This window comes from Nelumbo nucifera, chromosome 8 (genome assembly GCF_055504915.1).
Source record: "Nelumbo nucifera cultivar China Antique chromosome 8, China Antique-T2T, whole genome shotgun sequence".
Taxonomy (NCBI): domain Eukaryota; kingdom Viridiplantae; phylum Streptophyta; class Magnoliopsida; order Proteales; family Nelumbonaceae; genus Nelumbo; species Nelumbo nucifera.
Window position 1 is genome coordinate 33,561,712 of NC_142656.1, and position 72,089 is coordinate 33,633,800.

A 72,089-nucleotide genomic window follows, 5' to 3' on the forward strand; every position below is an offset into this window, starting at 1 on the left:
TGTTCAAACAGGATTCATGTAGTTGACCTCACATACCTAGGATAAGGCTTAAATGATTATGGCAATAAAATTGATCAGGTCTCGGTCGATCGGAAAAAAGAACTACATTATGTAAAGAATCATTATAGCCATGGTCAGAATCAGCTGTAAGCCTTGGTCAATGGATAACAGAAACATGGGTTATTGGGTAAGGATCATGTGTTAACCTATGCATGTTTACCTATAATCCAATTTTTTAGTTTAGAATAGAGTATAGGAGAAACTACCCTAGTTTTAGGATAAGACATGTGTGCTGAACAGTTTGGGGTTAAATAAATAAAATAAAACAAGATAGGGTAAAAACAAAAAAAAAAGAAAAACAAAAATCATAAAAAGAAAGAAGAAGAAAAATTGAAATAAAAAGGGTAGGAAGGATTAGAAATGTCTTTGGATAATCAAGATGTAATAGCTCAAATACACAAACATAAATAATAAAAGAATAAATAATCCAAAATAATGATAATAAAATCAATAAAATCAAATAAAATCAAAATCAAAATCAAAAGAATATATATATATATATATATATATATATTAAAGGGGAAGATTTTTTAAAAAAGAAAGAAAAGAAAGATTAACAATATTTCTTTTGGATAATTAGTTAGAAGATAAGAAAAGCTAATGATAGCACAAATAAAAAATGTCAAGAATTAAATAAACAAATAAATAATAAATAATAACTAAATAGTAAAAATAATAAAAAATAAAAATAAAATCTAAAAATGTAAAAAATTGAAGTAAATAAAAAAAATAGGGAAACAAGAAGAGAAGCAAAATTAAAAATAGAAGAAAGAAGAAAAAAAAAAGGAGAAGAAGAAAGAAAGAAAGAAAAAAAAAAGAAGATGGATGCCCAAAGTAGGTTATAGGAAAATGATATAATAAACAAAATAAGAGAGATTGGTGCATGATGATCTAATTGATATCCTTTGTAAGAAGTGTTACTACTACTACGGCTAGTAGTAGTAGTAATAATAAATATCTCGACATTTGACCAAAACCATAGAAATGGGTTTTTCTGAAGATATGCAGGAACCAACAGGGAAGTAGAACAAATGAAACCCAAATAGAATTATGCTAGAAGACAACCAATATCAGTTTATGTATGAAAATATTGGTGGCAAAAGAAACGCATCTAGCATTTCCATTGATTCCCAAACCCATTTTATGCGGCGAGTTCTCCTTAATTCCCCAAATGCTCCATTGAGAGGAGAGATAACATACTAGATGTCTTGAGGTAACTGGTGATGCCATAAGTTGATTTCAAGTTCGTCGAAGCTCGAGAAAGCAGATCAAGCTTCCATTTCCATTATCAAAGGTCAAGAAGCTAGCTGGGCAATAGTTGGTGGAAGGTAATCACTAATGATACTTAGTTGTAGAGTTCCTCAAAGATAAGAGGTGATGAAGAGAGCAAATTAGTGTTCTATTTCCATTAATGGAAAATGAGAACATAGGATTGTTTTCAAAATTTTCCATGTATAATTATGCCTCAATTGAGGGAAATACCAATAAGATTGCATCTTTCCTGTGATTTTTGTGGTTCTTTCACACCTTTACCAAGCTGCAAGAAAATGACTAGGGGTGCATATTTCCCTCAAACCAGAGTTTGCACTCTACCCAAATTGAGCCTTAGGCTACATTTGGTTGTGGTGCAAATACAATTTTGCACCTTGTAAATGATGTCTTGTCCGGTTCAAGTGAATACAGAATGGAAGATTTTGATTAACGATACAGAGTATGATGCAGTTTTGTGAGTATTTGGTTTATAACATGAAAATAATTGGAAACTCGAACACCCGAACCAATTAGCATTTGATTTTTACTAAGAAGCAGAGTTCACAAGTAAATAACATTCATCAAATTTGGTGATTTCAACACGAACATCCAAACCAAAATCTAACCAACTCACAAGTTACAACTTTAACAACGGAAGAACCTTTGTGAGTGTCAGCAGTCTTCTGTGACAGATTAAAATTGATCAACGACTCTAGTTGCAATCTAAATGAACCATAACGATTGGTGTTGATTGTTGAATGAAATTCTTAGAAACCCATTCAATCCTACCACCTACAGCCACCACTGGATTTCGTTCTCCTTTCTCTTGCATTTTCTCTCTCTAGAAGTAGAGTTTAATTGTTGAAGAAGATAGTTCAATTATTCACTTGTTAGAGCTTCTAATATTTATTATCTTGACTATGAAATCCCTTACCTTCCAGAAAATCAGAGAAAATTGATGTAAGAAGTCATGGTGTCTTAGATTGTTGGTTGGATTTACGAGTTCAAAGGTCATGGATGGAAAATAATTGAGATCGGATTTTACCATTGTAGTTGCTTGTCCGATGGAGTTCTAATAGTATTATAAATTTTAATTATTTTAAAATAAAATAAAAAACAAAAATAATTTAATTAACATTATAAAAATTATGAAGAATGGGGATCCCCGCGATGGGGATTTTCGCTTGAATGGGAGAGGACCGTTGCTTTTCCTAACTGGACCAAAGTAAAAATTTACATCAAACCGGCCTTTGCATCATAAACAAACGCAGCCTTAGAAACAAATCATAGGGGTAAAAAAGTCATTTCATACTCTCGTTTAACAGTTTAAGAATAACACCCTAAATTCTAGGGTAGGTTTTACCGTTTTAGGTAATACGCGAAAATATAGAGGGTGGCTTTGTAAATGAACCTAAAGTCGAAGCTTAGGACGGCAGTGGAAGTGGAGAGAGAGAAGAAGAGGGCAGGAGAGGTCACCTGTTAACCAGTTCAAACAGAAAAATAAGGCAGACGGAAACGCAACCGAGGAAAAATCACAAACAAATAGCGGCACCATCCATTCTACTTTTGTCAACAGAGAAGTACTTCTCTATCCATGGCTAGAAGAACCCTACCAATTCTGAAGCAACTCCTTCATAGCTCAAGAGGGTCTTCATCCGATCATCTGATTGCAAGGTTAGGTTTATCATGTCTCGAGTCGAAGAGAACTGTAACCTATATGCCCCGGCCCGGTGACGGTGCGCCTAGAGCTGTCACCCTGGTTCCAGGCGATGGGATTGGACCTCTTGTCACGGGTGCTGTCGAGCAGGTCATGGAGGCAATGCACGCTCCAGTGTATTTTGAGAGATACGAAGTTCATGGGGATATGACGAAAGTTCCACAGGAGGTGATTGATTCGATCAGGAAGAACAAGGTCTGCTTGAAGGGTGGTTTGGCCACTCCAGTCGGAGGAGGTGTTAGCTCATTGAATGTTCAGTTGAGGAAGGAGCTTGATTTGTATGCATCGCTTGTGAATTGTTTCAATCTACCTGGGCTGCCCACAAGACATGAAAATGTTGATATCGTTGTAATTAGGGAGAATACGGAAGGAGAATATTCGGGGCTCGAGCATGAGGTCGTTCCTGGTGTCGTCGAGAGCCTCAAAGTAATTCTCTTGATCTATGTGCCATTTTCGTTCAATTTTTCGTTTGTTCCTTTAATTTCTTTATTTCGTCTTTTTTCCTAGTCTGTCTCGGTCTTGATTCTTAATCTTCTAGTTTGTGCATCTTTTGGCATTGATGCGATCTATCTATCTAATACAGTTAGAATTGATTGGGGCTGATCTTTAGAATCTTAGATGGCCTTGGTATAGAATTGGAAGTCATATGCTATGCTACCTCTTTTTTGTTCCCCCGTCATTTTCATCACAAGAACCTGTAAATCCATCAATAACTTGAATATGATAGTTAGAATCCCTTGAGAGAGAGATTGATTTCTGAATTTCTTTGATGCCTTCTCTTCTCTTTCATGATTGTATTTATTTTGTTTTCATTCTCATGATAACAACTGACTACAATACTTGCTTTTGTTCTGTTACAACGATTTGTTCAACTTGCTTTTCGGTTATGGCTGATGTGGCTTCTTGCTGACACGGCCTCTTTGTGTATACTTGACTAACAACTTTCGGTTGTAAACAGTCCCCCGTCCTTAAAAGAGACCTTGCACTCAGGGTCTAAATTTGGGAAACGATTCTGGAGATTGAGATAAGGTTCCCAAGTAGCATCGGTTTCTGGAAGATGAGCTCAGACTACAAGAGCTTCTGGTATTACATGATTTCCTTTATGTACCCAGTGAAAATCGATAATGTGTGCTAGTTCTGTTTGGAACTGTCCATCCTCCGAAAGTGGTGGTAATGTGGAGTGTGTAACAGCCCTAGGCTTGGGCCATTTCTTAAGCACCGAGATGTGAAAAGCGGGGTGAAGTTTGGATGTTGGTGACAGATCCAGCTTGTAGGTCACTGCTCCAATCTTGGCAGTGATCTGAAATTGGCCGAAATATTGTGGGCTAAGTTTATTCTAGCCATAGCCTGCTACTGAAACTTGCTGAAATGGTCATAGTTTAAGAAACACCCTATCACCTACTTGATAGTTGCATGATCTATGCTGCTTGTCGTAGATCTATTTCATCCATTGCTGCCTATAGCAGATGGGCCTGTAGTTCTTGTAGTATGGCATCATGCTGAAGTAGTAGATCCTCCAAGGCTGCTATTGCGGTGGTGCCCTTCTCATATGGGAGAAATACAGGTGGATCGCGACCATATAAGGCTTGGAAAGGTGTCATCCTTGCCACATTGTTGTATGTCGTGTTATACCACCATTCAGCCTAGTCCATCCATTTTACCCACTGTTGTGGTCTATCTCCTGTGAAACATCACAAGTAGGTCTCAAGACTGCGATTGACCACCTCTGTCTGTCCATCTGTTTGAGGGTGGTAAATCGTTGACTTGAGAAGCTTAGCTCCCTGAAGGTGAAATAATTCCGTCTAGAATTGACTCATAAAGACTAGATCACGATCAGGAACAGTGGAGCTAGGGAGTCCATGAAGGTGCACAATTTCTTTAATAAAAACATAAGCCACGGAAGCTGTGGTAAATGGATGAGAGGGGTAAAAAGTGACCATATTTAGTAAGTCAGTCCACTACAACAAGGATGGTTGTTTTCCCAAGTTAAGAAAGTAAACCCGTAATTAAATCTATAGAGATATCTTGCCAAACTTGTGTGGGTATTGACAATGGTTGTAACATTCTCATTGGCGTTCTGGTATTAGCCTTGTACTGTTGACAAGTGAGGCATTCAGCAATGACTTTCTGAATGTAGGTGTGCATTCCCTTCCAAAGCGATGTTGTTTGTTTTTGAGTGTGAAGGACCCCAGAGTGCCTCCTTAAGGGAGAGGCATGGAATTCCAAAAGCTGGCTCAAATGAGGAGAATGGGTCGATATACATAACTTGTTTTTGTAGTACAATAGATCATCTTGAATTGAGTACCCCAAAGATGACAACGGAAGGAAGCTTCAAAGGCTACAACGGCCTTAAATTCGATGAGGCGCTGAAGATGAAGAAGACAATTGCAGGTACCGCTGCAGGTTAACAATGGAGAGGTTAGAGGATAGGAAATCCAGATGATCTTGGCATTGGAGGAAGCAAGGTTTAAAATGTCGATGTCGATGGAAATGTCGCTTACCAAAATATAGGACATATGTCGGAAATGTCGGACATTGTGGAAATATTATGAAATATGTGGAAATATGCAAAGATATTTTGTAAAATGATAAAAGAAGCATGAATACATATTTCTAGACTATTATCTTACTCCCAACCATTATATAAAGCTAAGAAACTAAGATCAATAACAAATCAGTAAATGATGATTTACTGATTTATTATGCATTTTGATGTTTTTACAAGGTTATCTGATATTTTCTTTTCTTATTTTTAATTCTGATTTATTATAAATTCTAATGTATTTATTTCACACTAGTAAATAGAAATACATTTGTTCTGATTTTTTAAATATTAAAGTTATAATACATTATGTTTTATTATAAATTTAATAAACTGATTCTCCTTTTTGTAGTATTAAGATTATGTTAAATTCTGATTTCTTATAAAACTTAATGAATTTATTATGATTTTTAGTACTAAATTTATAATAAATTATGATTTAGTATAAAATTTATTAGATTTATTCTGATTTTTTTATATTAAATGTAGAATCTGATTTTAATAAATATTTTAAAAAATACTAACTAGTTAATATTTTATTACTTGAAAAATATTTTATGTTTTATGTTATAAAGTAATTAATTTATTCTTTTGTTTTTATATTTTGTTAATTATTTTTTATAAATATTTTGTTTGAAATATTAAATAGAAATTATTAATGGAAATATTATTAATGTACATTAGTCGATATCTTGTTGAAATTAGTTGACATCCTGTCGACATTAATCGACATCCTATCGACATAATAGGAAAAACTGCATTTTTTTTGATTATTTGGACCAATTTGGTCGACATTTCCGAAATATAGGAAATGTCAACCGAAATAATGCAATTTTTATATTACCATCCATTTTCATGTCAGTGAACCTCGACATCGACATATGTCGGGCGACATTAGCGACATTTGGCGACATTTGAAACCATGGGAGGAAGGCAGGGCAAAGTGTTCTCTTTAGTCCCAGTCATCGTTGGCAGGAGGAAGTTTGGGTCCTTTTTGCCGCCGGCTGAAGTTCCGTCAGAGAGTGTGACGTTAGATGACAGACCATTGAAGTTCATAGGCACACTGGAACCCCCTGTTCATCCTTCAGCTTAGTGGGTGGGATTTTCAAATTTCAAACCGAAGTTGAGCTCTTTAGGCGTTATGGGAAATTTTAAGCTTGACCTGTTTCCATTTTGGGGACCGGTTCGCCCCTTACGAGTTAAATCGATTTTGTGTTATGGCCCACCCAAAAGCCAATAGACGGGCTTGGGCCCGCCTAGAGTTGCGTTGAAGCCTTGCTCTTCTAACCTCTCCAAACATCTAATACCCTTGAGTTCCATCTGGTAGAGGTTCGAGTCAATCAAAGGCCCTTCTCCTGATCCCTCCAACTGTAGTGGAGTCCAAGAAATTTCCAGGCTCAAGTGTATTGGTAGGTAGTAGCTAGGTTCGACATCTTTCTTGTTCCAAGGTGAGTCCAATCTGACAGGTGACCTAGAGAGTGAGCCTCTTGTCAATGTACAAGAAGATGCAGTAAGACATGTGCAGGATGTTGTAGCAGACCAGGTGGATAAAGCGACATGCCTTGGAAAGTTTCTCGGGGTCTCCTTTTCGGCTGATCAAGAGTCGAATGCTTGGGAGTGGCTTAAAGTTAAGTTTGCTGATGAGGTGAAGATCCTTAGCCCCTAGGATGATCCCTGTTTCTGGTTGGATGAAGAATCAGAGACAGAAATTTCGTGGTCGGATTACTCTTCTAGCTCTTTGATATTCCCCTTTGGAAGTAGAAAGTCCAAATTGCTGGCAGACTACTATGATGTGAAGGTGGTTAGTCCTCCCTCTCGTGATGTCCGATGCACCTGAGGGAGAGGTAGAAAAGGAAGAAGTAGGAATATCTCGCTGTGCTAGGGGTGTCGTCTTCTTTGCCCTCTTGTTTGGTTCTGGTCCTTAGCAGTTTGGTGCTATCTGTGTTTCGCTTTGTTCTAGGTGTTTCATTTGTTTTTCACCTGTGACCTGGCATAGTGGTTTTTTTGGGTTGGGGTGATGTTTTGGAGTTGCCGGGTTGAATTATGTTTCTATCAAGTATTTCCTTTTGTTTTTCAATTTCTAATTTCTGGAAATGTGGGTAACAATATGGCCTTACATTTATTGGTGCTGCACTTAGCAAGAGTGGGATGTGGTGGTCGTGTTGTTGTTGTGGGGGCAATCCTTTTGGTTCTTCAATGACACTCGTGTACTATTTAAGGAGCTGTTGGAGCTGGTTGTGGTAATCCTCGGGTTCCTTGGCCTGGCTGGTTCTGGCTAGTGTTGGGCTGGTCTAACTAGAACCGAGTTGCATGAAGATGGGTTGGCTAAGACCCCCAACCTGTTTGGATAAATGTGGCTAGACTGATGGGTCTAGGCCCTTTTACAATCTGTCCTTGTAGATGAATTGCTGACCCACCCATGTGGAAGTCCATAGTCAAGCGAGCCCAATCGCAGAGAACAGGTCCTAATTGCTTCAACTACCCAATCTCCAGAACACATCAGTCCCACTAAATTCAAGCGGGTACAAATCTACTAATTGACCTTTGTGCTTGCACATATACTATCACAAGGCAAATTGCTTCCATTTGCTACATGTATAGTGAATACTGATCTGAACTGTAAGTCTTAACTTTCTTACCAAGGTCTGAGTTACAAAATTGAGAATGCTGCCATTGACTATCAAGATTGATATGTGGCGGCCCTGGACCAGTCCTTCCACTCTCATTGTTTGGGTAGAAGCAAGGCTGTGAGAGCTCGTAAGGAATAAGGATATTTTTGCGGTAGTCTTTGACCAGTGATCTAGCCCCTGATTGCAGGTTGTTTCCTCACTGTTGTTTGAATGAAAAGTTTGGGCTTGGGCCGAAGCTGTTAGGCCTTACCAAAATCCCTTCTTCTTTGTTCTAGGTAGGGGGTTTGAACATGGGTCCCACCTGCCTATTAACTCTTCTTGACCGAATCTGTTTTTCTTCATACAGTTGAGCTAAACTACGACGTCAAGCACAGAGGTGGGTTGCATAGCTCTTACCTCAAATCGAATTTCTTCCTTCAGGCTGTCAACGAAGCTTTTGACCAGTGCTCTTTCAGGCCAGCCTTGGACGCACACTGCTAATCTTTCAAATTCCATTTGGTATTCTTGGAATGGTCCTGTTTGCCATAGCTTCACCATTTTCTCATCAAAATCTTCGAAGGCTGATGTTCCAAATCGAATGCTTAAAGCATCCACGGAATCTAACCAAGAAACTTGAGGATGTCCTTGCTAGTACCTCTGGTACCACAGGATTGCCTCACCATCAAGATGTGTAGGCGCAAGTGTGACTCAATCTTGGCCTGGTGTATCGTTATAATCGAAGTAGCATTCTGCTTGGAGAAGCCATGAGGTGGGGTCTTCTCCTGAGAAGATTAGGAAATCCACATGATGAACCCTAGGATAATCATTCGAAAGAAAGGCAAAATCAAAAAACATAAGTTTACTTTCACAGGCTTGTTACTTGCCAATTTTTTCCTTTCATCTTTGCTTCCCAATCTTCCATTTTTCAAATGTCAAAGGTTAGCTCCATATCCAGTCCAACCCTCCCAAGACCCTGGATAGCCAGAACTAAAATTGGTTGAAAAGTGAAAAACACTAGAAGTTCTCCAAGTAAGGAAGGCAATGAAGAAAAGAAAAGAAAAGTGAAGGACTCCCATCTTATGGTACTGGAAGAGTCTCCTTCAATCAAAAAGTTCATAACAGCAGAGAGGTTCGCCGGCCGGTTGTCGCTTGTCTGAATAACAAGGTCGAAGAAGAATGGAGAGTTTTGTTTAGGCAACAAAATGGAGAAGAGTACTTCAGCTGGAGAAGAAGAAGATCCTTATGGAGGAAATAACAAACAGAGGGAAGAGGCTTTTGAAAATAAGGGAAGACCTACGAGCAACGATTGTAATGGACTCAGAAGTGGTGGACTGGTTTAAAGGTTTCATAGATGGTCTACTATTTGCAGAAAGAATACAAGGATGGGAAAATGAAATGACAAACAATGGGAAGAGATTTACAGTAGAAAATAGAAGGAATAGAAATGGAGGATTTATTTTATTAACAGAGTTCTTTGGCAAAGGGGGAAAACAGTTAGTATGCTTACTGGAGGGACAAGCTAAACAACGGTGAAGATGATTGCAGGTGCACTTGATGAGTTCAACCAGAAAAAATGGGAGCTCTTGAATGCTGAAGAGCAAACTCTGAGGAAAGAACAAAAATAGGGGAGGTAAGTGAGAGTTTAATTGGGAAAACATACCAGTCAAAGCAAACTAACTAGATTACTCCCACAACAGTACTCTCAACAGACACCAGTTCGAAAATAATGTGGGATGGAAGAAGCGTGGACTGGGTTAAGAGGAAAGTCGCGAAAGTAAAAACAAAAGTTGAGGATTGGAAAGAAGTATTGCAAATCTTGCTGGAGATGCTTCAGCCAAAGGAGAAAATCACGCTTATCCCGTTTGACAAAAGTAAGGCAATTCTTGACATGGCCGAACTTCAGACCGAGAGAAGAATCCTAGAAATCAAACTTGGCCAGATTGTAGTGGAAAATTGGTTGCCCTCTTGTAATGAATTGAATATCTCTCAAAAGACCATAGTTATCAAGATTCTGGGATTACCTTTTAACCTCTAGTAGGAACACATCTTCCACAAGATAGTAGTAGTTTGTGGTGGTGTATTGGAAGGGTTTTGCGTGCAAAATCTTCAAGCGGCAAAACTCAAAGTGGTAGGGAAAAAATTCCAAGAACTTTGGACATCTTTACTGATGACTGTTGGAGAATGGTGTGGTTGGTGTTGGAAGTCGAAGCAAGACTGTGGAATAGTTCGGAGGAAGAAGACGTTGACGTGGATTGTTGGAGGCCATGTGTCAAGTGTTGGGTGGACCGCTTGAAAGGTCAAGTCGACCAGGAGTTTATGGAAGATGAAAAGTCGGGGAATAGCCTAAAGGAGGACTCTTTGCCATTTAAGGGAGATTTTTTGAAAAAATTTGAATGGGATCCAACGGCCCAAAGGAAATCCTATGCTGAGGTGCTGCGATTGAGACAAGGCACAAGCGGGCCATCTCGCGCCTATTTTACAAATGAAAAGTCTGATCCAGGTTTACTTAAGCCGGTCCAAAAGTTTAATCCGGTTCACACTAACCAAGTTGGGTCACGTGACCCCTTAAAAACTCATGCGCAAAGGTCCGTTGCGCATGTGGGGGACGATAATCGTGGTCTATCATCGTCCCCCTCGATCTCTCTTTGCTCTTCTCTCCCTCAAACGGGTATGACAAACAGAGGTATCCCCCCTCTCTTTCTCATGCAGAATGCGCCTCATCCATGCAAGGAAAGAAACTACAGTGGAGGACAGCGGTTGAAGAGAACTCCACAACCCCTGAAAAGCCGAACCCTTGGTACAATGGGGACTCGCAAGAGGACTCTGAAGATGACTCAGACTAGGAGGATTTGAGAGATGTGGAAGAGGATGAAGTGAATCAGTGGTCAAGTATAGGTAGCCTCAACTCAACAAAGGCCTGTAATTTCACACGCCTTGAGGTCTTTGGAACTGAACTCTTCTTTAGTGAAGAAGCTAGTACGGAATTTTTGGAATTATAGGAATCGGGGGATGGTGACTCTACTACGGAAAGTGGGAGGCCTTTAGATGATTCTCAGAGAGAGGAGAAAGTAGAAACAAGTCAAGAACAAAGGCAGGGTAGTAGTTTTGAGGAGATGGATTTCCACTGCAAACTAAACGTGGAACCACTTGAGGAACAACTCCCTCTAGCTGCACGGGTGGTTATTGAACCTGAACTCGAACCATCAGGGATTGTACTTGGAGTGGTCGATGGAAACCAAGATCAGGATCAGGGAGTTTCTTCCCCCCTTCCCCTCACTCCCATCCTTTCTTCCTCCCCTCTTTCCTTTCAAAACTCAATTGATATTGGTCCTTGTAGTAATCCTTGGCCTTTGGTTTTTGTAGATCCAATTGTTGAAACATCACCGGTGGCGGATATTGACCCTTGTGCGGCAGGAAAAGAAGATGGGTGAGGAGATAAAGACAGGGAGAGGGAAGTAATCCTGAATGTGACTCAATAGAAGGAATCTAAGAAGGAAGAAGGGGGAAATGGAACTATTGTAGGCATAGAAGAAAAGGGGAAGGAACTTGGTGTGTTACATGAGAAAGAAGATGATTACAAAGAACCACCCAAACTAAAAGGGAAGGAACAAAAAGAAGCTAGTTGAAAGTTCACCAAAGGAAAGGTCTATCTTAGAAAGGAGGTAGGAGATAATAAAAAAAGAAAAAGGAAAATGAATGAGGTGGAAAAGCTAGCCTGTGGAGTGAAGACAGTAAACAAGAAGAGGGAGGAAAAGAGAGGAGACTAGGACTTGGAAATAGGGAAGGGTCTAGACAAAAAAGTGGAGTGAAGATTCTTTGTTGGAATATAAGAGGGTTAGGGAGTGCAAAAAAGAGGAGAACCATTAGGAATGTGATAAGAACTGAGAGACCATTAATAGTCATGCTCTAGGAAACAAAACTTTCGGATTTGGATGGAATATGGATAAGAAGTATCTGGAGTAGTAGTAGGGGTCTAAGTTGGTCTTTTGCCCCATCTTAGGGCGCCTCATGTGGTATCCTTACAATTTGGAAGAACGAGGAAGTTGATTGTCAGGAGGAGTTGATAGGACAATACTTAGTATCAATAAAAGCCAAGAAGATGAGTGATGGAAGGGATTGGGTGCTGACCAATGTGTATGGCCCGAACTCATATAGAGAGAGGGATACGTTCTGGGAGAGCTAACTGTAGTTAGGGGCCTTTGGGAGGGACCATGATGTTTGGGAGGGGATTTCAATGTGATAAGGTACACAAATGAGACAAACAACCCCAATCAGTCCATAACAACAAGTATGAGACACTTCAACTCCTTGATTGAGTCCCTAGAACTAAGAGAACCTACATTGTTACAAGCCTCTTTCACCTAGTCAAATCTTCAGGAAAGTCAAGTGTGCTCAAAGCTGGATAGGTTCCTTTTCTCCAATGATTGAGAGGAGTTGGGGGGGGGGGACTTAACATTGAAAGCCCTTCCTAGAGTAACCTCGGACCACTGCTCCCTAAGTCTTTACCAATAAAACCTTATTGGAGGCCCTACACCCTTTAGATTTGAGAATATGTGGCTAGAAGTTCCAAACCTGCAAAAGGTAAACAATTAGTGGTCAAAAGGTGGAATAAGGGCCAGAGAGAAAGGGGTGAGATTCTCAAAGAAGTTGAAAAGATTAAAGGAAAAGGTCAAGGAGTTGAACAAAGAAGAATTTGGAAAACTTGAGGTCATAAAGGAGGAATTAGCTAGGAAAATAGAGGAATTGGACCAAAAGGAAGCCTGCAAAGAGTGCGGGCTGGTGGACAGAGCTGAAAGATGGAAATTAAAAGTCAATAAGAGGAAATGCTGAGGAAGGAAGAAGTTTCTTGGAGACAAAAATCAAGGTGTAAATGGATTCTGGAGGGGGATAGAAACACCAGATTTTTCCACTCACTAGCAAACAAGAGAAGGAAAAACAAATCTCCGGTATCGAGGTGGAGGGAAGAGTAATAAACTCAAAGGAGGAAATTAAAAGGTGCTTTGTTGATCATTTCGAGTCAATCCTTGCCTCCTTTGTTGAAAGCAATTTGGAATTTGGGGAATTATTGTAGGATAGAGTGCTAGAATCTAAAGTTGCCCTCTTAGAAAGAGCTTTCAATGTAGAGGAGGTCCATGAAGCAATTTTCTCGATGGATAGATCTAACGCTCCGGGGTCGGATGGTTTCTCAATGACTTTCTATCAAGATTGTTGGGGAGATCTTAAAAGATGATTTAATGGATGTCTTTGTTGAATTCCATCAAAAAGGGAAATTCTCTCTAGGAGCAAATGCAACTTTTATTGTTCTAGTGCCAAAAAAGAAAGAGGCCAAAACCCCTAAGGATTATAGACTGATAAGTCTTGTGGGTAGCATGTATAAGATCATTGCTAAAGTTTTGGCTGGTCGGTTAAAGACTGTCTTGCCCTTTGTTATTTCTCAGAACCAAGGAGCTTTTGTAGAAGGAAGACAAATAGTGGATCAAATCTTAGTGGCAAATGAATGTGTGGCAGCTAAGAAAAAACAAGGTGGAAAAGGTTTAATTTGTAAATTGAACCTAGAAAAAGCTTATGATATGGTGGATTGGTCTTTCTGTTGAATCTCATGGAAAAGATGGGTTTAGGAGAAAGATGGAGACTATGGATCAAAGGATGTATTAGCTCTGCACATTTTTCTGTCCTTTTAAATGGGGTAGCAAAGGACTTCTTCCCGGCTAAAAGAGGACTGAGACAAGGTGATCCCTTACCCCCATTCTTGTTTACCTTTGTTGCTGAGGTTTTGAGTAGACAAATCATCAAGGCTGACCAAGAAAATTAGTTTAAAGGTTGGAGGATTGGTAGTTCAGAGGTGGTGGTGTCTCATTTGCAATTTGTTGATGATACAATCATTTTCTGTAAGAGTTGTGATGAACCTAGTTTGAGGAATCTGAAAAATTTGGTGGATAAGTTTTAGCAGGCCTCAAAACTAAAAGTGAATTGGGGAAAAAGCTGTGTAGCTGGAATAAACCTAGGAGAGGGTGACATCCAAGCCATGGCAAATTTGCTAGGTTGTGAAGTGAAAAGCTGGCCTCTAGAATACCTAGGTATGCCCTTGGGGGGAAACCCGAAAGTTGAAAGCTTTTGGAAGCCAGTTTTAGATAGATTCACAAAGAAGTTGGAAATGTGGCAGAGAAGTTATATTTCCTTGGGGGGAAGAATCACTTTGATAAAATTCACCCTAGCAAACTGCCCACTTATTTCCTCTCCACCTTTAAGATCCCGGTGAAAATAGCAAGGAAGATGGAGAAGATAATGAGGGATTTTTTGTGGGAACCCAGCGATGAAAAGAGGTATCATTTATTGAAGTGAGAGCTAAGTTTGTAAACCCAAGGAGTGAGGTGGCCTAGGTATTGGGAACATTTTAAAGAAAAATATGGCCCTTCTATGGAAATGGCTGTGGAGATTCCCTTGTGAAGAAGATTAGTTGTGGCACAGGGTAATTAAAAGCATTCATGGTGAAGTAGAAAACGGCTGGGATGCAAAACTAGCCTCCAATGCAGCTCCAAATTCCCCTTAGAAGGCAATCTTTGAGGTACTACCAACCTTTCTTCACTTTATCTGTTTTGATGTTGGGTGTGGCAATAAAGTTTTATTCTGGGAAGATCTACGGGTTGGGAATTTGCCTTTTAAGGTTAAATTCCCCGATCTCTACCCTTTGTCAAACCTTAAAAACAAACTTGTTGCTAGGGTTGGCATGCTTTCAGATTTGGGTATCTCTTGGGACTTTGGCTTCAGAAGGGGGCTGAGGGAAAATGAATGTGAATCCCTATTGCTCTCGATCTCAACCCTAGAGAAGGTCTACTTAGACCAAACTACAGCTGATAGTAGAGTTTGGTCCCCAACTCCTGATGGTTTATCCTCTTGTGCCTCTTTCTTCAGTTTTCTCACTCACTCTAATCCTTTGGGGGTGAACTTCCTAGTGAGAGAAATCTGGTGTAAACCGATCCCTCCTAAAGTACAAGCCTTCTGTTGGGAAGTGTTCCTAGGGAAGGTAAACACTTGTGATGTGCTACAGAAAAGAAGGCCAAACAAATGCCCCTCTCCTCATGTGTGTGTCCTTTGTAAGGATTGTGGTGAAACCCTACCCCACTTACTCTTATCCTGCTCTTTTGTTTCTTGTATTTGGGAAATTGTATGTTCTCTCTTTGGATGCAGACGAGCTTCCCCACAGGATGTGGTAAGTCTATTCAACCCCTCTTTCTTGAGGCAACATAAGAAAAGAGGAAAGTGCTTATGGAAGGCAGCAAGAGCTGCTGTGGTATGGACTATATGGGAGGAAAGAAGCCAAAGACTCTTCTTTGAAAAAAGTAAATCAAAGGAGGAAGTCATTGAAGCCATAAAAATCAGAACTGCACATTGAGTGATGACCATGGAACTATTCAAAAACTTCTCCATGAATGACATTTTAAGAAACTGGACTGAAGTAACACAAACAGATGTACCCAAAGAACTTGTGAGAGAGAAATGAAGCCACTTGCACTGAACAAACTAAAACTAAACTTTGATGGGAGTTCCTTTGGTAACCCGGGAGGGGCAGGTATAGGGGGTGTGATTAGGAATCATCTAGGAGAAGTTGTGACACTCTTCTCAGGACCAATAGGTATTGGTGACTCAATACATGCTGAACCTCTGACTCTACTTCAAGGTTTAAAGCTGGCGGAGCAGATTAGAACAACAGATTTAGAAATAGGAGACTCACTACTGGTCATTTCTTGGGCAAAACACATCACTTCAGCACCCTGGAAGCTCAAATTTATCTATAGAGAAATTGACATACTTGCAAGGAGGTTCAACTCTCAGTTTGGTTGGGTCAAAAGGACTGCAAATGGGTTGGCGGATACCCTAGCAAAACAGGGGGCAAATAGATCTACCTTATACTGGGCAGAACTGTAACTGTTTGTGTTTGTAGATTGGGTTAATGCAGTGCTGCAATCTAACTATTGTAATTCAATATTTCTGTTATTAATAAAAGTCTTATTTGCTGATCAAAAAAAAAAAAAAAGATTGGGAAATCCATGTTTGCTGGTCAGGTTGTTCCAGTTCCATTCCGGTGGCTGTTTCTGTTGCTGCATTCTTCTGGATCTTCCCTGTTTTCATTCTGTGGCATACGATCAATCTTGCTCAGAAGGGCAGCAAAGCTTTCTTTGATTTCTTTGATGTCTGTAGACATCTGGTGGATTTTCACCTCCACCTTATCTACTCGAACATCCACCCTGTCGTCCTTGTATTGGGCATTCTGGCTTTGATACCAAAAATGTTAGGGACCTGCCTAACTCAGGGCTTCTACGAGGGAGCCAGCCTCCACGGGTAAGAGAGAGAGAAAGAGAGAGGGGGAAAGGATTGATTTCTAAATTTCTTCGATGCCTCATCTTCTCTTTCCCGCTTGTATTTATTCTGTTTTCATTCTCATGGTTACAACTGACTGCAATACTTGCTTTTGTTCTGTTACAACAATTTTTTCGACTTTCTTTTCAGTTATGCTGATGTGGCCTCTTTGTCTACACTTGACTAACAATCCTCGGTTGTGTAGAGCTCTCAACATCTTTTCTTGTTTCTTTACTGACTTTATTTATCTTTTCAAAGTTTTAGAGAGGTTATAAATACTTATTTGGAATTGCCTTGTGGAGGATTATTTCTTCTCTCATACAGCCTTTTGCTAGGTAATAACAAAGTTTTGCTCAGAGCGCATTGCAAAGTATGCTTTTGAGTATGCTTACCTCAACAATCGAAAGAAAGTGACAGCTGTACACAAAGCCAATATTATGAAGCTAGCAGATGGTCTTTTCTTGGAATCTTGTCGTGAGGTTGCAACAAAATATCCTGGAATAAAGTACAATGAGATTATTGTTGACAACTGCTGCATGCAACTTGTCTCAAAGCCTGAGCAATTTGATGTAATGGTATGTGACCTTGTAATTCATTTGACTGTGTATATCCATATATTTTCATGTTGATTGGTCTCCCTGTTTTGATGTTATTTTTTTATTTGAAAATTGTCATCCCTTATCTGTTTGCATTCTCTGATGTCAAGATAGTTAAACATTTATAAGCTAGGTTTGGACCTTATTTCTCTCTGATAGGTTGACATTTATATCTCAATGTGCTTGGCAATCTGTTTGTGCTGTATTTGATACATCATACTGTTCTCTATTCTCTGATGTAAGGTTATTCTACTTAGGAAGGACTAGGAATCTGTGATGAGGAGACCAATTTCTTGTGAACATTCTTTTACTAATGCATCTGCAGGCAATATAAATTTAACCCCAGAACATGTGAGATGTGAAGAGAATGTACTATAGAAAGCCATCATTTTTGATAAATAATAGATTTCCATTTCATTAATATAAATAGTGCAAGTACAACAATGATCCTGAATAGAGAGGTAGGATTACATATCTTCTCACCCCTATTTGCCGCTTGCTTGGCTAAAGCATCAGCTAAGCCATTAGCTTCCCTAGGTACCTATTGAGTTATTATTGTAATTTCCCTTGTTATCCATTTGAGCTTTTGAAGAGCATCTCTATGAGTCCAAGCAGCCTTCTTTTCATCCTTAAGCCAGCCAACCACCACTTGAGAGTTTGAGGATTTTCAAAAGAAAATGCTTCAAGGCTAAGTTTTCAAGGTTTGGAAGGAGAAGGATCCGCAACAAAGACCAAAAAGGGAACACTGAGGAGTGGGTTTGGAAAATTGTTAGATATAATAGCGCTGAGAAGAAGGTGCTCCCAAAGATCGAGGTCACTTGAAGCGATGGTGTTGAGCACTGAAGCTCTGTTAACCGCAAGTTGCTGTCCTTGACAAGTGCTTCAAGTACATTGTTAGGGTTTATCTGTAGCAAACAAGGAGGGCAATCAGCAGGTGAGATTGACTTTAAGTTTAGGTTTGGTTCATTTTGAGTCGAGCTTCAAGGAGTAATTCAGGAAAGGAGGAGGGATTTGGTGATTCAGGTGGTTGCACAGTTAGATGGATGGAAAGAGAAGGATGAGGTAGACTTGGGAGGAAAAGTGGTGGAAGATGTAAGGGGAGGTGGGAGTAGTGATTTAAAAGGTGTGCCTTAGGTGCACAGGAGAGGCACATTTTAGGGTGTGCACCTCGCCTAGGTCCTAGGCGCACAGCCCTTTCAAAAGGTGCATACCTGGTATGCCCGATGCGCAAGGCATGTGCCTTTTTAAAATTTTACACTTTTTTGCTTTTTTTTGAACCTAGTGCCTGGTTCAAAAAAGCTCCGAAAGCCCCCCATTTGCTAATGTTGTACATTCATTCATTTTAATAAAATATCTTATTAAAAGACAATTAAAGTTATAAAATCATTATTTTTTATGTGAGAATTAAGAATTTAAGACCCTAACATGAACTTGTTTGGGATTGCCTTGAGGGCAGTGGTACAAAGATGGCTCATAAAACCAGGAATGCATATGTTTTACATCACTTTAGCTACTTGAAGTAATGCAATTGAGGAAAAAAGAGATTGTGGGTTTTACATGCTTGAAAATGCCTTACATGTTTGATTTTATTTTTAAATTTTCATTTGAATATGCTACATGTTATGTTTATGTATTTTAATTCTAAATAATAGGTTTTTTAAAACATTTATTCTAAAATTTATGTTTATATTTTTTATTAATATTATGTTTAATATTTTTTGATTTTTTGGCTTTTTTTGAAATTTCTAACATTTTTCTGATTTTTTAGCATTTTCTTTTGTATTTTTGCGCCTTTCTTCAAAAAGGTGTGTGCCTTGCCTTGCGCCTCGGGTGCAAATTTCCTCTTGTGCTTTTAAAACACTGGGTTGAAGTGCTAAAGAGGGAGATGGGGAGATAGGTGATAGGGTTGAAGATGGAAGCCCGTAAGTGGTTGGTAAGGAAGAAGAGAATGATGCGGTAAGAGGCTATGAAGACTTTTCAAGAACTGAAGTGGTTGTTGGGAGGTTGGAAGTTGATTTGGGTTGGAAAACGAGATTTGCAAATTTGGATGGACTTGGGAGTGAGTTGGAGGTGTTGAAGAAACCTTGAGTTGCAAATAAGTTTCATTTAGTGCATGTTACTAAAGTGTTTTCTAGAGTGAAAGGGGCCTCGTAGGGGATGGTCTAACAAACAAATTCAAGAGAGTTTATAATAAAAAGGAACGAAGTTCAGCGGTTCGATTAAGGAGATGGTTTCATTTAATCCATGCTACTAAAGTGTTTTCTAGATTGAAAGAGGGCCTGGTAGGGGCTGGTCCAACAAACAAATTCATGAGAGTTTATAAGAAGAAAAAAGGAATAAAAAGTTCAGAGGTTCAATTAAGGAGATAGTTGAGAGTAAAGATTCCGATACTCAAGTGATAGATGGAGCGGTGACCCACTCGTTAGTAGCATCTGAGAAAAAGTTTCTTGGCAAATTGAATTCGAATATACCTCTATCTGAATTCAACTTGTTCCATTTGCATCCCTACTGTCATAGATTGGATTTCTTGCATGAGCTGAAAACTTTTTGCCCCATTCTGCTTTTGAGAAAAAATCTTACTCAACCTTCTCAAACTTGAGCTGCTGTTTCTAGAAACATCAATTCACTGCTGATTTGAGAAGTCATTGAATTCCATAACCACAACTTAATAATCATTTTTTCTTGCTCCCATATCTCTAGGTTTGTATCATTCTTAGACAGAGACCAGTCAAGAAAATTGACCCCATCCAATTTTACCTTAGTAATTCGAAGGCTGGAATGCTCATCAATGTTCGTTGTCAACATTCTTGGAGTTATAGTAGTAGATCATAAGTTAGAGGGTTCTTAGGCCTCCAACCAAAATAAACATGGTCCAGATGAAAGGAAATCAGGCCAAACAAGGATCAATGAGAAAACAAACCAACCAAAAACAATTTCTGATAGGGGAAATAATATATGACCAGAAAAAGATTCTAGAAGTTTCATTTTTCCTTCGGAATTCTGGACCCAATTCCCATGCTTGGGTAAAAAAAGTGTGGTTCAACCTGTATAAACTTCATTCCTCAGATCCCCATCTACAGGTCATCATAACCATGAAGACTTCTGATTTTCTTGATTTTCTATAGAAGAAATTGCAGAAAGAATATCAAGACTCATCAGCTTCTAATCACCACAAAAAATAACTATGAATCATCTTTGTCCACACCATAGAATTTCTTTGATCTGTCTTTATGACCTCCTTGGTATCATCTGGATGATCTGAGGCTGAAGATGAAGAGATTGAAAGATAGAGAAGAAGAAAATTGTATTCTGTCATGAAGAATAAGTGCTGGCCTTGGTTGTCTCACCTCCTTAGTATTTCTACTTTGATAAAATTACAATAACGCCCTTTCATGTGAAATGAGGGTGGGCCTTGGTGCAGCGGTTGGGTTCCGCCACTGCGATCTGGGTGACCAGGGTTAAAATCTTGGAAACAGTCTATCTGTATGTGAAGGGGTAAGGCTGTGTATATCTGTCACTCAGACTCTGCATTGGTGGGAGCCTAGGAACTCCCCTCAGTTGTTTCTTGTATGTGAAGGGGTAAGGCTGTGTATATCTGTCACTCCTCACCTTTTCATGTGAAATACAAGAAACATAAACAGATATTTATTTTATTTTGTTTTATTTGTTGGTTGTTTTATAAATATCTGTCATTATTGTCAACTAAAAATTATAGGAAATTTAAATGTTTAATGTTCGATGTTATAATGGGACTTCATTCTTTTGGGGGTGTGGATTTTATGCCTAGGCACTCCCCTTGGTGAAAATGCCTAGGCACTCCCACATTGCCATCTAAACAACTATGGTTTACAGAAAATCTGTATGTTGGATTTTTTTTTCTTTGTTTGAAATTTTCAACTCATCCAGTGGGATTTAGTTAAACATTGGGTAGTATTCATAAATAATGCAATTTGTCCCATAACTATTCTTTTACATTCATTTTGTCATGCCTAGCATATAGAGCCGCTATTGTTTCTTCAGCTAAACTAATAATTTCATTTGTACTTATTGCAGGTGACACCTAACCTTTATGGCAACCTGGTAGCAAATACAGCAGCTGGTATTGCTGGAGGCACTGGTGTCATGCCAGGAGGTAACTATAAACGAATTGCTATGAAATCCATCTCACATCTTCCTACGTTGTGATTGTCAATTATACTGTATTTGAATATTGTATGCCGTTCATTATATCATTTTGTTTATTTTTCTTGAAAGCTATCCATTGAGAGTTTTCAATAATTGTCCCATAAAATAGCATGATGAATCAAGCCAAACCAATACAGTCAAGGCCATATGTAACATTTAAACCCACATTGTCCTTATCTAGAATGGCTTAAGGTCCAGTTAAGAAAAAGGATGGAATATGTATCAGAATCATTTCAGTTTTACTGCTATAGAATCATCTCAGTTTGGGTAGTCAACTTGTGCTCCAAATTTTAAGAAAACTGCATTTTCAACTTAGATGCTTAACCAGGTAAAATGCCGCAAGCATATGGGTGTGGTAAACCACTGATGTTAGAAGTCCAGCTATGTCCATTATTTCTTTTAGCGTGAATTCTTTGTACGCTATCTACAAATGTGCTTTTGCATGCATGCATCTCTTTTGTTATTTGCAACCATCATGTTTTCACTTCTTAGTATATGCTTTTGTCCCCTAGTCATGCTGATACCTGGCTCTCACTGTCCACAGGCAATGTGGGGGCTGATCATGCTATTTTCGAACAAGGTGCTTCAGCAGGCAATGTGGGGAATGAAAAGCTGGTGCAGCAGAAGAAAGCCAACCCAGTAGCCCTGCTTCTGTCATCTGCCATGATGTTAAGGCATTTACAGTTTCCATCTTTTGCTGATCGATTAGAGACTGCTGTGAAGCGTGTCATCTCGGAGGAAAAATATCGGACAAAAGATCTTGGAGGGGGCAGCACAACCCAAGAAGTTGTTGACGCAGTAATAGCTAATCTGGACTGATAAGAAGATTCCCCATATAATCTTTGTGCTCCCAAAAGATGTTTCAAGGCCCTGATTTTTTGAACATTTTGCAATCTCTTGGTTTCTTCTGTCTTTCATCCCATTCATGTTTTCCAGCTGCTGCAGGGAAATTACAAATTGTCAAATATATAATTTTTTCTTTGAAATAATGTCCAGGTACTCTTTAAATAGATGCCATGAGAAGGCCCAAATAGAAGCCTCTGAAAAGGTATCTTATTATGGTGATAGCAGTTGCATGACTCGTGTTGTAATCTATTGTAAAACCTTTATTGACTGTTGTAAAACCTACAAAGGTTTAAAATCTTGAGTGTTCACATTAAGTGGGTAAAATATATTTTTATTATCATCATCTTCATCTAAGCCTTGTCCCAACTTGACATCTACTGCATGAATCTTGGTTTGCCAATACATTCTGTTTAGTGTCATATCCATTGTCAAATTATCAGTGATTACATCCTTTTTGGTCTCCCCCCTAGCTCTTTTAGCTCCCACTTGCAACATATCACTTCTAATGAGTGTTATGGGTGTTGCAGATGGTGTTCTATGCATGTTATTAAGCCAATTCGTCTACTTTCTCATAGGTTTCTGCTTATGACTTCATTTTTGACTTTATCCTTTGTAATTTTATCACTCATCTAAGCGTATGCATTTACTAATATAGTAAATGTGCTCAAATCTCTTGAGAAGATTTATATTGAGGAGAAATTGAGTAATTTTAAGATCACTTCCAAAGAAATGAGAAGTAAAATTTATAGCCATCCAGGAACTAAGAAATCTCAATACTCATCAAGTGTTGGGGTGTCCATAAAAACCGAAAAACCGAACCGAATTGAGAAAATCGAATCGCAAAATGTGGTTAACCGAACCGATTGGTTCAGGATTTTTGAAAAACCGAAGGACTGGTTCAGTTTTCGGTTAACTTATAAAAAAACCGATTGGTATATATATTTTTATGTATATTTTATATATATTTTTAATGTCACATATTTTCTATGTATTTTATATATAAATATATATTCATTATATATATAAGTATATACTTATATTATATTTATAATGAATTATTTATAAATATATTATATATATTATATATCATTTATTATTTATTGTATAATATTATACATATTTTTGTATAATATGCATTATAAATATAAAAAACCGAAAAACCGAAGAACCGAACCGGTCAAAAGCCGAAACTGGCAGACCAGTTAACCGGTGGTACCGGTTCAGTTTCGGTTTGAAGAATTGGAAAAACCGGTACCACCGGTTCGGTTTACAAAAAAGTGCCATGGTTCGGTTAACCGAACCGTGGACACCCCTGATCAAATGGATAAGTTGATAGGATCTGTTCTCACATATGAGATGAGACCAGAAGAAATGGCAAAAGAAGAGGGCAACTACAAGAATATTTCCCTCCAAAGTACAAAAGATGAAAAGAGCTCTATACTGCTTTAGGTAAATGTGATCATACATTCAGCATAACATGCACCCTACATGCTCAGAAGTTTGCCTTGCACCTCAAACTTTGCCTCGCTTAATCGCGACCTTTCGGCATACAATTCAACCTCATGGTTATGACATCATTTAGCAACCCCTCCCTGATCTGCAAATCCACTAAATACACAAGGAAACACACATTGCACCTGGAGTTTATATTACTGTGCACCTAGAGTTTATATTACTGGTTGAAATATATGTATATTTCAGAATCCTCATTACATGAAATATGGCTACATATTTCTTGACCTCAGCTCTTCATTTTTTGCTTCATGATTCCCGTGACCACAGACAAGCTATGTCCGCCCGTGTTTCAACCAGGATGTTCTCAACAATTTGAAAAGGCACAAAGGATTCCAACTTGACTCAGCAGCTTCTCAGTCTTAAACCCCTAAGTCTTTAGTTCTTCAAGTGTGTTGGCCCATGCGAAATAGTTAGTGCAGGAGGGCCTGCTTATCTTGACCTTTCTCAATGCCGCTCGAATAGAGTCCAATCTCGACAAGAATCCTTGCCATCACATCAGGAAGAACACCTTCCTTTAACAACGCCAAAGCATCATCTTCCACATCATGAGGAATGTTGAATTTTATTCATCCCAGACAATGGGTAACCCTACATTGGGTATGTTCCCCTTAATCTACTCTACCTTCATGTCTTGAAATGAATTAGCAATAATATCATCCCATTCTGCCTCTACTTTGAGACTCGTGAAAATGGTGTCAACGGTGATTAGATATGAATTGATTACCTAACCACTTGTTGATTCCCCTCTTGTACTTTTCTGGAAGTATGCACAAAGTGTTGTTATGTCAACAATACAATTGGTAATAATCATACACAAATCAATGCTATCATCTCCTACGCATATCTCGACCCTACTGATTCATCAGTAGCCGCCAAAGTGGCTTCCTGCGGTACTATGGCTTGGTCCCCTTTCTTAAGGAAAGGAAGGAAAAGGTAAGAAAACCTATACAAACTTTCCCTACTTTTTCCTTCAAACCAGAAAACATAGCCTTAGGGATGAGTTCTCTCATTGTCGATCCTCTACGGTGTTAGTTTCCACTCCTTGGACCTCTTCATTAACCTCTATAGCCATGGTCATGGCCCCCACTAGTGTCTTGCCAAACATCTTCTCAATAGAACTTAAAGTTTTACTACCTCCGCCATGGACCCTGTTGTTGCTGAAACTGGCAACATTTTCCCTTGTTGGGGGGGGGGGGGGGGGGGGGGGGGGGTTGAAGGAGCTGTCACTTCCCACCCTTCAATTTGAACTTCATCCATTGCAGTGACCTTGGCACTATCCTTACTTGCGAGTTCACATCTCTGCCCCACAACGCCCACTTGAAGTTACTGCTGTTAGTAGAACTTCTAGGTACAAAATGAAAACAGAAATCAAGAAGAAGAAGAGAGAAGAAGAGAAGAAGAGAAAAAGAGGAAATAAAGGAGAAGAGAGAGCAAAGGAAGAGCAAGAGAGTGATGGGCTAAAATCACTTACTGCCACCCAAGGCAGTATTATTTATATGTTCAACATAACATTAGATAAAAGGACAAGAATGCCCTACTACCTACAATAGTACAAGTAAGCAAGTATAAATGCAAGAAATAAGAAATAAACTGAACTTATGGGACCACATAAACAAAGAACATCATGTCTGGGCCACTGTATCACTACACTCCCCTTTAAGTTGGGAATAGATATTTATCATTCCCAATTTGCATAAGTCTGATTTCAATTTCACTTCGGTGACTGCTTTGGTGAAGAGATCAGCAAGCTGCATATCAGAGGCGACATAGGGCAAACAAACATCTTGAGAAGCAACTTTCTTGCGGATGAAATGACGGTCAACCTCAATATGTTTAGTTCTATCATGTTGGATGAGATTATGAAAAATATTGATGGCAACTTGATTATCACAATACAACCTCAACGGTTTCTCATACTCAATCCCCAATTCCTGGGGAAGAGATCTCAGCCATAACACTTCAGCCACACCATGGGCCATGGACCTATATTCTACCTCAGCACTTGAACAGGCAACGACATTTTGCTTCTTACTATGCCATGACACAAGGTTACCTCCAACAAAAGAACAATATCCTGAAGTCGATCTTCTATCATCAACACATCTAGCCTAGTCAGCATTAGTATACACTTCAATTTTCATATGACCATTATTTTTAAAAAGTATTCCCTGACCAGGACATTTTCTCAAGTAAGAAATGATTCTTTCCACAACCAATAGATGAGTAGTTTTAGGAGAATGCATGTATTGGCTGACCACACTAACAACATAAGAGATGTCAAGGCGAGTGAGACATAGATAAAGGAGCTTTTTAACTAGTCGTTGGTACATTACTTTGTCTTCAAGAGGCTCACACCCTTTAGCACTTATCTTATGATTCAGATCAATGGGTGTGTCTATGGGTTTAACCCCTAGTTTCGTAGTGTCCTCAAGAAGATCAATGACATATTTCCTCTAGGAAATAAATATACCATGTCTAGAGCGGGCCACTTCAATTTCCAAGAAATAGCGTAGATCACCAAGGTCTTTCACTTCAAATTCCTTATGAAGGAATTGTTTGAGAGAATCAATCTCATCAAGATCACAACCAGTCACAACAATGACATCAACATACACTACAAGAAATGTGAGAGAAGAACAAATTCTCTTAATGAAGAGAGTATGATTGGAGTGGGCCTGTACATAACCAAACCTTTCAAGAGCTAATCTACATCTATCAAACTAGGCTCTTGGAAATTGCTTTAAACCATATAAAGCCTTTTGTAATTTGCAAACTTTCTTTCTTATAGCAACATCATAAAAACCAGGAGGTAGTTCCATATACACCTCATCCTACAAGTCTTCATTAAGGAAAGCATTCTTGACATCAAGTTGAAACAGAGGCCAGGAGAAATTTACTACAAGGGATAGTAGAACTCTAATGACATTCATCTTAGCAATAGATGCAAATGTTTCAAGGTAGTCAATGCCATAAGTCTGAGTATACCCCTTTCCCACCAGCCGATCTTTATACCTCTCAATTGAGCCATCTGCATTATGCTTCACAGTGAACACCCATCTGCACCTAACTGGTATTTTTTCCTTATGGCTTGTCAATTAGCTCCCAAGTCTTATTTTTAATGAGAGCACCCATCTCTTCTTCCATTACATTCTTCCACTCAGGTAGTGCAAGAGCTTCCTGTATAGATCTAGGAATAGGTATAGCAGAGATAGATGCCAAAAAGGACCTATAGGATGGTGAAAGATGATCATAGGTGATAAACAGAGATATGCAATGAGCAGTAGATGAAGTACACTGACGCTTTCCCTTGTGGATAGCAATGGGAAGGGTCAAGATCATCTGGAGGGGGTAGAGGATCAGAAGAAGAGGGTAATGCATTAACAAGCAAAGAGGGAAAAGTATGTGAATCTAGAACTACAGAGGAGAGAGGAATTGGCCTGGACTAGTTATGAGCACCGAAATCAACCTGCCTCCACCTCCTGTGGTAAACTCTCAACTCTCTACACCTCTGATAAGTACCCTCATTACACAACTTTCCTTCAAGAATAGGGATAGGTAGAGGAATTCCAAGACATGGATGATCCTTCTCATTATTCTCCCCGTAAGAAGAAACACCTGGGTAATAGGAGACATCCTCAAAAAAGGTAACATCCATGGATACAAACCGAGAACCAGAAATAGTATCATAGCAGCAATCTCTTTTGATTTTGTGCATAGTCAAGGAATATACATTTAGCATCTTTAGGATCAAATTTAGAACAATGGGGGTTATAGAATTTGAACAAAACAAGTGCACCCAAAAACTTTAAGAGGGATGGTGTACAAATCTTTCTCAAGATACAACAATGAAAAAGAAGTTTTCATATCCAGAACACAGAACACGGGAAGGGATTCGGTTGATGAGGTACACAACTATATTAATAGCATCCCCCCAAAAATGAATGGAAACATGAGAGTTCAGCATAATACTTCTTGCAACTTCCAAGGTATGCCTATTTTTCCTCTCGGCTACCTCATTTTGCTGAGGTGTATGAGGGCAAGTACTCTGATGAACAACCCCATACTCAAGAAGATATGAATTTAGATGTTTAGTGAAATATTCTTTGGCATTATCAGATCTGAATTTTGATTCTAACTTCAAATTGAGTGAGAACATTTGATGGAAGGCACCGGTTAATGTAGGAACTTCATATCGAGAACGCATAAGATAAACCCATGAGAAGCAGTAGTAATCATCAACAAACAATAAGAAATACTTGTACCCCCCATAGCAGAAATATGATATGGCCCCCATACATAGTATGCACAATTTCAAAAGGAGTATTGCTTTTTTATTACTCAAAAAATATAAAGATCTACAATGTTTTGCAAGTTCACAACTCTTACATTTCAAAAAGGATATCTGGACTGACTTAAACAAAGTAGGAAACAAGTTTTTCAAAGATCTAAAAGACAAATGACCTAAACGATTATGCCAAAGCATAATCTGACTCACAGACTGAGAAACAAAAGACTCCGCAATTCCTTTATCACTTCCAGGGGGTGCTCGAGCAGGTATATTCCATTCATCTCATGGCCAGTCCTAATCACCTTCATTGTCACCAGATCCTGGAAAATATAATGGTTAGGAAGAAAAGGTTATTGAGCAATTTTGGCTTTTCGTAAGGCTACTGATTGAAAGTAGATTAGTGCTAAGTTTAGGTACATGCAAAGTTGAGGATAAAGTAATGGCATAAGAGATTTTGATGTTTCCCTTGCTAGAAATTGGAACAAGGGAGCCATAAGCTATGAATAGTTTATCTCTACCTGAAGACAAGTTGTAAGAAGTGAATAATGAAGACAAACTTGTTACATGATCTGATGCACCCGAGTCTATAATCCAAGTAGGGTTAGTGTTACCTGGAGTAGTGGCATGAAAAGCAGTGGCTCTTGTATCTGAGTCGGCAAATGCTGATGTAGAGGAAGGAGGTGCAGTAGTAGTAGAGACAGGCTGAGGTGATCCTACAAGCACAACTTCATTCTCCAACTGAGTCAGTGCTGCCCTGAATGCAACAATGGCCTCTAGAGAAGTGGATCGAGGCCCCTGAAGGGAAGAACCATCTGATGTAACAACAACATTTGCATTCCCTTTCTTATTCTTGAGTCTTTTCGGCACAAGATTTGGGTGAAGCTTCCAACAAGTGTCTTTTGTGTGCCTAGGTTTCTTGCAATACTCACAAAACACACCCTTCTTTCCTTCATTCTTCATCTCTTTCTCCCTCTCACCACTATACTTGTGTCTTGTAGCTGCTAATGCCACTTCCGTCTAAGAATTTTGAAGAATAACCTTCCTCCTACTCTCTTCACTATGTACTAGAGAGTAGGCTTGAGACAAGGTAACATTTTCCCTTGTGCAAAGCTATTGTCTAACAATGTCAAAATCAGAATTCAGACCCGCAAGAAATTCAAAAACTCTATTTCTTTCAACCAACTTGTTATAGGTTGCTGCATCTTTATTACTCTCCCACTTGATTGTTTCAAGGTGATCTATCTCATGCTATAGGGATTTCAGAGTGGAGTAATAAACTGATATGGGTTTCTCCCCCTACTTCAGATTGTTAACTTCCATTTTCAACTCAAAAGCCCTAGCCACATCAAGTGGCTGGGAGTAAGTTTCTTTCATATTGTCCTAAATATCCTTGGTAGTCTTTTTCCAAAGATAATTTCTGCTAATATGGGGCTGCATCGAATTGCACAACCATGTCATCACAAGATAATTTTCTTGAACCCATTTGGAATGGGAAGAGTCATCATTGGTTGGTTCCTTAGTATCTCTAGTTACATAGCCTAACTTTCCCCTTCCTCCAATTGCCATCATGGTAGATTGAGACTACTCCAAATAATTAGAACCATCAAATCTGATTGTGGTAACCTGTAAAGGGTTGTTATCAGTCATACTAACATCCCTTTCAACACCCTCTCCAGTAGGTTTCTGCTCACCCACAAAGAACTCCACGCTGAAACCAACACAAAAAAGTATAAGACCACACCCGACTCCCCTTCTGAAAAAAAGAAACACATAGAATAGAAGAACAACAACTTTTCGGTCCAAAAAAAACTTCAGAAAAATGGGCACACTGCTCAGAGATATCAGAAACCCTAATCAGTCCAATGAACTCCCAAAAAAATGCCGCACCTTGTAGAGGTTTCAGAAAAGAGTAACCTTTAGAACCCTAATCAGTCCAGTAAACTCCAAAAGGTATCTGATAACTTTGTAGTTTGATGCCTTAAGGGCATCATTTCAGGGGTATTTTAGGCCATAGAATAGTCAAAATGTCCCATTTTCCCAGTTAAATTCAATATTGTGACCAATGAGGGTCTCTATGCAAATCTTGGGGAAAACTTGGGAAGTTTCAAGGCTGAAATGTAGTTTTTGGGAAGCTAGTGTGAATTCCAGCTGAGAGAGGGGGTGTTTTTGTGAAAAATTGAGCACAAGAGGGCGCCTCCTATCTGCTAAATCCAGAATGGCACCCTTCTTACTGTATTAGCATACTCCCCTCTCCCTAGCAAACCCTAGGGCGCCTCTCCAATCATTCTTTTCATTTCTAACAAACCCTAGCTGCCCTAACTGCTAAATCCTCACCTTCCATCCCTTCCTAACATCTAATCTCCACCCTCCATTCTAGGGCACCCTCTTTGGAATGCATTCTAACCCTAGGGTGCCACCTAACTTCTAATCCTCACCATTCAGCCTTTATCCACTAGATCTCAGCCCTCTATTTCATTCTCTATCTCAACCATTCACCCTAGGGTGCCACTCACTCCTTTTAATCTCCACCTTTCAGCCCTAGGCACCTAAATCTCTACCATCCAATTCTGGGTGCCCAAATCTCAACCCTACATAATATTGGGTGCCCTCTCCTTCTCTTTTCAGCCTTAGGATCACCTTATAATAATCCTAACCCTCAATTCTAAACCCTAGGGTGCCCATATTTCTACTAAAACCCAATTGCCACCCCCCTCTTTCTCTCTAATCCTAGTTTTATCCATCTATCTCTATAAAAAGGACCCAAGGGGTCCTGAGAAGGGGTTGGATTTTGCCCCTAGGTAAGATGGAAGGTTGTTATTGAGAAGTTCAAGGGTAGAGAAAGAGGAGAATGCCTAGGCAAGAGAAGGGGTCCTGCTTGTAGTTCGCCTAGCCACTACTGCGACCTCTAGATTCAGATCCCAACCAATTTTCCATTAGTTTCAGATTTACTTACCGTTCTTTAATTTCCAGTCCTTATTTTTATTTCTGCAATTCACTTTTATCTAGTTTAATTTTTGTCTTCCTTTCTACAGATCTGAAATTCGGCAAGGTAAGACGGAAGGCCTAGCTCGAGGAGTTCGAGTGTCAAAGGATAGATCCGGAGACTGCTACCTCTGACCGAGTTGCAGACTTTCTATTTAGATTTTTTATTTATTTATTTCTGTCATTTATTTATCTTTTTGTAAGTTTCACTTTCAGCACTGTTAGAATTTTATTTTAATGGATTCTAGTTTAATTAATTAAATTTTGTGTTTCTACAATTTCCAATCGTGTTATTTTGTCCGGATTGATGTAACAAATTTTCCCTCGCTTCCCTATGGATACGACCTCTTTTTCACCACTAACTGCGTTTCGTAGTTGTTTTAAGAATCGATAAATTTATAAATATTGAAAATAGTGTTCCGAAGTGGTTAACGACACACTTCCGGAGGCACCAGTATCCGCACTTCTCAGAGATTTCAGAAAAGAATATCCTTCAGTAATAGTCCTTTGGAGGGTTAAAGAAAAAGAAAACTACACAGAAATTTCTGGGTGGCACCTTTTAAATCTCACATCAAAAACTTTTCTCTAATTCTTCTTGACTGCTGGGCAAACTCCAAGAACAGAAATGTCCTAGGCAAGGCTTTGAACTCCACCAATTTCCAAGAATCAGGCCATGGACAGAACTAGAACTCCAGCCCTATTAAACTCTCATGTAGTCGGCTGGGAAGAGTCTACATGAGATTCACGAGCAGACCTAAACCTACTTTGATACCAACTTGAAGTTACTGCTGTTAGCTGAACTTCTGGGTACAAAATGAAAACAGAAATCAAGAAGAAGAAGAGAGAAGAAAAGAAGAAGAGAAAAGGAGGAAATAAAGGAGAAGAGAGAGCAAAGGAAGAGCAAGAGAGTGATGGGCTAAAATCACTTATTGCCGCTCAAGGCAGTATTATTTATATGTTCAACATAACATTAGGTAAAAGGACAAGAATGCCCTGCTACCTATAATAGTACAAGTAAGCAAGTATAAATGCAAGAAATAAGAAATAAATTGAACTTATGGGACCACATAAACAAGGAACATCATGTTTGGTCCACTGTATCACTACATGCCCCACAGCACATCCCCGCTGTGTATTGGGAATATCTCCCGATGATAGTACCACTTCTGTTGATGTCATCATCGGGAGATATTTCCAATATACGACAGGGATGTGTCGTGGGGTGTTGTGGGGGGGGCCCTTGTGAGGTGGAGATGTGGACTCCTTGCATACACAAAGTAGTCACTCAGTCGTACTGAGTAAGTTACTCTTGAACCCCTTATAGAAGTTCAAACTTTGCTCTAAACCTATGTTTGAGGATCTTCCATAAGTAAATGCTCGTGGCCAACTCGTCCTTTTTGGGTTAGTAGAGAGACAAGCTCTTTGTTGCCTTGCAAAAGTTTACCCAACCCACTCATTGGAGTAAGGGTGTCAATGGACAGGTTTTAGATTGGACCCCATCCAGTCCAAAATTAATTTGGACGGAATGGATGGACCAACAAGACATATTGGATTGGGCCAATCTAGTCCAAAATATTTATTAGATTGGATTGGACCAGGTTTGTCCATAACAAATTTATATTGGATTGGGTTGGATTAAGTCAATATCTGATCCATTGAAATAAGATAAGAATATGTGTCAATGGACCGGGTTTGGGTTGAAACCAATCTAAATCAAAATGAATTTGAATAGATTGAACGGTCTAGACATTGAATAAACATTCATTAGATTGGATTGGACCTGGTCCATTTATAATGGGCTCACATTGGACTAAATCGGATTGGACCAAATCCACTCCAATTGACACCCCTACTAGAGAGTAACCAAATAATCAAAGAATGCAAGTTGTCATGACCTGCAATAAGCCAACCTCATAGCAACCTCTTTATCCTCTTCCTATCGGTTTGGGAAGTGATTCTTAAGCTCATCGAAGAACTTCTTCATGTTCCTAAGGGCTAAGTTGTAACTTGAAACATCTATAGACTTCATATGCTACTCCTGGATGTCTTTGACAATAACTCTAATATAAAGGTTCAAAGTATCATAAACATCAAGTGTATCGGAAAGGCAATTTTAAGAAACGTATTGAGATATGCCTTGGATACACATGCATATAAGAGAAAAACTAAGATACACATAGATACGCTTGGAAACACTATAAATACTTTAATAAATCATAAATATACATCAACAACACTAAATATAAGACCTAAATGAGGTGTATATACATAATATTAATATATTTTAATGGTTTTATGAAGAAATATATTGTAGTTAATTATAATTTCATTAAAAATTCAATGCTTAAATATAATTTATAAATTATAATTCTTAAGTTTTAATGTTTAATGGGATGGGAAAAACCCAACTCTCCTATCTGATCATAAAACATGCATTGACACAAATTCTAAGAGAAAATATAATTAATAATTATATATTATTTCAATAATTATTATTTATTATTTATTTCCAAAAATTATAAAAATAAATAAACATTATATAATATATTCAAAAAATAGTTATTAAAGAAGAAATTTCAATTGCTTTGTGGATATGATAAATCATCCATAGAATTATAATATATTCAATCATTGTGATCAAATGATAAGTAGACCCCAAAAAATCCAAAACCAAGTAAGTAATGAGCCTCTAATCAATCTATCCAATCACCCAAACTTGTAATGTCAAATTTACGTAAATTGGTGAAATTTTCCTCTTATTGTCAATGATTGATTGAGAGAATCTCTCCCAAAGCTGCCTTGACCTCCTATTCCCTCGATCAAACTCCCTCCAAAAGCCCTCTAAACCTCATCCATTGATCTTCTTAATCCCAAATCTCAACCCTCCATTCCCTTCTAGAATTCTCTCCAAAACTCTATAAATACCCACCATTTTTCTCACACAAATACACACATTCTAGCTTAGGAAGAAAACTCTACCCCCATTAGCCTAGATAATACCCCATTCACGTCCCAGGCAGCTCCAAACTTCCCTAATCCATGCCCAAACTCATGAGAAAACCTCCACCATGTCCAAATAACTCATATAGGTCAAGCCTACATTAAAGTAGAAGCTTTGAAGTACTCTTAAAGCCATAAACAATGCAACAGAAGTTCTTTGACATACAATAGCGTTTGGGCTACATAACCAACGTCTTTCGCCCTCCAATGAACCAAAGTTCATTCTAAAGCTTAGGGGCCTCTCGAGGAGCAAAAGGAATTCAAAGAAGCGCAGCGAGGGTGGCAATCGAAGTCAATGATTCATGCTTGAAAACTGTCGGATGCTACGGTAAATAAGGCAATCATCGCATGCTACAAGTCATTTCCAAGGTGTGTCTTCTCTATTTTTTTATGAATGGTTACTCTCTGCAGACCTTAGATTTATGTTGGTTATAGAATTTCTTATCACTTCACATGTTGTTTCAAGTTCAAGTTCTTTAAATAGTTGCATACTGGTTATTCCTTTACTTTTTTTCTTGTTTTATGGATTATTTTTAATTAATTATGTGGTTTTTGTTAGTTACACTTAGGCTATGTTTGGTTTGAAGGAAAAGGTAGGGAAAGGAAGGGAAAGACAGGAAAACCAATACAAGGGTTGTAAAGATTTCCCTACCTTTCCTTACATTTTCCTTCAAACCAAACATAGCCTTAATGTCAGCCTTAGCATAGGACTTCTAAAAATAATGTCACCTTAGCATGTTGCTTAGTTCCTTGCATTTGTTTTTTTTTTTTTTTTTCTTTTCATTTGCATCACATTACAATTAAATCGGTCATGCCATGTTTGTATTTGTTTAACTGTTGAAGTTGTCATAATAAGATACTAGATTTTTATTCTTTTAATCTCCATTAGGAATTCATTTAACAATCAGTCCCACCTTTTTCATTTTTGTATTTATGATTCTGTCTCTTTATTAGTTTCATTGCAAGCCATATGTTTTCATTAAGCATTTAAATAATCATTTTGAATTCACTTCCCTTGCATTAGAAATTGAAGTGCACTAATCTTGTTTACATATACATGTAGAAAGTTAACTTGGTTTTGGTTACTAATCCATGCATTTAGTTCATTTAATTCCAAGATAATCCTAGGCCATGCTCGGCTGCATGGATCACGTTCCCATTAACTCTTGTAATCACGACCCCTATGCACTAGCATTCTCAAACTGCTCTATCTTTATTGAGACCTCAGCCTCCTTTGAGCCTTCAGCTAACTTGTCTGTCAGAGTCTTCGCCCCTCGTACTACATCCCGAGGTCTTTGACGTCTTTTGATTGTTCGCAAGTAGAATCCTTAACCTCTTCACCCCAGAAGTGACAAAGTTGCAAAGATGGTATTGAAAATGTATCTGATTATAGGCCCATTGGCTTGACAAATGTCACTTATAAAATAGTGACAAAAATTATAACCTCTTGCTTGAAGTAGTTGATGTCAAAACTCGTATCTCCACTGCAGAGTGCTTACACTAGGAAGACAGATTATTGATAATCAAATCATTATAGCAGAGGTGTTGGGTTCCATGAAGAAGATGAAAGGTATACATGGTTCTTTGGTTCTTAAAGTAGACCTGTTCAAGGCTTTATAATCGAATGGAATGTCATTCTTGATGCATGTCCTGAAGTTGAGAGGCTTCTTACACCAATTTTTCTCATTAATTATTATCTGCTTCTTGACAAATTCAATTTGTATTATATTAAATGGGATACCAGCACAACCTTTTCCATTACATAGGGGACTAAGACAAGGCTGCTCCTTGTCTCCTTATCTATTTATTCTTGGGGCCGGTGTTCTTTCTAGATTATTACTGCATTCACTCGCCGCCAAGCAGCTGATTGGCTTTCAAGTAGGGAGGGGTGGTGTTACAATGTTTGTAGGTGATATTTTATTGTTTGGTAGAGCTTCTATTTAGGAAATCAGCCATACCAAGAACTTGTTGGATCTATTGGTGGGTGGTCGAGCTAGGAGGTAAATTATGCTAAGTTTGTAGTTTCATTTAGTCCCATTGTTCATAGGCATAGCCGTAGAATGCTCTTGTCTTATTTGGGGGTAAAATTAATGAAGGCTAAGGAAGCCTATTTGGACTGTTGTTTGAATGATATTCACAATAGTAATGAAGATTTTACAAATCTAATTGAGAAAATTAAAGCTAGGCTTGCAGGTTAGAAGGGTAGGTTTCTTTCACATGCTGGTGGTGCTAGTATAGAGCAGGGTCACCTCTTTCCCTATGTATGTTATGGCTATTAAATTGATGGGTAATTCTTATTGTGATCATCTAAAAAAGTTGAGCAGAGATTTTTGGTGGGTGTGAACATCCCAATTGATTTGGGGTTCACTCCATGGCTTAAATAGTAAGGAGCCACCACCCGCCAAAGCAAGGAAAATGGGAGTGATGGGCCTCCCATGTTCAAGAAATCAAACAAGACTCACATGTGCCTAAAACAAAGCTAATCTAGGTACTTGAAAGGGGAGAGAGGAAAGGTATTAGACACTCCTTTCCCATACACCTTATGTAGTACTATTCCCTTAAAAATAAAGCAAAGAGAAATTAAAACAACCAAAGACTTTTACTCATTCTATGCTGAAATTTTCTCATATCAAAAGAATGATGAATATGTTGAACATTCCAATCCTCTAAAGCCATTTCGAAGAATTCATTGGAGCAAGGAGAGATTGAGGTCTCCCCTCCCTCTCTCTCTCTTTTTTTTTTTTATCCAAGAAAACTCTTACAATGGCCATCTCCTTTTGAAAATTCTAGGATTGAAGTAAGGTGGTAGAGAGATCTTCTCTCATCCCCTTTTTATCCAATCCTAGACTTTCTACTAGTGAGCAAAGTGAATTGGATTGTTCAAAGAGTTCATGACTCTCATGAGAAAACTTTACACTAATGACTTCATAAGAAAGATTAAAAAGGGAATACATTCATAAAGTGAGACATGCTAAGCTAAAACCAAAATCAAACACACATTCCTACACTTTTCTATGCAATTAGAACATTCTAAAAGATGGTAAAAGAAACTAAGTTGGCCTTCCATGATTCTAACACCTAGAAAATGGATTCCAACATATATGTTAAATAATTTCAGCTTAATTTTGATCCAAATTAGATTAAAAAACACTAATGAGTAAAAAAGACTACCTAGAACACTAATGAGATTCAAGGAAATAAAAGTACTAAATAAAAAAGGATGAGGTAAGTAACTCACTTCTTTGTGTCCTTTGAGCAAACACTTAGTGTAGGATGTGATGAGCTGAAATGCTTGATAGTCCTTGATAGTCCTCCTTCCTTTCTTCTATCCTCTTCTTGCTTCTCCTCTTTATTATTCTTCCTTGGCTGAAATCCTTTACAAGATGGGATCTGGATTTTTCTTCTTTCTTCCTTTTTCATTGATTTATAGAATGAGTGTGAGGGGAAAGTGAATTTGGTTTAGGGTTTGGTTTGGGCTGAGATGTAAAGAGGATGATGGAGGGTTTTTGGCTTCGGTTTAGAATGATGATGGTTCCATGGTGGAGAGATGGAGATGAATGGAGGAGAAAAGAAATGGAGATTTTGGTTCAGGTTAGAATGTGATAGAGAGGAGGAGGTAGAGATTTCAGTTGTTGTGTTGTTGGTTAAAGGTGGAGGAAGGTTTTCTTAGTGAAGCTTGGTCATGGAGATTGGGAAAGATGGAGAGGAGAGTTAGAAAGACATGAGGAGGTTCAGTTGGGGTGTTGTGTGTGAGATGAGTGAGAGGGAGAATTCGGTGGGGGTAGGGCTAAGTGTGTCTTAGAGGGAGAGGAGAGAATGAGAGTGAGAGAGGGATATGAGGTTCAGTGGTGTATGGAGACGAGAATGAGAGGGACTTTGGTTTTGCCTTAGCCAAAGATGAGGAGTTCTTCTTCCTTCTTCTTCCTCTTTCACTTATGTGAAAATGGGCTGTTTTCTTTTCTTTTTTTTTTTTTTGAGGGTCTGAGATTGAATACGAAAATGGGCTGCTATCGGCTTATCCTTCTTAATCAGTTCTCCAGCCCTCTGCAATATATTGTTGAGTTCCTGAAGACTAAAATTTAGCTTATTCATGTTATAGTTCATGGTAAACTGATTGAAGGAGGGAAGCAAGAAATTGAGGATAGCATCAATTTTAGTGTCATGGTCTAACTCGACTCGAGAGCCTCCAGTTCATTAATATAACCCATCATCTTTAGACAATGGTCATAAACATATTGGTTCTCGGTCATCTGTGCGGTCATAAACAACTTTAAGACCTTCTGACGAGTAGAACAGTTTTGCTCCTCATACATAGTCTTTAGACTATCCAATATGTCTTTGGACACTTCGATCTTATCGAATTGTCGTTGTATCGGATTGTCCAAAGAGGATATAATATAACACCGGGCAAGAGAATTTTTCTCCTCCCATTCTTGATACTCTCTTCATATGGCCTCAGAAGCCCTGTCACCTAGATGATCCAGAGCAGGGTTTTTAGCAATTTTGTCCAATTTCTCGGACGTTAGGACCAGCATAAGGTTACGGAACCAGTCAACATAATTTGGGCCCTTAAGTTTGTTGTTGTCCAATAGTTTAGCGAATTGACTATTTGCCATTTCTAATAAAGGGCAAAACAAATATTAGTCCACAACTTTATTTGATTCATGTTATCTACATAGATATGGCTTTTAATCTATATTCCATTTCCATTTATTCATCTCTGAGATTTTCCTCCTATCTCAGTGATGAAGACTACGAATTATGTCTCTGGAAATGTGGGAAATCACATAGGGTTCATGGAGCCAACTGTTTCAGCTGCATAACCCCACCACCTTTCTGTGAAGGATCATATCCACTCATCTTATGAGCTTTCCCTTTGGCCTCTGTCAGACAAGGTTCATTGCCATTTTAGGTTAAACCTTTCTGTCTAGTGAGTGCTCACCCATCATATTCGTGAACGCCAAGGTACCGTGAGAGAGTTTTCCATTTTAGGATAGGCCCCTCCCACATCGGTCTATGACACCCCTATCATCTTATGAAACAATCCAAGAGATCCAGCAGCAAATGAATAACCCAATTTTATGGTGCGTTTCTTCATTACTGAAGGACCCATCTTCATGTTAATGATGGAAGGCCTTTAGAGAGTTCATCATATGAATCTCCCTATCACATGCACTCATATTTCAGTGGAGGGAATGAAATATTACACTCTAGTTTAATTTAGGTTAAACCAAAGTGGCTTCCATTGACTTTCATAAAGGCAGATTTAGATGGGCCCTAGACGGCTAGGGTTCCGCACGGTTCCTCTTGGGGAGGAAGTTGAAGTGGTGCCCACCACGAAGGGAGATCATCAAATGATCTTAAGGACACCATGGCAATGATGTGCATTCAACCATGGTGTGCGCAAGAGCCACTATCGTATCTGCATGGGCCAAGTACTTATGGCCCATGAACGTTGTACATCACATGCATGAAAACCATAATTGATCTGATCAATTAAATAATTGTAAAACCCATAATTAAAGTCCATATAAAATCATAATATTACTGATTAACATTATCTAGGTATATGGGTTGAATTGCAAAGAGCAGTTCGGCCCATATAGCTTTTATGCTGAAATGGGCTAAAGTAGTTTTAACATATTAAAAATGAGTTTTACCGATGTGGGTTGAATTACATCTTGCAATTAACCATCAACTCCAGGACCCATGTGTGAAAAATTAGGGCCGGGAATAGCCCCCATCGAACCACAGATTCGGTCCAACTAGTTTGGTCCAATCTGGTTCGAATGGGTCTAGGGTTTGATTTTTAATTCAAGATTTAATTCAAGAAAAAATTGATCTGAAATTAAATAACTGAAACAAGACAATCAAGAATCAGTAGGAGGGTTGTTCGTAGGACTGCTACCCTGCAAAACAAAAGTTAGATCAGAGTATGCAGTTTCCAAAACTGCAAATCGCAGATGGCCGAACCCATATCTACGAAAATCTCTCCTCTGCGCAATCTGCTTCAACTTCAAATGGAATAAAATAGAAAAACCTATTTTCTATTAATATTACATCAGAATTTAATTCCTATACATTCCGTCTAAAAAAAAAGAAAAACTAATTACAGACCAAGAATGAAAAGAACAACAGGTGCGCAGATATCTTGTGCCATTAAAGAATTTGATGTCCACCGTACGAACAACCCAAAAATCAAGAAAAATATGTAGAACAATTCTAAATATAAATCAGATTTATAAATATTCAATTTCAGATCAATCATCCAAAAACTAGAAACAAATTTCCCAGAAAACACTAATCTACGCAAATCGGGTAGAACGCCTTCTGCCCATTTGCGCAGATCCAGATCTGGTTTATTTTGGTTCAAGATTTGAACCTAGCTCTGATACCACTGAAGGGATGAGAGATCCATCATATGGATGGCTGAACCCTGCAGGAAGGTTGGGCGAAATTTCAAAAATTTCTCTCTCCCATGTGGGAATCACATTCCCTATTTTAGAAAACCGCATTTTCAATGATCAATGTTGAAACCAAACCGGACCAGATCTGAAACCAAAAGGTAAGAGAGGGATATACCTGATACGGAGTAACAGTAAATCCCAACGAAGGTGTTCACGTCCAAGGAAAAAACCAAAGACTGCTCCCACTAAAGATGACACAGTGTGAGGTGGAACAGAATCAACAGGATGACTCTTCAGCAAGAACCAAATTCTTCAACAAGAATGTGATGGAGGGCTGGTGAGCACGACTTCAGATTACCTTTTCTACCAAAAGGTAATATCAAGAACCTTTCTTGATCACTCCCACAGGTGGAAATCGAACTGGCAGGGGCGGCAAGAGCAGGAAAGAATAGAAGACAGGAGCAGTGAAACTGCAAATTCTTCTCTCTGTGTAATCTGCGAACTAAATGTTGTGTATTGGAGGTTCTCTCTGCTCCTCTATTTAGCCTTGAAAGAGAGCATCTCCTAATCCCATTAGGAGTTTCCTAATCCAAATCTTGTATTTGGATATGGACTCTCTTTAAGAGATAAGGATAATCTCTTATCTTATCTGCAGATAAAGATCAACCTTCCTAATCAAATTAGGAGTTTCTTGATTCAAATCTTTATTTGGATCTGGACTCACAGAGTGGATAGCGATAATCCCTTATCCTATCTACTGATCAAAATCGCAGAACCGCCCCTAATTAATTAATCTTATTAAGCCAGTTCGAATTGGGCTTTAGGCCCATTAAGTCTATGTGCTCACTTAACCTCCTAACTGTTGCCCAATTGGCTATCCTTGTATGGCGTGGGACCCAAACATTGATCTACACATTAGCCACATGGGTTCAACCCCACCTCTGTTACAAGGCTTGGCCGAATTCACTGTAGGAAACAGTGAACCCTTGAGTCCATCACCATGGGCTCTTAATGGGCCCAACATTTACACTAAATGGTCCTTGGGTCAAGCCACCTTATAAAAACCCAAGGACTATGGGCAGATGCAAGATTAGCCCATCAGGTATTACCTTCAATGGTCTTACACTTAACCTCTCAGCCCATAATGATCAAACACTGCCCAACAAGAGATGACCTCTCCCTCGGCTGCAAGGTACAATGCTGCACTCTCTACTCACATGGATCCCAGGAATTAAAACCTTTTGCAAACATTTTGAAACCATAATATATATATATATATATATATATATATATATTATGTATATCTCTATATAAATATATTTTGCAAAACAATTTTCAACGGTTGAAATCAACTACTAGCAGTTTAGGTTTCCATCAGAGAGAGTGCATCCCCGATCATTCACTTTGTCCGACAAAGGGGCTGATCCTATCACTATGGTCACCCACTCAGATGAATTCTTGGACTGTCCCAACATACCCAGTGTAGTATCATAATCGAGTCTAGGGGTCAGGTGTAACATTCCAGTTTTGCCCATCTATCTCCAAGGTCCAGGGCAATACTGGATTTCTGGTCCGGTTCAAGGTTTCAAGAAAACCCACATTGCATGTACCTCAGGTCTCACCCTGGCAGCTGAGACAAGCCACCCCAACCAATTTGGTGGCACATCAATGTCAGCCTTGGCAGGATAAATCTTCCCAGATCTATCCAACGGCTGTGAAAATTCTAAATTAACACGAGTCTCATAAGTGTCCAGTTTAAGGGTATTACACAGAAACACACCATAATAACATGAATCAAATATGTACTTTATTCATTTACATTAAATGTCACAATGTATATCATTCTGATTGGAGCTAAGGGCATACGTTGTCTAACAGGGCTCTCCAAGGCTTTTCTTATTTTTTTTTCTCCTTTTCTTGCTTGGGCCGAACCTAGACTCGTAGTCTAGGTTCAGGCTCTCTCTTTCTCTCTTCCTTGAATGCCTAGACAAGGCTCCTTAAATCACTCTCCTTTGTTTCCCCCCCATTTAATGTCAAGAAAGAAGGAAATTTAAATTTTAATTTTAAAATTTGAATTTGAGAGATCCAGGGTAGGGAGATCTAAGGGTGGAGAGAGAGAGTATGGGTTTAGATTTAGGGCTAAGGTTGCCTCTAGGGTTAACGGGGGCTTTGGGTGATTTCTAGGAATGTGTAGGGACCTAAATGGAAATGTACATGGTGGTTTTTGCAATGAAAGGGCAAGTCTAAGGGGTGTGATGTATAAGATTCAATGGCTGGGATTAAACCTTAAGATGTTAGGGTTTATCTCAACCAACGAGATCGCATGAATTAGAATCTTCATAGATGGAGGGGTAAAATGGGGAATTTTGTAACAAAAGTTTCCATGGGGGTTCCAAGGTGTCTGAAAAGGGTAGTGTTGGGGTTTGATAGCCTCGGGGAGTGTGTCTGAGTGCGAAATCATGATTTAGAGCATATTAATCAACGATGACTGTTAGATCAAGATCTTTCTTGATAGAGGGTTAAAAGGGTCACTTTGGGTCCAAAAAAGGAGGATAGTCGACCAAAATGTCTAGGAAGGTGACAACATGGTCTAGGCATATCGGTGGGAATATTGCGATGCAGATCTTAAATTTGGATAATTACGGCCAATAAGAGCTATAGATTTGGAATCTTTTGGAATAAGGGGTAAAATGGTTATTTTTGTGTCTAAAATTTATTGGGTTGTCGATCGAAAGGTTTTAATGGGGTTTGGATATGTCGAGTGATGCATGATGACGGATATCTTAAATTTTGAGAGTATTGAACGACGAAGATGGTCTATTTGGAATATTTTCATGAGAAGGGTAAAATGGTAATTTTAAGGTTTAAAATTTGATCGATTGTTGATTGGGAAGCTTTGATGAGGTTTGGAGGTGTTGGATGATGCATAACGACGGATATCTTAAATTTAGAGAATATTGGGTAATAAAGATGGTTTATTTAGAATCTTTTTATACAAAAAGTAAAATGGTCATTTTAGGGTTTAAAATTGGATGGATTGTTGATTGGGAGGTTCTGATAAGGTTTGGGTTTCATGAAAGGTGTGCCGCAATGAAGATCTTGAAATAGGAGAGTAATGGCCAATAAGGATGGTTAATATGTAATGTTTTTAGATGAGGGGCAAAATGGGTATTTTGATGTCTAAAATTGGGTGGATGGTCGATTAGGAGGTTGATGGAGGTTTTAGTGAGATTTGGAGGTCTCCAATAGTATGGCATCATGGAGATTTTGAAATCGGATAATGATGGTTGGTTTGAAATCTTTTTGGATGATGGGCAAAATGGGTATTTTAAGGTCTAAAATTGGGTGGATGGTTGATCTTGTAGGATTTGATGTATTAGGAGAGGTATCGAGATAAAGATCTAAGGTTTTAAGTGTAGCGAGCAATGAGAGTGGTCGATTTGGAATCTTTGTGTACAATGGGTAAAACGGACGTTTTAAGATCTGAAATTTATTAGGTGATTAATTAGGTAGTTGATGAAAGTTTTGACGAGGTTTTGGTGTCTTGGGGGAGGTGTTGAGATGGGGATCTATGATTTTGAGAGTAATAAACGACGAGAAAGGTTGATTTGGAATCTTTGTCTATGAGGATAAAATGGACATTTTTAGGTTTGTTATCTTCTAGTGGAAAATCAGGTGGTTGATGAAAGTCTTGGTGAGGTTTGGGTGTCTTAGGAATGGTGTTGTGATCGAGATCTAAGATTTTGAGAGTAGCAGGTGACGGGAGTGATTGATTTGGAATCTTTGCGTATAAGGGGTAAAACAGACATTTTTAGGTTTAAAATTTGTTGGATGGTCAATCAGGTGTCTGGTGAAAGTTTTGGTGAACTTTAGGTGTATTGGGAGTGGTGTCATGATTGAGATCTAAGATTTTGAGAGTAGCGTGTGACAGAAGTAGTTGATTTGGAATCTTTCTCGATGAGGGGCAAAAAGGGTATTTTTGGGTTTGAAAGTTTTTGGATGGGTATCTTAGGATCCTTGGAGTATAATGGGAGTGTACGATGGCTTTATAGGTGTGGGAATCGTGACAATCTAGGTTGTGGGTATTTCGGTCAATGAGAAGGCTCAGAATGACATCTTGGTTTGATGGATGGGTAAATGAGGAAATTTTAGGCTGGACTTTGGTAGAATGGCATGGATTTGAATTATAAGGCTGTTGGTAGGGTTTGGTCATGTCAAGGATGTGTTGATTGCTAGTTTTTGGCTCAGGAAGTGTCGTGGGGTCAAATGCGTTGAAATAGAATGTTTGATGGATGAATGGAAAAATCAAGGAATTTAGGGATGAAATTTGGTGAAATTGGATGTTCAAAGGTTTTGCTACATGTGATGGAGTCTGATCGGTAGACAAGCATGGTGACGTGATGCAATCATTACCATTGGAAAGATTGGTGAGGTCTAATCGGGCATCAGGAGTGTGAGAAGTATGTCAGAGAGAGGACCGAACAAAAATTGGGTACTGACAGTGGGGTTTTGTATAGGAGGCATATTTACCTAAAGAATCAGAAGTTAATAACTAAATCAAAACTTTCTAATGGACTAGGATTTAAGAATTTCAGTTGTTTAAATGTTGCATTGGTGGCAAAATTGTGTTGGAGATTCCTTACCAGAGACATCAATTGTGGATGCAAGTGTTCATTGCTAAATATCTGTCTCATTCTAAAAATTTTTGGACAGTTTCCTTTAAGGCAAGGTGTACTGTTCATTGGTCGAGTATGTTAAACTGCCAACCTGCTCTTCGTAGGGGTTGTCGAATATTGGTAGGTCATGATGGCCTATTCAGGCCTTTCCTGACCCTTGGGTACTAGTAGAGGTTGCATAATTGTACAGCACACATTGAAGTATCTCACTCTATAGACCCCTCTAATTGTTGCTGGGGATCCCATCCCGTCTTAATCAATTCTTTGATGATTCAGTTAATACAGTTATCTCCTCAACACAACTTCCTTAGGATTGTTTAGAGATAGAGGACGTGCTTATTTGGACTCCAAATCCCCATAGAAAACTCAGCACTGCATCTATGTATAAGTTATCGTTGAATGATGTGGCTGATCAATCTTCAAGGTAGTGGTCTGGCTTTTGGCATCATCAGTTAGGAAGAAATTTTGGCAAATCAAAATCATCCATCCTCAGGTTGGTATGTTAATTTGGAGATGCTTAACAGGAGTATTGCCTCTTAACAGGTTGGTATTTCAATCTATTGTCTGTTAGTGCTGAAATTGGTGAATCGGTAAGACATGTAAATGCACAGGTCATACAATCCTATTCTACTGCTCCTGTTCCTCATCGCTGGTTAAAGCCTGAAACAGATGTGCTAAAAGTCAACTTTGGTGGTGCTATATCTTCTTTAAAGTGGGTGTAGGAATTACTATTAGAGATCATATGGGTGATTTCTGTTTTGGTCGAGCATATGTGGGTCTCCAATTAATTTTAGAAGTTGAAGCTTCTTCCATTACTTTAGAGGGTGATTGTGCAATTGTTTCATGTCTGTTGGAGGGAACTTCACAGCCTCCTTGAAGTATTAGATCTGTAATCATAAATGTGGTAGCAAATCAGATGTTATTTATCAAAATTCATGGGTGGGTTTTGATTGGTCAAAACTCTTTCCATATCATATCTTTCCCATATCATAGATTTTCGTATTAGATCTACAATTGCCAATTGCATATGTTTGATTTCACAACTCCCTCACTACCCAGTTAGTTGGGTGAGAGTGGGCAATGTTGAACACAGGAAAGCCTATTGGGCTTGAAGCATGGGCAGCAAAGACCCACCCGTACTTTGTGCTGAAACTTAATTAATTATAATGGGGTGATGAAAATTGAACACTAGACCACTTGGTCAAACTAGCACTAATATTATCTCAGAAAACCAGTGAACCTAAAAGCTTAAGCTGTTAAGTGAGGTCTTAAATATGTTTTATTCTCTAACATCCTTTATTATCTGTTAATTAAAACTTAATAGATTTTACAAAATTGTCATGCTCAATTTTCCGTTACCAAATATAACCTAAGTGACCCTTTGAAGATTCTCAATGAAATCGGTAACAATTTCCAAAGTCAGACACACATACACACAATCTGTTTCATTCTCACATGCACTGAGCACATGCAAGATGATGGATTCAACTCTTTTACTCATATAAAATACGAAAACAAGAAATTCTACATTTTATTAATATCACACATTATAATGGAGGCCCCAATTTTTCAAGTTCTCTTGACAAGGGTTTCCTTTGGATGTCTCTTCCATGCTTTCTTTCTGGATAGAATTACAAGCTAGTGATAATTCTAAGCTACAATTAGAGCAATCAGTTACGCCCCTCCTTTTCCCCTCCTTGAATTTGACTTCGCCGGAAGTATTCGAATTCTCTTAGCCACACGAACAAAATCCCTACAAATAATTTATATTCAAGTAATAACAATAATAATAAATCTAAACCCGAATTTTCATGGTATCCACAACTCACAACCAATTGAGCAGAAAAGATATTAAGTAAAACTATTACAGTTACCGATGAAAGAAATGGAACTTACTTCCAATTAAGATCTCCGGCGAGGAGGAGGTCATCTTCCATGTCTTCATAGGCAATAAGGTGACCGGGAATGGCGTTTGAGAGGTCGAGGTCGTTCTCCAACTGAACTTCTCCAACTTCTCCGGCATCCACAAACATGTGGTGCAGTGCCTTAGCTAGGCTCTTGTAGCTTGTGTGCTTATGGAGGCTGATCCGCTGGCATATGGACCGGCCTTCGAGGACAACAGTCACCGGTGGGATCACAGACGACACTAGATCATCTTCGATCCCCGGGAAACCAGAGATGTTAGAGCTACCCATGAAGGAAGAACTATTATATGTTGCACCGGCGAGTCTTGTGTAAAATCCGGTCGAATTGGGACGGTGGTCGTCGACTGCCGCGAATCTCTTTTCTTGCCATCTCCTCTTCAAGGAGACATGTTGAGCATCCAAACCACTCATGGTTTCTCACTATATGTTTCTTGTGTTTTAGTCAAAACGATCTCATGGGTTACTCTGAGAAGGAAAGAGAAGTTGCAGCCAAGAAACTGAGAAGGATTTGCTGGGTTTATATTGAGAGAGGAAAAGAGAGGCTTCTGTTGGGTGTTTGTTCTGTTCTGGCGAGTATAAATGAGAGAGCACAAATGTCGGGAGAGGTCAGATTATTGTCTGCAACCTCGTGCTTTCCTTTTCCTCTTTGAAAGCCATTAATAGGTCTGACCACACCATCTTCAAGAGGGTAACTATCCTCTCTCTCTCTCTCTCCCAATCCTTGGCTATGACAGCCAAAGGAAAGAAACTGCGAAATGAGAGGAAAAACGTAAAACAGAGAAATTGTGTATTCAACAATTACCAACACAACCGAGTATTTCTTGTACGAGTATGTTTGCTTGCAAGTGCAAAAGTGGTGTTTCTATTACTCTTGGAATTCAATTTTGCTTGGTTTCGAAATTGTAATCTCATTTATTAATATAATCTTGGGATGGATGTGAAAGGCGTGAAGAAAAAGTAAGCTTCTGTGTCTACTGATTTGAAGAGAGCGTAACCAAAAATCTTGTCATAATGCGTAGCGGAACAGACTAGAAGCTGTGGACTTCCATGCAATTAGGGTCACAGTGAGACATTTTGTCATAGGGATTTGCCAGATTCGTCAGAATAAAACCAAAGATTCCGATCCAATGTTGGTGTGCTATGTGCCTATTTGGTCCACTGTGAAGCCAAGTTGTACTGTTTCAGGACCCAGCCTTGTAACTTGCGATTCGTAGGCCGTGGAGACGACCGCGCTGCTGTCGGCGAACGGCTCGCGACTTTGACTCTCAGGTGGTCGGGAGCCTCCGTCACTACTTAAATAATTTTCTTCCTGTGAGATACTCTAAGATGTGGAGTTGTCTATGTTAGATAAAAGTAAGTCAAATCCGACTGTTCATCATATGGCCCTGATCGGGGAGCTGTACAGAACGTGCATCATATAGAGTTACTGAGTTAGTATGGGGATGATGAACCTCGGCTCAAAGGTTAGGAATTATCGTAGATTGGATTAGAGAATTAGTAATTTAGGCTGTATTTGGTTGAAGTGCAATTTTATTTGTACTAGTACAAATGTATGGAAATATAAATTAAAAAAACGCAAATTCTCATTTAATTTTGTTTTGGGTTTTATTTTATTCTGCTTTATATTTTAATTTAGTTCATTTGTACTTCAATCAAATAAAATAAGTTAAAATTTGAAACAAAAATATATCAGAATTTATTTTTGAATCATTTGTACTGCCATAATTTTGTATTAGTGCAAATTTATTTGCATTGCAACCAAACGCAGCCTTAGTGAGAATGTTGGTGCAAGGTTATAAATACGTACCATGCTATAGTCAGCTGGCTGTCTCTTTCCACACTAGCTATTTCACACCATTAGCGTTGCTCATTGTATTATGAACAATAAACCATCTCGTGGCCCAAATTGTAATTGCTATTGAAGTTTGCATTTGACATTGGATTGGATGGTTAATAGAGCTAATGACAGTAACCCCAATCATGGAGTGTAGTGTAGATGAGAAATTGGATGGTGCATGAATGTGGTGTGGGTGAAAATAAATCACATCTCAACAAGGTAGTGTAGATGTGTGGATTGAAATACATCAAACGCATCTGGGAAAGCATGTCACTCACGGTAAGAAATACCACAATAGCATGGATTGATTTATGATAGAAAACCCGTGAGCACTAAATTTGTCCTAACAAATCGTGGAGCATTTCGAGACGGAATATATCATGGTCAGACAACAATACCAAACATCCCTAAGTTTTCATATTCTGGTTAAATTACAATTTTTATGGTTTGAATGGGCTGTCCTAATCTAAAAAAAAAACAATGATTTGGTGAATATTCCAAGTTCAGATCTCTTACCCACAAAGATCCTATTTGCACCTATTTACAAGACACTACAACTGTACATTGTATATTAGAAACATCTTTCGTATTTATATGTTATCATTCATGAAGAGATATTCTCAATATACAACTGTAATGTCTTATGGGTAGAATTCTCATGGATAAGAGATCCAGATTGGAATCTTCGAGTATTAAAACACATTGGTTTTGGCCGTCCAAATATTCCCAACTTGACCGACTTAACTTCTTCTACCAAACGTGCTGGCATTATGGACTGAAAGGAGATTTCTTGAAAGCAAAAGTCTTACAAATACACAGAGAGCAGTGCATCCATTCAAACATCAGAAACATCTCCTATGAAGTTAACATACATATATAAGTACATATATAAGAGATAGATATTGAGATTTTTCAGGAGGGATCAAGTTAAAATGTAGATCTTGTAAGGTTGTCCAAACGACCTGACTGGTCGATAGGACTAATTTCCAATATTTTATGTTTTAATAAAGGGTTTTTAAAAGTTCAAAACTAATGCGAATGAAACCAAGTAAACAAGTTGCTGCATCATAATCGATGGTTGTATTTGCTGGTCAATTGATGAACAACTCTCCACCTATTGGGCAGTGCTGATGGATACATGGAGGCTTTTGGATTTGGAGTAAATATGCACGAATGGAAGCATGACAGATGGTTAATTTGATATAAAAGGACAGTAAAACTATATGGAACATGACCCCAGTGATTTTACATTGGTGATATAAATAAAGCTGGTTAGATTAATGCTTGTGTATGGAGGACTGAATTATATTTAACAGCCTAGGGATCTATAAGGTAGGTCCTATTGGAAGATGAGTTGGTTCCAGATCCCCAGTTATGATGTCACGTGTCTTCGTGTCATAGTCGTAGACAATTGGCATCAGATCTAATTTGCCAGTATTTTAGTAGTCATGGTACCAGCCATTCAGACTGGATCACCTGTTGTGGGCACTCAAACCGAGAGAGAGAGAGCACACAGCCATTGAATAGCTATTTTTTTTTATTGCAAAGTTAAGTCAAATACAAGAATGACAGGCACCCCTCCCATTAAACAAGGAAATAGAAGATAATCTACGGTCAACAACAGAATTATTCGAGGCTGAAGTAGTAGTATCCGTGGCAAAATTTGCATCTCTTAACACGTTGACAAGGAAGATTTAAAAGAATTGCGCCGTTTAGCCTTTCTTTCCCGTGGGTTGTTGATTGATTAGAAGCTTGGCAGCCTATATTTTGATTTTTTTTGTTCGGTTGAGAAAAAATCTATCAGTCAAAAGATGATTCCCAAAAAAAGATGTATAAAGTCCGTTTTGGGTTATTTTCAGGAGGTTTCAAATGGAATTTTTTGATTATTTGCATTGAGTTTTCGTACGACAAGATGTATGAAAAGATGCGACTTAACTAAACAATCTTTAGGCTGTTAAGATCTTAATGCAAAATCTTACATCATTTTTTTGGTCATCAGATCTATCAGAAGATCTTTCAAAACAGACTTGCCAAACGGTACCAATAAGATTCTGGGTGTCACAGAATATCACTTCTCCCTCTTTAAACATTAGCGAGAGATGGTTAGAGAGGTTTTAACATGGAGATCTTGAGATTGATCAATGAGACCCAATCATTTAATTTCTGATTCAACAGTAGAGATTGATACTTCAGCTTCGTTATAAAAACACTATTGCAGTGTTATGCTCCCCCCATCCTCCTGCCACCCACTCCCATCTTAATCCCTATCAATTCACCAGGCCACCCAAAGACAACACATCTCTTCATTTTTTTTCTGGGAAAAATGGAGGCTGCAGCAACATCCTCTTATTCCAGCAAGCTATCCCAAAAGATCATGGCGATAGCTGTTGGAAAAACTCATACTCTCTTACCCCATGTTTTGAATTTGTTTAATAACAATATGGTTGTGTATATTAATGGGGAAGAGAAACTTTTAGCTCAAGACTGAGGAAACAGACAAGCTATTCCCAATTTGAGTTAATTTTGGTTTGTGCAATAGAAAGAAAGAAATGTTTTTTCACTTTTCGGTGGCAAACATAGGGTAACGAGCATATGAACTAAAAATAAGGGAAAATAGGATTTTAAAATTTTTAAATGAATTCACAGAGGGTACATTTAAGTCAATTAATGAAAACTTAGGATATGTTTAATTAGGGTAACAGACTTAAACCTCTCCTGAGGTTCGTAATAAATACTTATACCTCCTCTCTAGTAATTTATATGACCTAAACCTCCCTTGTTAGAAGAATATGCATAGAATCCATTAAAAGACATTTTTACCTTCTATCACTCTTTAAATTGTCAAACAAAACCATATAAACTGCAAAATCAGGAAAAAAAATAGGACAGGATGCCTTGTGAAATTCTCCCTTGCAAGCTATCTACCATTCTCTACAAATCCTGCTTAATTTCCAAAAGACACATTTCGAAGGCACCTCTCCCGAAAAGAAACAAATTTGTAAGTTTTAGTTAATTACAAACAATAAAAGAGTAGTCTTGTGGATGCTTTATTCTGTTTTGTAGATGCATCGTAACCAATCTTTCTTCCAAAACCATATTTATAGAATCTCCTGTAGTTGAAGCTAGTATAAATGTTTTTTCCTACATATCTTGACTCATGAGGAAAAGAAAGATTATCACTAATAAACTAATTTAAAACAAAACACAACAGAAATACTGAATAAGGAGTAATGGAAAGGGATTTTTTTCTGGTCATAAGAGACAACCAAATTACATTAGGGTTTCAGTTTTGGATAAGGGCAAATTTGGATTTTTATGAAATTTTACTTGTGCATGATATCACATGCAAGTGGATCATAACAGATTTGTTAGAGGAGGGGAGGTTTTTGTCCAATGATCTCACCCAATACGGGAGGTCTTAGTCCAATTTCAAAACAGAGGGAGGTTTCAATATTTATGAGAAATGTGAAGGAAGGTTTAAGTCTTTATCCCTTTTAATTATCATTGAAACGTTAAATAACATGATTTTTTTACTAACGGATTTCATTTATTTCAATGTGATCACAAGAACGATTTGAATTTGCATTGAAAACCAATTGTATGATATTTTGACTAATATATATTATTTTCTTGTAGTATATCACAAGAAAATGTTATATGATAAATAAATAATTAAAAATAAATAAAACATTTATTTATTTTAATATATATTTTTATATATGATGTATTTTGTATATGCTACAAGTGGGGACCAATGTGATGCATGGAATTTGTTAAGCAAAATCTAAACAATAGAAACTATAAGGCAGGGTTTGGTTAAAAGGAAAAAGTAGGGTAAGGAAAGGAAAGGTAGTGAAACCCATTGCTCACAAGGAGGTTAAATTGTGTATGCCCTTATCTCCAATTATATCGATGTACATATGCATTTATGGTAAATTAATAAATGTATATAATTGATTCATGTTATATTTGGTGTGTTTCTGTGAAATTACCCTTCAATCGAATGCTTATGAGACTCATGTTAGTTTAAAATGTTCTCACCCGTTGGATAGACTTGGGGAAGTTTATCTTGCCAAGGTTGACACTAATGTGCTGTCAAGTAGATTGGAGTAGGTTGTCTCAGTTGCCAGGATTAGATCCGAAGCACATGTAGTGTGTGTTTGTTTGAAACACTTAACTCGAACCATTTTCCAACTATGCCATGGACCTTGAAGACTAATGGGCAAAACTGAAAAATTACACCTAACCCCTATACTCGATTATGGTACTGTATTGGGTGTCAGATTGGGTTGCCTTTGATATGCCAATCAATGAGATCCTTTGGGGGTTAAAACCTGGGTATGTTGGGACAGTCTGAGAATACACTCGAGTGGGTGATCATAATGATAGGATCAACCTCTTTGTCGGACAAAATGAATGATCAAGACTGCACTCTCTTTAACAGAAACCAAAACTGCCGATAGTCGATTCCAAACTTGTTTGAGATTTGTTTTGCAAAATATATTTTTATGAATATATATATATATATATATATATATATGTTTTATAAAAAAGGTTTGCAAAATGTTTTAATTCCTGGGATCCATCCGAGAAAAGAGTGCAACACTGCACCTTGTAGACAGGGGAGAGGTCCTTCCCTATTGGGTAGTGTTTGATCATTAAGGGTTGAGACATTAAGTGTAAGACCATTTAGGGTTGTTATACTTGTTGCGCTATATCTCATTTAAGTCTATTGTCCTTGGGCCTTTATAGGATGGCTGAACTCAATAACCATTTAGTGTAAATGGTCATTGGAGACTGATGGGCAAAACTGAAAAATTACACCTAACCCCTAGACTCGATTATGGTACTGCATTGGGTGTCGGATTGGACTGTCTTTTATATGCCAATCAATGAGATCCTTTGGGGGTTAAAACCTGGGTATGTTGGGGCAGTCTGAGAATTCACTCGAGTGTGTGATCATAATGATAGGATCAGCCTCTTTGTCGGACATAATGAATGATCAGGACTGCACTCTCTTTAACAGAAACCAAAACTGCCGGCAATCGATTCCAAACTTGTTTGAGATTTGTTTTGCAAAATATATTTTTATGAATATATATATATATATATATATGTTTTAAAAAAAATATTTGCAAAAGGTTTTAATTCCTGGGATCCATCCGAGAAAAGATTGCAACACTACACCTTGTAGCCAGGGGAGAGGTCATTCCCTATTGGGTAGTGTTTGATCATTAAGGGATGAGACGTTATAGGATGATTGAACTCAATGACCATTTAGTGTAAATGTTGGGACCATTAAGAGCCCATACTAGATGGACTTAGGGGTTCATTGTGCTTGGTAGTGAATTCAGCTAGGCTTTGTCACAGAAGCTGGGCTAAATCCATATGGGCTTATTTGAGGTCATTATTGGGGTCCCACACCAAACAAAGAGAGCCAAATTGGCTAGCAACTAAAAGGGGATATGAGTCACTTGTTAAATGGGCCTAAGGCCCATGATTAAATACATTAATTAGGGTGTCACATGATAGCTTAAAACAGTCATGTGACATGGACGAATATGGGTATGGATATGGGTTTGGATAAGCAATAAGATAAGAGGATAAGTCTTATCCACTTAAAAGAGTCCAAATCCAAATAAAGATTTGGATTAGACTCTTCTTAATTGGATTAGGAGTGCTGATTTTTAAGGCTTATAAATAGAGGAGGGTGAACTGCTCCAGATCACTATACTTTCAGCTCTCTCTCTCTGCTCTTGCCGCCCAAGAACCTAGCTTGATCTCTAGTTCTTTGACTGATAAAGATCAATTCTTGCTTCTGATTTTTGCAAGACAAATCAGAATAATTTTGTGCTCACCTCCCTTGCTCGATCCAAGCTGTTGATTGCAGTTCTTGCTAAATGACTGCGTTGTTGAACCGGCTTCACCCTAAGTTGCGCCATCTTCAATAGAAGCTGGTTTTGCTACACTCTTTGGGCGTGAACACCCACTTTGGGAATTACACGTGTGGAATCGGTATAATGTATTCTTCTCCATTTCTTTTGGTTTCAAATGTAGTTCGATTTCAGTGCAAGAACGATCCTTAAAAAATACGATTTTTCTAAAACTAGGAATACGATTCCCGAAAGGGAAAAAGAAATTTTTGAAATTTTGCCCAACCATCCAGTATGGTTCGGCCATCCATATGATGGATTTCCCCTTCTTTCAGTGGTATCAAAGCCAAGTTCAATCTTGAATCGAAATAAACCAGATTTGTAGCAGAGCCCAAACCGGCAAAACTATTCTACCCGATTTGCACAATTAGTAGTTTTTTGAGAATTCAGTTCTTAGTTTTGGGTGATTTGATTTGAAATTATTTTTTATTTTATTATGAAATTATTTTAGAATTGTTCTATCATTATTTCTTGAATTTTGGGTTGTTGGTGTGATGGAGATCGAATTCTTTATTGGTGCCAAGATTTGCGCACCCTACGTTTTATTCATTTGATTTTGGTCTATAAATAATTTTTTTATTTTTATACAAAATGTATTAGGATTTATTCTTATGTAATTAATAGAAAATTAGGGTTTTCTATAATTTTACATTGGAAGAATTGCTAGAGCGTACGGAGAAGAAGAAATTTTTGTAGAGAAATCTGCAATCTGCGATTAACAGTTACTTGCAGGTTTGCAGTTCGTCCAGAACAGATTCGGACCATCACACTTGTAGCCCTAGATTATGTGTTTTTGCTATGCTTGATTGTCAATATTCAGCTGTTAATAATTTCAGATCAAAATCTTGAGAATTGTAGCATGTTTTGGACACTAAACCCTAGGCCGAATTGAACTAGTTTGGTCCAAACTAGCTGGACCAAATCCATGGTTCGATGGGTTCTGATCTCAGCCCTATGGATCATGTTTTAAGTGGATCAAATTCGGTTATGGGCCAAGGGTTTGATGGCCCATCACATGGTACAATTTGGTTCACTCTTGAAAAACTTAATTTTGCTAAGTTAAAGCAACATCATCCCATTTTTAGCATAACTGCTATATGGGCCGAATTGCTTTTGCAGTTTATCCCATATACCTAGATGATATTATTTGATAATTCATGGGCCTTAATGGGCTAATTGTGTGTTAACTTAAAATTTAATTAGGGTTTTACAAGCTTCTGATTGATTGGATCAATTTGTAGTTGTGAATGGTTGTGATGTGCTAAATGCACATCATTGCCATGATGCACTCAAATCATTGGATAATCTCCCTTTTTCAATGGGCCCCCTTATCAATTTCCTCTCCAAGAGAAATCCCGCGGAACCCTAGCCCATTTTGGGCCCATTTGAATCTAACTTTATGAAAGTCGACGGGAGCCACTTTGTTTTAACCTAAACCAGACCTAGAGAATGTTTTGTTCCCTCCAATTTAATATAAGTGCAAGTGATAGGGAATATCATATGATGAATTCTTTAAAGGCCTTTATCATTAGCATGAAGGTGAGCTGAATTGGTGGATGGAGATGCACCATAAAATTGGGCTATCCATTTGCTGGTCCAGTTGGTAGGATTGTTTCATAAGATGATAGGGGCGTCATAGATCGATGTGAAAGAGGCCTATCCTAAAATGGAAGACTTTTTCACGGTACCTTGGGCTCCACGATATGACGCGTCAACACTTACTACACAGAAATGTTTAACCTAAAATGGCAATGAACCTTGTTTGATAGAGGCCAAAGGGAAAGCTCATTGGATGAGAGGATGTGATCCTTCATAAAAAGTGGTGAGGTTTTACAACTGAAACAATTAGCTTCATGCACCTATGTGATTTCCCACATTTCTAGAGACATGCACCGTGTCTCTGTTACTAAGATAGGAGGAAAATCTCAGAGATTAATAAATTGACATGGAACATAGATAAAATACCTTTCTATATAAATAAAATGAATCAATTTTTACGTTGTGGACTAATATCTGTTGCCTTTTATAAAAAATGGCAAACAGACAATTCACCAAGTTGTTGAATGATAATAAACATAAGGGACCCAATTATGCTGACTGATATCGTAACCTTAATATGGTTCTAACGTCCGAGAAATTGGACAAGATTGCTAAGAACCCTGCTCCGGAACGTCCGGGTAATAGGGCTTCCAAGGGTTGAAGGAGAGAGTATCAGGAATGGGAGGATAAGAATTCTCTTGCCCAGTGTTACATCGTAGCATCTTTAGACAATCAAATCCAGAGACAATTCGATAAGATCGAAGTCTCAAAAGACATTTTGGATAGCCTGAAGACTATGTATGAGGAGCAGAATCATTTTGCCCGTCAAAACGTCCTTAAGCTGTTGATGACCATGCAGATGACTGAGAGCCAACAAGTCCATGACCACGTCATGAAAATGATGGGGTATATTAATGAACTGGAGGCTCTTGGTTCTCAGCTCGATGAAGACACGAAAACTGATCCCATCCTTAACTCTTTGCCTCCCTCCTTCAATTAGTTTGTCATGAATTACAACATAAACAAACTAAATGTTAGCCTTCAGGAACTCAGCAATATGTTGTAGAGGGCCAAAGACTTGATTAAAATGGATAAGCCGGTAGCCATGCTTGTTGAAGGTGGCAAGTCAGACAAGAGAAAGAGGAAGGGCAAGAAGAGGCCTTAGAAGAAAGTGGGCAAGCAAGAAAAGTAGAAAAAAGACAAAGCATTGGACGCATGTCACTTTTGCAAACAAACCGAACACTAGAAGAGGAACTGTCCTCAATATTTGGAATTCAAGAATAAAGAAGACAATTGTGAATCTCTTGTCATAGAGACCAATATGTTGATCACTTCTGCATCCTGGTGCATTGACTCTGGGGCTTCTATTCATGCATGTAACGCATTACAAGGGTTCAAAGAAAGCAGAAGGCTGAGTGATGACGAGGTAATCCTTTACTTGGGGACTTTTGCAATTGTTGCAGTTACAATTATAGGAACTGTGGATTTAGTTTTCAAAGAAGGCATTGTGAAACTTAAAGATTAGCTTTATGTACCCTCACTAAGAAGAAATTTGATTTTTTTTTCAAAACTTTGTAAAGATGATTATTCTATTCTATTTAGTGATATGATTACTATTAAATTGAATAACAAATTCCTTACTCATGGAGAACTTGAGAATGGTTTCTATGTCTTTCGTCCTTCTCTAAAAACAAACATAACTAAAACTACATCGGAAATTATCCCCAAGAAAAAAACATGTGATATGGATAATCCCACATGTTTGTGGCATTACCGACTTATCCATCATACCAACATAGATCGTATCATAAGGTTGGTAAATGATGGTCCTTTGGATTTTCTAACTGTACAAGCTCTTCCAAATTGTGAACCTTTCATTCAGGGCAATATGACGAAACGACCACTTGCGGAAAAGCCTAAAAGATCTACGGGCACACTTGACCTGATACAAATTTATGTATGTGGTCCCATGAATGTTAGGACACACAACCAGCAGTATTACTTGATAACTTTCACCGATGATTACTCTTGGTATGGTTACGTGTACATAATGAGACATACATCCAAATCCTTTGAAAAGTTCAATGAATTCATATAGAAAGTCGAGAAATAGTTGGGGAGAGAGATCAAGGCCCTTTGATCAGATCGAAGAGGCGAATATCTATCCGACAAATTCAGGGACTACCTAAAGGACAATGAGATTGTATTACAATTATCACCTCCTGCTACACCACAATTAAACGGTGTGTCCGAGAGGAGAAACAAGACTTTATTAGATATGGTCAGATCACTTCTCGTCCACTCAGAACTATCTATATCATTTTGGGGATACGCATTAGAGACTGCTATATACGTGCTGAGCCGGGTTCCAACCAAATCCGTTCCTAAGACTCCCTATAAGCTTTAGACCGGTAAGAAACCAAGTGTAAGACACTCGAAGATTTGGGGTTGTTCGATACATGTTAAAAGAACAAGTGCTGACAAATTAGAATCCAAGACCTATTTGTAGGCTACTACCCCAAAGGCTCTGTAGAATACATCTTTTATGACCCAAGAGAACAAAAAGTGTTTTGTAGTCGAAATGTCTAATTCTTGGAAGAAGATTATATCTTGGACAATCATCATCAAGCAATTATTCTTGATGAGGAGAGCTCAAGAGTAGTTGAAGATGTCCCACATGTTCCACATAATACCTAACTTAGAAGATCTACCCGGGTCTCTAGATCTCCAGTTTGTTACAACTATGATTAAGAAAGTTACTTGATGAAAGCCACGATTAGTGAGGAAGATTACTGACTTATGTGAAAGTTATATTAGACATAGATTCCTTAAAGTGGATAGATGCCATGAAAGTCGAGATTGACTCAATTGAAGCCAATGGAGTCTAGACTCTCATAGACCTACCCTCTGGGGTGAAAGCAATTAGTTGCAAATGGATCTACAAGAGGAAGAAGGGCCTCGACGGGAAAGTTGAGACCTATAAAACTCATCTTGTAGCAAAAGGGTACACTCAGAAAGAGGGAATCGATTATAAGGAAATCTTTTCGCTAGTGGCCATGCTTAAATCCATATGGGTCCTACTAATTGTAGCAACACACTATGACTATGAGATTTGGCAAATAGATGTCAAAACTGCATTCCTGAATGGGGATCTTACCGAATATATCTATATGCAGCAACCGTAAGGCTTTGTTGCTACTAGTCAGGAACACATGGTGTGTAAACTTAACCGATCCATTTATGGACTTAAGCAAGCTTCAAGAAGTTGGAACATCCGATTTGACTTTACCATTAAACAGTTTAACTTTGAGTAGAATCCGGATGAACCCTGTGTTTACAAGAAATCAGTGGGAGATAAAGTTACTTTCCTGGTTCTGTATGTAGACGACATTCTACTCATTCGGAATGATGTAGGAATGTTGACTACGGTGAAGGTATGACTTTCATAACAATTCTCCATAAAAGATCTTGGAGAAGCCTTCTACATCTTGGGACTTCGACTCTATAGAGATAGATTGAAAATGATAATAGGATTATCCCTATCTACTTACATTGACAAAATTGTTAACAAATACAACATGGAGAACTCCAAGAAGGGATTTGTCCCTTTCAGACACGGAGTCACTTTCTCGAAGGGTATGTCTCCCAAGACTCCTGAGGAGATTGAGGGCATGAGAGAGGCTCCCTATGCCTCAGCCGTAGAGAGAATCATGTATACAATGTTGTACACTTGACTGGACATTGCATAGTCTGTGAGTGTAGTAAGTAGATACCAATTAAACCCAAGACATGAGCATTGGACTGCTGTAAAGAATATACTCAAATACCTTCGGAGGATAAAAGAGTTGTCTAGTATTCGATGATAGAAAGCCTACATCTGGATACATCTTCATGATGGGGTCCTATGCAGTTAGTTGGAAAAGCAACAAATAAGGGTCCACCGTAGATTCCACGGCTGAGGCCGAGTACATTGCCGTAAGTGAAGCTGCCAAGGAGGTAGTAATGATGAAGAAATTCATTCACAAATTATGAGTTATTCCATCCAGCACATCACCCATTCCGCTGTTGTGCGACAACACTGGAGTCATTACTCAGTCTAAGGAGCCAAGAGCCCATTCGAAGTCAAAGCACATAGAGAGGAAGTACCATGTACTGTGAGAGATTGTTGGTATAGGGGACATTCAGATTTAGAATGTAGCATCAGCGGAGAATGTGACAGACCCATTAACTAAGCCACAGACACAAAAAGTGTTTGAGAAACATGTAGATAGTATGAGACTCTGTCTTGTACCCAATTGGACCTAAGTGCAAGTGGGAACTGGTAGATAGTGTATACCCTGAGATGTAATCAAATTAATGTACATATGCGTTTCGTAGGCACCATGGTAAAGCGGAGGTTGATCAGTTTCTAAAGGCCCGGAGATGGCGGTCAAAAAAAGAGAGGACGTGAGAAAGAGAGGAGAAGGGAGAGAGAAATGGGAGAACCCCTATGTGAGAAACCCTGGGTAAGTTATGATTGTGTTGTCCCTCCTGGGAAAGAATTGCTCTCCCCTTTTTATAGAGAGAGTTAAGGCTATCAAGAGAGGAGTTCTTTCCTGTTAGGAAAGATCTCTCCTATTTGGAAATGAGTTCTTATTAAGGGGTCATTATTATAGAATCTTATCCCTTTTGGATTCTCTCCGTACGTGACTCTATTGTACTGATGTGGTGTGACTGACGTCACCGTTTAGCGTGCGTATGCGCATGCTTAATTAAAAAACGCATGTATAACCGGTATTTATTCCCGTTCTACCGTGATTTCGTGGTTCTGTAATGGTGCCAGGTTCATCGCAACTTTATGCGTGCTTGGGTTTATTGCAAACCTGCGCGTATCTTAACTTTATCGCAGAATCATGATAGCCAAAGTTCATCACGATCTGTCCTAGGTATGAGTTCATCACAATCGTATGATGGGTTCTGGATTCATCGTAGATGTCCGTGTAGTGTTGGTTTGACACCTTTTGTACTCTGAAGGTCTTAGTGATCACTATGCACCTACATTAACCCCCTCTGCTTATTAGTAAGTGGGAGCTTATCGATAAACACTTTCCTTCGTATTCATTTTTAGATCTTGGGGTAAGTTGGCTTGCATGCGTTGGGTCTTGGAATTTGCCTTATTTTGTGATTTTGTGTAAGTGGGATACGTCTTGTGTCTGCGATGGGAACTCCCTACATTCCACAGTTTAGCCCCCTATCTTTTGGTGATTTTCTTCTTGTCAATGGTCAATGTTATGCCTTATTTATGTGTTTCAACCCCCTTGACCATTGACAGGAAGGAAATTAGCAAAAGACATTGGGAATTAATGTGTGATGCTCTTTTTTGACAATGGGCAAGCTAGTGCTGAGTTTTCGTGTTTCAACCCCCCATGGCCATTGATAGGGGAGGGGGATAGCAAGGGAGCATATGGGATCAATATGTATTGCTTTTTTCGTGGCAATGATTGGATGGTTTTTTGGATTTTTGGCCCTCCTGATCATTGGTAGGAAGGGAGGGAGTAGCTAAGGGTGATCCCATTGCTACTTTGGTGGGCACAGCCTCCTATATCTTGATAGAATGTCTTCTGTCGAGAAACACTCAGGTGAGGTTTCACTAGGTGTGTGACCTTTGTCTTAAAGTGGTCAAGGCCAATTTCTTGAAATCTACTGAGAGGCTGGAAGCCCTCATAGAGGAGTGTGATTGTTGACGTGAGTGAATGCCTTACGCGTGTAGAGAAAAAAGAAAATCGAGTATTGTTCTGATTCCCGAAACATCGCTAAGTGTGATAAAGTGATCTTTATATAAAACATACAATCTTAGCACGCGTGTAGGAAAGGGGAATTAAACCTTTCCCCGGAACAAGATAAATGCTATTGTGCCTAAAGAAAATGAGTATGTGCGTGCGATATGGTTAGGGCTCAAGACTGAGTCCTTTGTTACCTTTTGCAATGAAGTTTTGTCAACATATGAGAAAAACACCAGAACAAATGTTATTCTTAGCAAGCCATCGTTGTCCATCATCACTCGTTCGAAATTTTTGATCTTGTAAGAAAAACTTTATCGCATATTAATTTGAAGGGAAGAGTCTGAATCAAAATAATGTGGCTTGAAAGTTGCGTGGTTTGTGAATTTTTGTTTCTACTTGTATTAGCGGATATATCGAATGATGTTCAAATCATTTAAAGTTGATCGTTTTGCGCACTCCGTCACAAATAAGTACTTTTCGAAAGTATCATAGGAGTTAATCACAATCGAACACTTTTGCAAGTGTAATCAGCCGTTAATTAGGAACTACTTATAAAAAAGGGAATCGCGTGCACCCCTTAGTTTAGAGGCTCAGCGCAAGTGTTAAATGTCATTGAGGAGGAAGAAAATTGCAAGTGTCCTCTAATATTAGAAGGGGTTTCTCATATTTTTTTAGGTAATATCGAAAATAGGATTCAAGTGCCCGTTGGACTCTATCACGATCAAGTAAGCACAGGCATAGCAAATTTTACCGGAACTCGAACAATGTTAGTCTATCATCTGAGATGCTATCGAATGCAAAGGGGTTGACCCAATAACGTTATACAAGTAGATAATTAAGGGGTTATTCCCATATCTAATAATGTGTAAAAAAGAGCGACATGTGAGGTATGTATTGATGTCTATATTTGTAGAGATGATCTTGGGCCTTTTGTGGGGAAATGCAGTTTGTGCTACTCCTGCGAGGATCGCATGTTGTCATACTTTGGGGAGGTGAGGCCCTTCACGGGTTATACGGTTGGGATTCAATCCATCACAACTGTGTTTGGGTAAGCGAAGTGTTGTTTGTCAATGCTAGGATGGGTGATGTTTGTCCTGCCTTAGTCCATCGTAGTTGGACCGAGTATCTGTGTTTATAAATTAGGTGGGGGTCATATTTGTTGTCGACGGAGCCCCCCAACGGTTTGCATGGAGGTGTGGTTACGCCTAGGGTTGCCAGGGTTTTACTTGTGCTTGGGGTTGCCAAGGTTTTACTTGTGCCTGGGGTTGCTAGGGCTTATCTGTGCCTGGGGTTGCCAGGGTTTTACCTGTGCCTGGGGTTGCCAGGGCTTGTCTATGCTTGGAGTTGCCAAGGCTTTATCTGTGCCAGGGTTTGCTAGGGTTTTCTGTTCCTGGGGTTGCTAGGGCTTTATCTGTGCCTGGGTTTGCCAAGGCTTTCTGTGCCTTGGGTTGTCAAGGCTTTATAAAGATGCCTAGGGTGTTGGGCCTTATTGCTGAGATGCCCGGGGTGTCCAAGGCTTTGTAAAGATGCCTGGGGTGCCGGGGCTTATTGTTGAAATGCCCGGGGTGTCCAAGGCTTAATACAACTAAGGTGTCATCCTGGAGGTAGTGCTCGTGCCTAATAAACCAAGCCTGCAATGAATGGGCTGTGCTATTGATCAGGATTTTTATGTAACGCTGCAAGAAGCATGTTAGTGAATCGCGAGATATGTGATGAATGGGTAATCGCTTGTTTAAAATTCATTTCAAAATTCACAAATCGATTCAAAGTCATATCTTCACTGCGGAGTAAAAAGGGTCTCATTTGAAAACATATTCTCGATAAATACGACAAGACAACTTTAAAACCAAAATATATTTTTAAGAGTCAATAATGAAAGTACGTTTTGAAAATAACTATGTGACAAACACCATGCTAAAATAGTGTGTTTTGGAAATGATTTTGGAAGAAGAAAGAGAAAAAAAAACAATTCTTTGTTAAAATGTCAAAGCATGTTTTCAAATCACACATGGTTTTGGGTAGACAACAAGAGCCAAACTTACTCATTTAGGGCTTCGAGTTAAAACGTACCGAAATGTGGGGTCGAATATGCTACTATTCAAAAGGAAATGATGAACAAAATCCATATAAGACGAGTTTTATTGAGAAAATGATCAAGGATGAAAAGGTTATGCTCGAAATACGTATATTTATGTTTTAAGAGAAAACAAGAATGATGATCTGAGCTATTCTCCTTTTTTTCTTAAACTTGCAGGTCTTAAATCTTAACTCTCATTTAAAACCCTCTCTCTAATACACTGTCAAGTAGTTGCAGAAAGTGCAGAAACAGAATCACTAGTCGTTAGCATTCAGTGTGTAATAAACTTATGACCTTTGGAACTATGCATCCTCAGAGATACAAGTTTTTATACTTTATACAAGACCAAGTTTTGACTGATTATGAATTAAGCAGAAATAAAATCTTCTGAAGTTAGTAGAACACCTTTCCGCAGCTATAATTAATCTAAAACAATGAACAAGATTACTAGTTTACTTTCAGTTCTCCAAGTCTCAACCCATTAGTTGTCTTGCAGGGTATGCCCCTGGAATCATAGAATTTAATCTATGAATATATATATAAAAAAAAAAAAAAACATCAAAATCAACCTCAACTTCTAAAGCGGAAAACAGTTGCCATCGCAAAATAAGAACCGCCTTGAGAAGAAAAAGACCTATCAAAAATCAAATATTCATTGACACTTTGCAGACCACCAAAAAGAAAACCCACAATGGTGACCTATCATAAATGCACACTTTGCAAACCCATCATAAATAAACTTTCATATTAAGAACTGATTGCTGATTAGACAAAAGATATCGTAAATACGGATGCTAGAAATCTAGTGCTTAAGGATTCTAAGCAGATATTTGCAAGATGGTAGGCAATATTGTCAGCATTTGATTTAAAATCAAATATATCAAAAGTGACAATACTTCTCTCCTGTGAACTCAAAATCGGAAATTCTTTCCAGGGAAAGAATGACAAGTAGCAACAACAGTAGCAGTAGGGTACCGACAAGGATTAACCAATCCTCTGAATAAATATTTTAACAAGGAAAAGAAATATTATAGAGGCAGCAAGCCTGCCAGATAATCTCTTCCCTTTATGTAATAATGTAACATAGAGACAGTAAGTCATCTATGAGCAGTTGTGCCTCTAGCAGTCTTGTGGGCCCTTAGGTAGGAGAGGAATAGTTTTTTCTTTTTTTTTTTTTTGAACACAAGGCTAACCTTGAGGATATGATAATTAATATTTCAGTGGATCTCATCAGGAGCTGGATTTGTAATCTTAAACGCTTTGGGAGGAACTTTCTTCAAATAACAATGATGATAAACAAGCATTGTCCTGTCAATAGACAGAGGAAAAAGATTGCTTCTTATCTGATTAATATCTCATAGACAGATTTTGTTCTCTCAAAACTTCAAGCTTTTCAGAATGGGTGGGTGGTCTCCTAATGGGTCTATGGAGATTTTCAGCTCATTGCCAAGAGTTTCTAGGAACATCAAAGCTAAAATTTTACGGAGTTGCATCCCTTTTTCTATTTGTTGTTGGGAAGTGTGGAAGGAAAGAAATAAAAGAATTTTTTAAGGGAAAATGAAGAGAAAGGAAAGGCTACTTCCAGTCATTAGTTCAAAGCTTATGCATTGGATGTTAATTATTCCAGAATTTGAAGGCCTCAAAAAAAAAAAGATATTGGCCCGGACGTCTGTAGCTTGGTTGGCTATACCTTGTCACCTGTTCCTCTTGTACCCTTTATTACTAATAAATTTTATTTTTTATTAGTCTTCAAAAAAATAAATAAATAAATCGAAGCAAGTAATTCATAAGATAGTCCTTAAATATTATGAAAGACAACATCTTGAAGTTTGCGCTCTAGGAAAAGACAGACGTTACTATGAGGTGATCTTCACAGGTTATGGATCATCCCAAATCCAACATTTCTATCAGGACAAAATAAACATAGATAGTTCGTTCTAAGCTAGTCAGTGTCAATATTTTTCAACTATGGAAAAAATGAGGAGCACCAGAAAGGCATACCTACTTCAACTAATGGAATTGCGTGAAAGCATGTCATTAAGTATTATTGACTCAAAATAGTGCTTAAAAGCACTCTTGGTTCATTAGATTCTCAAAAGATTTTGATACAGTTTGTCCAGTATGGGCTTGGTGCTCTAGATGAAATTCTTCTACCAAAAGTATTAGAGAGACTTGAAAATATAAAAAAAAAAAAATCTGTTAAGGAACTAGATCATCTCCTCATGTTACGTAAATGGATTTCTTCATTGAAAATAAGCTACCATGGATCCTAAAATGAAGCTATCCCATAGACAATTCATGGTTTCCGGTTGAAAGGCAGATCCACATAAAATGGTTGGTTTTTTTTTGCTTTTGATAATTAAATGATGGGATAAATTTAACCTGGCAGAAGTACTTAACAAGAATCCTTTATTAGAAAATGAAGTTATGAAGCAACTAGATAAAGCCTATATGGAGTATTTCAGAGAAAAAAGAATCTCGAATCTCTCGAATGATAGAGTCAACATAATGGCTTCTAGACTATTAAGCTCCAACAAGTGTGCCAACAGTGAAAATGAATGCTTAAAATCAATCTCAGCTAAAGCAACAAGGATGATTACTCTGGTATAAACTTGACTTAAAACGAACGAATAATAAAGAGAGCGGGAAAAAAATGCTCACTGAGTTTTTTCTTTTCTGTTTTTATTTTTTTCATTAGCAACACAAAGAATTTTATTATATCATCAAAACAGAGTAGTACAAGTTGTTAGAAATAACATCCATTACAGCAAAGAAGGGACGCGTCTAATTAGCAAATGACAAGCAAAATACCCCAATTTTACAATTTTGAAATCTTCGAATCTTCCTCCCCCTTTTATTTTTAATCACAGGCGAAAGGATCTTGGTGAATCTTATGTACGTTTTTTGATCAAGTCCTGAGTTCTAGCTAGGTTTCCAAGATTGAAAAGAATACCATAGCTTTAACGGTTCTAAAGAATTTCACACGGGATTTCCAAAACATTAAATTAATTAGAATGGCAACCACCAAACTAAGATTTTGGAAATTTTTTTATCAGTAACAGAGCTTAAAATCAGAGATTGTGTGGGGATTACCTGAACTGATGAAGTGAGCGGAGGCGGCCCTTTGGGTACTGAGAATCACTCCCCCTTTTTCGTCCAAATCGTTTCACACCATCCCCTTCTGGAAGTGTCAACCAGAAGTCTGGATACTGAGATTTACTCCTTTTTTTTTTGGTTGCGATTACCAATAGGGAATGTTTAATGAGCAAAAGAAGAAGCTTCTAATCAAAATCGAGAGAAATCGATTCTGGGAGAGGACTTGGTGGTCGCTGGTGCGGCATATCCATTTGATCGCGATTTGAATAAAAAGAATGGTATCTAATAGAACGGTTGGTGTGGTATGTCTGTTGTTGAATAGGTGAGCTATGATTGTGTTGTGTCCCCATAAAAGAATTATTCTCTCATTTTTATAAATAGAGTTAATACTATCAAGGAATGAGTTCTTTCTTGTACAAAATAGGATCTTTCTTATTAAGAAATGAGTTCTTATTAAGGGATCATTATTAAAAAATCTTACTCTTTCGGATTCTCTCCGTACATGACCCTATTGTACTGACGTGGTGTGAGTGACGTCATCGTTCGGCATGCATATCTGCATGCGTAATTAAAAGATGCACATGCAACTAGTATCTATTCCCGTCCTACCGTGATTCTATGGCTCAATAACGGTGTTAGGTTCATCGCAGCTTTACGCATGTTCGGGTTCATCGCAAACCCGCGCGTGTCTTAGTTTTATCGCAGATTCGTGCTAGCCAAAGTTCATCACGACCTGTCCCGGGTATGAGTTCATCGCAATTGTGCAATGGACTCTGGATTCATCGTAGGCGTCCATGTAGTGTTGGTTTAACACCTTTTGTACTTTGAGGGTCTTAGTGACCACTATGGACCTACACATTTATTGTAAATGAATAAAAATACATAATTGATTCATGTTATACTTGGTGTGTTTCTGTGAAATTACCTTTAAAATGAACACATATGAGACTCGTATTAGTTTAGAATATTCTCAGACGTTGAATAGACTTGGGAAAGTTTATCCTACCAAGGTTGACACTAATGTGCTGCCATGTAGGTTGGGGTATCTTGTCTCAGCTGTCAGGGTTGGATTCAAAACACATATAGTGCGCATTTGTTTGAAACACTGAACCTAGTCTATTTTCCAGTTATCCCCTAGACCTTGGAGACTGAGTGGGCAATGAAGGAATGAGAGATCCATCATATGGATGGCCGAACCCTGCAAGAAGGTTGGGCAAAATTTCAAAAATTTCCTCTCCCCTCATCTAGGAATCACATTCCCTGTTTTAGAAAATCTGCATTTCCAAGAATCAATCTTGAACCCTAAATCGAACCAGATCTGAAACCAGAAGTAGGAGAGAGATATACCTGATATGGAGAAACAATATCTCCCAACGAAAGTGTTCACACCCAAAGAAAGACTCCAAAGACCGCTCCCACTGAAGATGACACAGGGAATGTTGGAGCAGAATCAGTAGTGTTCGTCCAACGAATCGAACCCTTCACAAGAATTCGCTGGAGGCTGTGAGCACAACTTCAGATCAGCCTTTCTCCAAAGGCTGATGATATCAAGATCCAATCTTGATCTTTCTTGCTTGAAAGAGGAGATCGAACTGGTAGGGTGGCGGCAGCGGCAGGAAGGAGGCGACAGAGAGAAAATAGCACAATGATGCTATGTTCTCTCTTCTGTAACTCTTGCTCTGAGAGTGAGGATGTGATGATCTAAGAGGTTACCGCCCCCTCCTCCTTTTATAACCTTAAAGGGATCAACACCTAATCCCATTAGGAGTTGCTGATCCAAATCATATTTGGATCTGAATTCCCTTTAAGTGATAAAGATAGACCCTTATCTTATCTGTAGATTAGATCAGCCATCTCCTAATCTTATTAGGAGGTTTCTAGATCTGAGCCTGTATTCAGATCTAGACTCTCTGAGTGGATAGTGTAAGACCCTATCCTATCTGCTGATTTAATCCCAGATCTGCCCCTTTATTTAGCTGATCATATCAGCCTAGTTCGAAATGGGCTTTTAGGCCCATAAAGTCTAAGTGCTCGAATTGCTTCCAAACTGCTGCCCAGTTGGGACTCTTTGTATAGCGTGGGACCCAAACATTGATCTACACATCAGCCACATGGGTTCAGCCCAATCTCTGTTACAAGGCCTAGCCGAATTCACTAAAAAGACAGTGAACTCCCTGAAACCCATCACATGGACTCCTAATGGGCTCAACACTTACACTAAGTGGTCCCTGGCCAAGCCACCTTATAAAAACCCAGGGACTGTGGGCAGATGCAAGATTAACCCATCAAGCATTACCCTCAATGGTCTTACACTTAACTTCTCAGCCCATAATGATCAAACACTGCCCGACAAGAGAGGACCTCTCCCTCGGCTGCAAGGAACAGTGCTGCACTCTCTGCTCACATGGATCCCAAGAATTAAAACATTTTGCAAACATTTTGGAACCATAATATATATATTTATATCCGTATATAAAATATATTTTGCAAAACAAATTTCAACGATTGAAATCGGCTGCCGGAAGTCTTGGTTTCCATCAGAGAGAGTGCATCCCCGATCATTACATTTGTCTGACAAAGGGGCTGATCCTGTCACTATGATCACCCACTCAGTTGAATTCTCGGATTGTCCCAACATACCCAGGTTTTGACCCCCGCTAAGGATCTCACTGATTGGCATATCAAAGACCACTCAATCCGACACCTAGTGCAGTATCATAATCGAGTCTAGGGGTTAGGCGTAACTTTCCAGTTTTGCCCACTAATCACCAAGGTCCAGGGCAATACTGGAAATCTGGTCCGGTTCAGGCTTTCAAGTAAACCTACACTACATGTACCTCGGGTCTCACCCTGGCAGCTGAGACAGGCCACCCCAACACTTGGCGGCACATCAGTGTCCGCCTTAGCAGAATAAATCTCCCCAGACTTATCCAACGGCTGTGAACACTCTAAACTAACACGAGTATCATAAGTGTCCAGTTTAAGGGTATTACACAGAAACACACCACTATAACATGAATCAAATATGTACTTTATTCATTTACAATAAATGTCATAATGTACATCAATCTGATTGGAGCTAAGGGCATACATTGTCTAACAGGCAAAACTAGAAAGTTACACCTTACCCTTAGACTCGATTATTGTATTGCTTTAGGTGTCGGATTGGGCTATTTTTGATGTACCAATCAGTGAGATCCTTTGGGGTTCAAAACCTGTGTATGTTGGGGCAGTCTGAGAATTCACTCGAGTGGGTGATCATAGTGACAAGATCAACCCCTTTGTCAAACAAAGTGAATGATCAAGACTGCACTCTCTCTGATGAAAACCAAAACTGCTAGCAGTCGATTTCAATCTTGTTTGAGATTTGTTTTGCAAAACATATTTATATGAATTATATATATATATTATGTTTTGAGAAAAAAGTTTGCAAAAGGTTTTAATTCCCAGGATCCATCCGAGCAGAGAGTGCAACACTACACCTTGCAGTCAGGGGAGAGGTCCTTCCCTGTCGAGTAGTGTAAGACCATTTAGGACTGTTATACCTGATGGGCTATATCTCACTTAAGTCTATTGTCCTTGGGCTTTCATAGAATGGCAAGACTCAAAGACCATTTAGTGTAAATGTTGGGCCCATTAAGAGCCAATACTGATAGACTCAGGGGTTCACTGTGCTTGGCACTGAATTTGGCCAGGCTTTGTCACAGATGTTGGGCTGACCCCATATGGGCTTGTATGAAGTCATTGTTAGGGTCCCATGCCATACAAAGAGATCTAAATTGGCCAACAACTAAAAGGGGACGTGATCCACTTGTTAAATGGGCCTAAGCCCATAATTAATTAGATTAATTAGGGTGTCACGTGATAGTTTAAAGCAGTCATGTGACATGGCTGAATATGGGTATGGATATGGGTTTGGATTAGCAATAGGATAAGAGGATAAGTCTTATTCACTTAAAAGAGTCCAGATCCAAATAAAGATTTGGATTAGACTCCTCCTAATTGGATTAGCAGTGCTGATCTTTATGGCTTATAAATAGAGGAGGGCGAACTGCTCCAGATCACTCTACTTTCTGCTCTCTCTTTGTGCTCTTACCGCCCAAGAAACCCAACTCGATCTCCAGTTGGACTAATAAAGATCAATTCTTGCTTTTGATTTTTGCAAGAAAAATCAGAATAATTTTGTGCTCACCTCCCTTGCTCGATCCAAGCTGTTGGATTGCAGTTCTTGCTGAAGGACTGCGTTGCTGAACCAACTTCACCCTAAGTTGTGCCATTTTCAATAGAAGTTGGTTTTGGTACACTCTTTGGGCGTGAACACCCACTTTGGGAACTACACGTGAGAAATCTGTATCAGGTATTCTTCTCCCTTGCTTTTGGTTTCAAATATGGTTCGGTTTCGGTGCAAGAACGATCATTGAAAAATACGATTTTCTAAAATTGGGAATACGATTCCCGAAAGGGAAAAATAAATTTTTGAAATTTCTCCCAGCCATCCAGCATGGTTCGGCCATCTATATGATGGATTTCCCTTCCTTCAGTTTTCATGTCTAAAACCCATAAAGGAATTCTATTAATAAGGTATACAATTGTATAGATAACATCACCTAGAAACATATGGGAACATTAGAGTTTAGCATGATGCTTCTAGCTACCTGCACGATATATTTATTCTTTCTCTCAGCAACCCCATTTTGCTAGGGTGTATGAGGGCAAGTGCTCTGATGGATGTCCCCATGATCAAGGAAATATGAGGCCAAGGGTTTTTCCAAATACTCCTTGGCATTATCGGATTTGAGAACTTTGATCCTAATTACAAATTGGGTCAGTACAATTCGATGGAAAGTCTGAGTTAGAGTACGGACTTGATCTCGAGAGTACATAAGGT

General features: G+C 38.6%; 2 protein-coding genes across 3 annotated transcripts; one reads left to right on the forward strand and one right to left on the reverse strand.

Moving 5' to 3' along the window:
* Window positions 1-2,661: 2,661 nt before the first annotated feature.
* Window positions 2,662-22,518, forward strand: LOC104603177 (isocitrate dehydrogenase [NAD] regulatory subunit 1, mitochondrial). Of its 2 annotated transcripts, none has more exons than XM_010267147.3 (4): window positions 2,662-3,454; window positions 16,873-17,112; window positions 21,187-21,265; window positions 21,863-22,518. In XM_010267147.3, the coding sequence occupies exons 1-4, from the start codon at window positions 2,906-2,908 to the stop codon at window positions 22,135-22,137; spliced, it is 1,143 nt and encodes a 380-aa protein (XP_010265449.1). In that variant the 5' UTR covers window positions 2,662-2,905; the 3' UTR covers window positions 22,138-22,518. The 2 variants fall into 2 exon arrangements, with proteins under 2 accessions (XP_010265449.1, XP_010265450.1); XM_010267148.3 differs by having other exon boundaries at window positions 2,725-3,454; window positions 16,885-17,112.
* Window positions 22,519-46,539: 24,021 nt separating this feature from the next.
* On the reverse strand, window positions 46,540-47,827 carry IAA33 (indole-3-acetic acid inducible 33). The gene is made up of 2 exons (XM_010267149.2): window positions 46,929-47,827; window positions 46,540-46,785 (listed from the first exon to the last, which is right to left on the reverse strand). Exons 1-2 carry the CDS (start codon window positions 47,366-47,368, stop codon window positions 46,707-46,709), a joined length of 519 nt encoding a protein of 172 aa, XP_010265451.1. The 5' UTR covers window positions 47,369-47,827; the 3' UTR covers window positions 46,540-46,706.
* Window positions 47,828-72,089: the final 24,262 nt, after the last annotated feature.

Excerpts from the sequence above, each read along its gene's own strand:
- LOC104603177 (XM_010267147.3), top strand. The coding sequence starts at position 2,906 with ATGGCTAGAAGAACCCTACCAATTCTGAAGCAACTCCTTCATAGCTCA. Across the intron at positions 3,455-16,872 it reads GTGTCGTCGAGAGCCTCAAA|GTAATAACAAAGTTTTGCTC; the intron begins GTAATTCTCTTG and ends GCCTTTTGCTAG. Across the intron at positions 17,113-21,186 it reads CTGAGCAATTTGATGTAATG|GTGACACCTAACCTTTATGG; the intron begins GTATGTGACCTT and ends TACTTATTGCAG.
- IAA33 (XM_010267149.2), bottom strand. The coding sequence starts at position 47,368 with ATGAGTGGTTTGGATGCTCAACATGTCTCCTTGAAGAGGAGATGGCAA. Across the intron at positions 46,786-46,928 it reads GCCGGAGATCTTAATTGGAA|GGATTTTGTTCGTGTGGCTA; the intron begins GTAAGTTCCATT and ends AATTATTTGTAG.